The sequence below is a fragment of the Cnephaeus nilssonii genome (assembly GCF_951640355.1).
Source record: "Cnephaeus nilssonii genome assembly, chromosome: 18".
Lineage (NCBI taxonomy): Eukaryota > Metazoa > Chordata > Mammalia > Chiroptera > Vespertilionidae > Cnephaeus > Cnephaeus nilssonii.
Window position 1 is genome coordinate 32953309 of NC_137089.1, and position 72089 is coordinate 33025397.

Sequence of the window (72089 nt, forward strand, 5' to 3'; positions counted from 1 at the left end):
TGTGTTTGAAATCCCCGTATGACCCTGATGTCATCAGACTCAGGCTAGAATTGTATCCATAATTCATAAAGAATTAAACATAGGCACGATAGGTGACTGAACGGTGGCCACCAGAACATCAGATCCTAATCCTTGGAAACCTATAAATGTTACCTTAATTGGAAAAAGAACCTTTGAAGATGTGACTAAGTTAAGGATCATGAAATGGAGAGGTTACCCTGGATTATCCAGTTGTGCTCCAAATGCCACCAGAAATGTCCAGATAAGAGAGAGGCAGAGAGAGATGACACGCACAGAAGAGGAGAGGCCCTGTGAAGACAGAGGCGGTGACTGGAGTGATGTGGCCACGATCCAAACAACGCCAGCAGCCACCAGAAGCTGGAAGAGGCAAAGAAGGATTCACCTCTCGGGCCTCTGGTGGAGGACAGTTTGACAAACACTTTAATTTCTGCCCAGTGAGGCTGATGTTGAACTTCTGGTCTCCAGAACCCTGAGAAAAGAAATTTCTGTAGTTGGAAGCCACCAAGGGTGTGGTTTTTTGTTATAGTAGCCACAGGAAACTAGTATAGGGACAAAAAAAAAAAAAAAAAAAGCTTAGGCCTCCATTGGTAGAGCAGTCTGGCAAAGTCTATGGATCTCTTCTCAGAAAAATGGTTTTCAGTCATACAATAAAATACAGAAAAGATCATGCAGGAGGACAAATGTATTGAAATACAGTTGGTAGAAGGTAAGACAACAACTGTGTGCAGCTTCCAGCACATTCATAAAGATGACACATTTCAACCCTAGGCAGGCTAGAGCGGAGTTTGTTTTCAGGAGACACCAGCTCGAAGGCTGCCGTTGCTCAGCCTGAGTCACAGTGTATTGTGGGGTGGCCTGCGGTTAAAAAGATTGAGAGCATGGGTGGGCTAGTGGGGTGTTGAATACCCATTTGTTTTTGTTTTTGAAATCTATTTTTATTGATTTCAAAGAGGAAGGGAGAAGGGAGAGAGAGAAACATCAATGATGAGAGAGAATCAATGATCAGCTGCCTCCTGCACGCCCCTACTGGGGACTGAGCCCACAACCCCGGCATGTGCCCTGACTGGGAATTGAACCAGGGACCCCCTGGTTCATAGGTCGATGCTCAACCTCTGAGCCACACTGGCTGGGCCCCACTTTTGTTTTCAAGAAATGATGAAAGTAGAGTGTTCCAAGGTATATACAGTAGCTGTCATGTGATCATGGAAATACATGGTGTTCTTTGTTGACCATGTCCCAGGGATGGCCAATGCTCTGAGGTTTGTTGCTTATACTTGCAATCAAAGGAAATGTTGGATTGTAGGTTAGGAACCTCAGGGGCAAGATCCCTGGCTCAGAGGGAGAGGCAGCAGGCGCGCCAGTGCGTAGGGGCTGCAGGGCTGGGCAGGCTTTGTAGGGCGGCAGCCTGGGTAGGAGCTGGAGCCCTGACTCGGGCACTCTGAGAGGCAGCAGCTCCCAGGAGCCGCCCGGTGATAAAGCAGGCAGAGTCAATTGGACAGGGTGTCAGGTTGACTATGAAATATGACGGATTAACAGCCAAGGCTGCTGCTGTGACCTGCTTTCAGACACTTCATTTAGAAGTGATCATATTGCTGGATGCTTCCTATAATTTGTGATGATGCTGATTGTGATAAATCATGAGTTTCTGGCAAGTCCCCCCAGCCCTCTCCAATGGCTGAACAGAGAAAATGTGTAATTCTGTGGGAACGTTCACACCACGAGTGAGAGCGAGGATCTGGCTGGAACAACAGAATGCTCAGTCAGTGAACAAAGTAATTAAATCAAGCTAATTAAATCACAATAAAAATAATTTTAATTTAATTAATTTCTCTGCGCTGATTGAACATTATGTTGCAACCATGAGGCTTTCTGAACACTAATAGAATTTAGGGGCTGGGGCATCGGAGTTGTGGTCACTGGTGTGGTACGGGGGTTATTGTTGAGGGAATGAAATTAAATACTTGTAACGAGATGCCGAAATGTTGACTGAGCCACAAATAGAAAATGGTTTTGGAATTAAGATAATGGGGTCCTTTTCATTTCCCAGTTAGGTTCCTGTACTAACCAGGGTAATAAATGCCAAATTTGGTAATAATTTAAAAAGTCTAGATAAAGTAGATAGTGTATGATTGCTTGGCTGTGTTGGAGTTGATGGGAAACCTTAGGTAGGATCTCAGCAGTGAGCCGGAGTACTAGGGACATTTATCCATTATAAATGGGGGGCAGGGCACTTACCCCAAGCTCCTCAGGGTAAATAAAGGCTCTAGAAGCATTAGAATCAGAATCCTGTGAGCTCCCCAGTCCAGGGCTAAACAAGTGGCAATGGACTTTTTACAGCAGCATGAAAGACTTAGGTGAGGCAAACAAAAGGACTCTCCATCTGGAACAGACATTAACCAATAACCAGTTACTTCTTTTTTTCTTAATATGTTTTTAAATTGATTTTTAAGAGAGAAAGGGAAGAAAGAAACATCTATGAGAGAGAACCATTGATCTACTGCCTCCTGCATGCCTCCTGCTGGGGCTGGAGCCTGCAGCTGCGGCATGTGTCCTGACTGGTAATCGAACCAGTGACCTCTCGGGGCATGGGATGACACTCAACTAACTGAGCCACACTGGCCAGGGCAATAATCAGTTGCTGCTTGAAAACACGAATCATGGTTCACCTCCCACCACCACCCTTAACCCTAGTGCGAAGCAGAGAGCCTTACAGTGGCTGGTACTCAAATATTTATTATTAAATTGAATTATTTAGGCTCTCGGGAATTTCTTAGCGCTTGAAAGTTAGGACGAATAATCTCCTTTCTGGGTTGTCCAGACATCATTCAGTTTATAAGCAGGAGGATGCTCACAGCGAAAGACCTCTCAAGGTCACCTTCCCAGACTAATTCTGTCATGTAAGCAGCACTGGAATTCTGAGTGTGTGCTAGCAGGCGCCCACGTAATTACCAACTGTGATTTTAGAGGAGGCCTGTGCTTTGGATCCCAATATTATTTATCATGCACATTATTTTAATTAATATTTTGTATGTGTGCCAACATTTGAACCAGACCTCATTATGGCTGGCCTGGGCACCGCGTTGTTTGTTGCATGGAATTGTTTTCCCAGGAGACAGCTGGTTTCCCTCCGGGGAGGGCAGGGACCAAGGGCCAGCATTTGCAAAAGCCTCGTGCAGGTGATTCTGGGTCCTAGAAGGCTCCTGAGCAGGGGCCTGCTCTCCATCCTCAGGAGGGTGCGTGGGGAGGCCCCGAGGGAGGGCTCTGGGTGCTGAATGAGATTCCCCAGGGAGAAGAGAGTGGGGCATCAGTGTTTGTGATGTCTGAAGGCTGCAGGATCGGGAGTGTTCCTGTGCCTTTGAAGAGGGAGTTGGCACCTTTTCTGTTGTCTGTTGTTATGTAATTGGGCAAACAGACTGAAATCCCGGATAGCAGGTTACCCACAGCTGCAGCTGGCCTGTCGGCTCAGTCCTCAGTCCGCACAACACTGAGGCTCCAGCTGCCCCTAACACTCTGCCTGGCGCAGCTGCCCCTGAGGTGAGAACAGGACCGTTCCCAGGAGGAGACTTCTGTCATTCAGGAAAGGAGACCCCTCAGCTAAACCGCAAGTTCAGCCAGTGGTTCCCTCCCGCATTCTGACCCCGCCCCCGGCACTGGCTGGGTGCCTCCCTCCATCTCTCAGAGGTGCACGCCTATCCTCACCCCATTTCTCTGGCACCTGATTTTAGAAATATGTTATCCGCAACCATGAACTTCCCAGGGTTTGCTGACGAGAATTGCAACCCTAAGATTACAACCCTTTCCCTCACTCCCATAGGCCCACCAGGTCTAGTTCTATTCATACCATCTTTATTACACTTCAAATAATCCTGTCTAACCTTCACATGAGGTCACATAGGTGCCCAGCAGGGTGCTATGTGCTGGACCTGCACCGTTGCAGCTGGTTCTCACAGAAACTCGTGTTGACTTGCAGGAATTTGGTAACTTACTCCAGGTCACAGCTAGGAAGTGGCGAAGCTGCTACTGGCATCTAGACCCTTCTATTTCCCAAACTCCTCCTCTTTACCACCATCCAGGCCCAACAGGAACCTACGATTGAGATAGACTGTGTGTGTGTGTCTGCTCCTCCCCTTCCCAGCACAGAGCTGCCCGGAACACATGGGCTATGCCCACGCTTCAGACTCCTCCCCAAACCCTCTCTCACCCTGGAAAGCTATTTTATTTATTTCTTTGTTTTTCAAATATATTTTTATTGATTTCAGAGAGGAAGGGAGAGGGAGAGAGAGATAGAAACACCAGTGATGAGAGAGAATCATTGATCGGCTGGCCTCCTGCACACCCCACACTGGGGCTCGAGCCCACAACCCAGGCATGTGCCCTCACCGGGAATTGAACTGTGACTTCCTGGTTCATAGGTCAACACTCAGCCACGGAGCCACACGGGCCGGGCCTGGAAAACTATTTTATAGAAGGGCGATTTCAGACCCAGTGAGAATGTGAGGACAATTTTTCCTCTCTTACAAAGTAAATTAACTGCACACTGTGCGTCTGACTTGGTCCAAGGATTCTGTCACAGGAGGAAATCCCTTTGAAGGGGTTGACTCAGAAACGCGAGGACATCTGGAACACTGGCCTTCAAAGCAGCGCGAGGCCAGGCACTGCGCATGCCCGGCGTCCTCGGTGCTCAGCCTGGCTGGACGGTGCGTCTGAGATAAGAGATAGGGGACCTGCGCCAGCCCCAGGCATTGACAGTACACACTCCCCCTGGAGAGCTCCTCCTCATCGCCACTGCTCCCCTCTCTTTGATCTTTTTTCTGTGTTCCTCTGCTCATTTTTTCCTCTTTATTCTCTCCCAGCCAACATTGTCCCCATCCTTGTACCAGCCCCTCACTGACCTGTCATCCTGACTGGGCTCCATACTCCAGGGGTCAGGTGGCCTTCTGAATACTCAGAATGACACAGAACCCAAGAAGAGAAGCTATTTACCGGTTCCGAAATGGCTTGAATTAATGCAATAATGTTTGGGGGCATTTAGATTGAATGGGTGTAATTGTAGGTGGCAAAGTATAATAGTAGCTCATGCAGGGATATCATTTTGTGCTATTTTACCTTCAGGTTTTTGTTAATCCAGTGGGTTTGGTGGAATTAGCGGGCTGCTGTGAAGAGGGGGAAAAAAAAAAAAAGCCCGAGCAACCTGCTGGCCAGAGAACGGCCTTGTGGAACTAGCAGATATTGGCACGGTTAGCCTTTATGCAGCAGACAATGAGGGCAATCACCAGGGCCTGTTGAAAGAGTATTGAAGTGTCGACACAGGACATTTTTGTTGAAAGTAGTCCTTTTGATTTCCTCTTTCCAGCCTAATGTAATAAAAACAGACATCATGGAACGCATTCATCTCCGTTTGGTAGGGACTGTTGTGAATCCCTGGCCACGTGTGCAGTCATAGAGGTGATCCACCTGCCGGAAGTGACTGGGATCCAAAGGTTGTGAGCACCTCACCCCATGCTGAGAGGACCGCTGTCCAGACAGCGGAATAGAGTGAACGCTGCCGTTTCTGCTGGGGGAATATTTAGCTTCTCCAACGTTGTGAGTTTCAGCCACAGGTCCATGTTCACTAATGAACAGAACCTGGAGGGGCTATCTCAAAGGAAGGAGAAAGGAAAAACAAAAGTAGAAGAATCTTGAACTTAAGTTTTGCCGAGGGGATGGCCGTTTCTATGGGAACAGAAAGGGAGGCAGGAACCCACTGGAGTCAGAGGCCTGGTTCCTGTCAGTTTCTCCTACTTCCCACGTTCGCCAAGTCCATACTCCGGCTCTGGAGTTTATGACCTCACTGGGGACCCAGTGCAAAGAAAAGAGCTCCACATAGCTGGAGAATTTAGGAGTTTTCCACCAAACCAGAAGCTCACAGAACTCAGGCTGACTCTGACATTTGGGAGAATTCAAAGGTACTAAACAACCTAATTTCTTTGCTTGAAACATTCCCAGTTCGCTGTCACGTGGTGAACATGACTCCCAGTATTTATTTGTGAGGTTGCTAGGGTGCTGTTTTCCATGGACTTGCTAACGTGCCCTGAAAGGAACTGCTTCTTCTCCGTCAATTCTACTCTGCCAGGAGTTTATAGGTAACGTGTTGCCGGGTGTTAGAATGAAAACAGGTGTGTAACAGCAGATTGTTGAAAACAGTCTATACATATAATTCCTCAGTCTGAACGAAAGCATGACCTGATATTTCTTTGCGATTCAAAAGGCTTAGGTCTCATTGTTCTAATAATTACTGTCGGATTCACCGTATCGCTTCGTTCAGCAAACTGCCATTGATCGCTGTGGCGTGCCAGGATTCAGGCCCTGGACCCTAGGAGTTCCCACACAAAAGGCACAGTCTCTGCCCTCGGGCAAGTTATAGTCCAGACGTGTTTCTAAGACAAGGCAGATGGTTACACTGGAGCATGATGAGCACTGTGATCGGAAGGTGCCCAGGAGGGGAGCCGCTGACCCAGCATGTATGCCCACACACGTGTGCACACGTGTGTGCTCCCGGTGTTTGCAAGTATATAGTTTTGAAGTAGATTTTCTGGTGAAGATGTCTAAAACATACTTGAAGGAGAAATGGAAGTTAGACAATGGCAGGAAAGGGGTTCCATTCTAGCTAAGAGGACTAACAAGAGGAGATGGTATTTTAAGAACTATGTAAGTGACTTTGTGAATGAGAGCTACTGGTACCTGGAGTGTAGTGATGGATGAGTCTGGAGAAATTGGCAGTGCTCTTGTGTTTCATGCCAAGGAGTTTATTTGAGGAAAGGAAGAAAGGAAAAGAGAAAGGAAAGGAGAAAGGAAGGGAAGGAGGAAGGAAGGATAACAGGTAGTATTGAAGAAAAGGAAATAATCTAAGATTTATTTTCTGCTTGTGTCTGGTACTATAAAGCTCTTGTGATTTTCATGAGCCCATTATGTCTTTTAATGTTTAACCTCTGAACTCAGTTTCTTCATTTATGAAAAAGTGATCCCCTTCCAACACAGGGAAGTTGTGAGGGTCAAAGTGATACTGATACAAGGTGCTTAGCACAGTCCCTGGCACATTCTCAATGCGCAATAAACAGTAGTCATTATTACTACAATGAGGGTGGAGGGTGGATTGCAAGGGGAGCGGCCTGAAGCAGGAGAGAGGCTGTAATGAAGTGAGAGCCAATGGTGCCTGAACTGGAGTGGAGAGATGGCAACTGATGTGAGAGATATTTGGGGGAGCAGAATCAGCAGGACTGGTGACTGAGGATGTGCAGGGGGTGAAGGGACGGAGAGTCAAAATGCCTTCCAGGTTTCTGGCTGGGTACATGGGGACCCCTCCATTGAGATGACACAGAGGGGGCCACGGACAGTGTCCACAAAGTACAAGACCATGCAACATCCAAACCCAAGCCAGTCCTTGAGTTATGAAAAAGAGTTATGAATCTTGCTTCTTTGTGTTCTAGCCAAAGCAATAAAATACATTCCCAATACCAATACTGCAATTTAAATTTATTATCTTTGTGCTTTACAGTATCCATAGCAGTAAAATCTATTCCCAAGAGTATCATTACAACTTTCAAGTACTTAAGGAATTCTTTTTGTTTACGTTTTAAAGCCATAGCAATAAAATTTAACGCCAACAATACCGCTACAACTTTGTATGCTCTTAAAACTTGCCATAAATGATAATGGTGAGGAGAATGTCAGTAAACGTGCAAATGTTTTTCCAGAAGAGAACAGCCTTTTTTTGTTGGTCTCATGCTGAGGCCCAGTTCTTAACAGGGTATTGAGAACACATACACCTTTCCAGTTAGTCAACAGATCTCATTGAGCCTGTCTCCTAAGTATTTCTCAAATGTGACCATTTCTCTCTGTCCACACAGTCCCCGAAGCTGTGTGCTGTGCTGTAATCCCGGGAGCTATTGTCCCCCGCCTGGGAAACTAACACAGCGTCTCGTCCACGCTCCCACCCTCCAATCAGCTCTCCACATAGCAGCTTAAGGGAAGTTTTCAAAACACATATTTCGCCAGTTTCCAGGACAAGATGGGGAATAGAAAACAAGTTATATGATACAGCCAGCCAAATGCAGAATGTGGGACACTGAGCAGGATCAATGACCTGGTGTCTCCCACCAACCAGTGGCATCAGAGAGAGAGGAAGACAGGAGGAAACTGTGATGGAATGGAAGAGTGTAAGAACCATCAACTGGAGACCAAGTATGATCGGTAGGCTTTGTGTGGCTCCCGATTCCAACAAGCAACTGTATGCAGACATTTTCGAGAAAATCAGGGGCAATCCGACTGTGGCGTGGCTATTAGATGATACAACCTGCTGGTAATTTTTGTTGGCAGGTGTTTATGTTCTTAAAGCAAAGGCTTCATCGGTTGGAAGTGCATTCTTGGGTATTTACAGAGGAAATAACATGGCTTACATTTGTTTTAAAATACCGCAGCCCTCTACTTCCCCAAAGTAGTAGATGGGTGGTGGGGATAGAAGAGAATCAAAATCGCCAAAATGTTGGTCATTGTTGAAGCTGGGGGCGAGGGGGTGGATTTGTGGGGATTCATTATGTCTTCTACTTTTTTTCCTGTCTACTGGAAAATGAGCACAATTCAAAGTAAAAAAAAAAATCAAGCGAATAGACCAGAGGAAGTGTTTGTTCTCTTTAATAGTAACGGATTTATTCAACAAACATGCGTTTTCATCGCCCACTTTGTTTGAACATATTTTTGACTGAGCAACTACCTCATGCAAAATGAGTAAGACACAGCCTCTGACACTCAGAATCTTACCACCTGGGAGGGAAGGAGAGACCTGCATTTGTGAAAAGGTAACTAATACTAATACTTAAACTAATTCTTGTACTGATACTAATACGAGGAGCTAAATCGACCATATGCAAAACAGCCAAAAGCTATCACAAAAAAATCGAGATAGAGAACCCTCTACCTTAGTATGGTAAGTGCATGGTATGCTACTTTTGGAATATATCAGTAGAAAAAAATAAGGATCTCTAGTCTGGTTTGCTTGTATTAGCCTAAAAAGGTCAGGAAGGACACAGAAGAAGCTATAAAGAATTGATATCTATTTAGGAGAGAGGGAAACTCTTAGGGGGCCCGGCAAAGACCTTTTGCTGAATATCTTTTCACATTTCTGGTTTCGAAGACATGTGGATGTGTGGCATACCCCAAAGTTGAAAATAAAAAGTAAAACATGCTCTCATCGCCTCCTCATATCAGAGCGCGTCCCTCCTCTATTTAAAACCCCTTATCAGGTCCTATTATCCTTGGTATGTAACACACAGTCCTTTGGGTGGCTTTTTAGGATGGCCAGCGTCTGGCTTCTGTGTCCTCTCACCTCGTGCCTGTCACCCGGGGCTCTGCAGCTTCTCAGCTCAGCAAGCTCGCTCCAGTGCGGAAGCCAGCAAGCTCTTCGCTCTGCCTGGCTTGTACCCCCTCTGCCTGGCCTGACCAAGCCCATTCAGCCCCTGGCTTTAAGTCCCTCTGCTGTGTGCTCCCAAAGAACCCCTTACTTCCCTATTTTGGTAAGGTCACTGTCAAATCTGTAATTGTCTGATTTTTATCTTTTTTACTCATCTGTAAACTATGAGAGCACAACCACGTCTCATTTTCTCTTCCGTTCCTCACCTACTTCCAAGCCTCATGATTGACGGGAATTTAATATAGACCATTTAAATGAGGGGGCCAGGGTTTCAGAAAACAAAGAGACGATCAATTTGCATGTGTCCGATGGATAGGATGCAGGAATCAATAGTTTAGGGGAGAAGTGAAGGAAAGCGAAGAGAAATGATCAGACAGGAAGTGGCGTTAAGACCAGGAGCGAACGGGACACTATGCGAAGCAGAGGCCTCCCTGGAATGGATGTACATGGGAGGCAAGCGTATGTCCTGGCGAGAAGAAAGTTGTGGGGAAGAAATGGGCAAAGAGCAAAGACAACGTTTATTAGGGAAGGAGAAGGAAACATCGAGGGCAGGGTTGCTCGCCAGTTGTCTGTCCATGCTTCGGGGGGGCGTCTGGGAATCTCTGGCAACTGCACAGAAACTTCCTTGGAGCTCTTCACACGCATATTTTTTTCTTTCTGAATAAACTTCATCGTTTGTTTGTTTTTTGAGGATTTGAAAGTGTGTAGATTTAAGAAGGACTAAAGATCTCGTCAGCCTTAGACCAACCGCACGAGCCAAGGAGAAGAGAGAGGCCTGGCTCCATGTGACACGGGGGAGAAGGTGACGTGAGAAGCGTTTTGTAGAAACAGCAGCAGCGAATGGAGGTGGGTGGGGAGTGGAGTCAGGGAAGGTCACGGAAGGTCATTGAAACCCCGCGGAGGGGCCCTGTCACCGCCTGGATTGCGAGCACATCATTTGCTTCCTCGAACCTCATTTTCACTCTGAGGGAGAAGGAAGGGTGGGTGAGCATTACAAAGAGACCTTCTCGTCTACCTCACAAGGGTGTCAGGAGGGGATAAGATGGACTGCTAACATCTGGAAAGTTGTGGGGTTTTTTTCTTTCTTCATGCAATTTCCATTAAATTCCATGTAAAAATAACTATGGTCCCACTGAGTAGGGAAGAGGAGGCCCCTACCACCACTTGGGACTTTAGCCCCTCACTGACCTTCCGGAACCAGGAAAAGAGATTTACAGCATCTCCCCAACGACAGAAGCTCTTCCCATTTAGTGTGTGTCTTGTCAGTCTGGAACAGGCTCTGCTTCTCTTCTGTAACGTTCTGAGCATGGAATTCCCCCCGGACCTCACGCTCCAGCAGCAGGTGTGTGCGGTGGGCACCCTTGGGCCCTTGGACCAGCCTGGGCTCTCGCCCTGCTCTGCCGCTTGCTGGCTGGTGACCCTGAGCCCATGACTTCACCTCTGGGTCTCGGGCTTCTCAGCTATACAATGAGAAGGATCCCAGTTGTCCTGAGCTCATGGGACGGTGTAGGATTATCTGGTGTCATGTGCGTGAAACCTCAGAGGAGCCCCTGCCCACAAAAGCTGCTCACTAGTTGGCTGAGCAGAGGGACATTCTGAGCGATGAGAGCCACCGGACTCCCCCCTAAGGAACAGATAGCTAGTGATGACTTCCTCAAAGAGCTTGGAAATCCGAGGGAAAGGGCGCCCCTCCCTCATGACAGGAGATGGGTCAGCCTCATTGTGGCCCCTCACCGACCTCACCATCAATAACTTCTCTAGAGCTGCCCAGAGGCAGGGAATGGCTGCTCATCTGTGGGGAAGGGGCTTTTGTCCAGTGTCCCTCCTGTCTGCAGGGGCTGGGAAACTGCACTGTCTTTTCAAAGCCCCTGAGTCAGAGCCAGGAGATGGGGTGTCCTTCCCACTCCACCACCTCATCCTTCTAATTCCGGACAAGTTACTTTCCACCCCTGCGCCTACGGCCTTCGCTTCTAACCTGAATATACAGGCTGTTGGGGAGGTGCATTAGCCTCTGAGGGCCGCCATACAAAATACCCCGGGCTGAGGGCTGAAACAACAGAATTTATTTTCTCACAGTTTTGGAGCCTGGATGGCTGACGTCAGGTGTTTGCAGGGGTGGTTTCTCCTGAGGCCTCTCTCCTTGGCGTGTAGACGGCTGCCTTCTCCCTGTATCTTCACATGGTCTTCTTCCCTCAGTCCGTGACCTCATTTCCTTTGCTCGAAGGACACCAGTCAGGTGGATATGTGGTTCATGAAGGGGATGGGCCTGCTGCTCTGACTTGGCTGAACTGGCAGTCGGGATTTATTTTTTTCTATTTCACAGCACATCTCCCTGATGTTCTATGCCTGTCTACCGTTGGCAAGGGGCAAATAAGTGGAGAGCTAAGAATTTATTTATTTATTTATTTGGGCTATAATGCTATTGAGTGGAAAATAGACTTGGTAAATCTCCTCAGGCCACGTATTGTTAGGGGTTTTAGGACATCATCTCTGTTGTATGGGTTTTGCTCTTACTGGTCACGTGCCCTGCGTCACACTTGTCATCTCATGAAGAAAGGCGCATCTGTCCTGAGCCACTGGGTTGCTTGCACTGTCTTACAAAATAGCCTTTCAGGATTTCTCCAATTAGACAAAATCAAGCGAAAGCAGCAGGATCAACAGCCCTAAAGATGAAGAAAGAGGGAGAAAGAGCTACTTGGTTCCAAAGACCAGACAAGTAAAAAGCTCCCTTGAAAGTTCCACAGCCGGGCCCACCCCTGTCTGCTTTCAGAGCCGCACAGCTCTGCCTATGGGGCCTTTCCTCTGTCTTCTCTCTGCTTGTGCTCCGGCTCCTGCATCCCACAAATGCCATCACCGGTTGTGCCTTCTGAGTGGTGCTCTGGTAGCTCTCTGTCACTCAGAATGTCCCTCTGGCCAGGGTTAATGACTGCGAGCAAGGACTTGCTAGTTGGCACCTACCTTTCTTCTGGGGAGAAGCAGACAGTGGCTCTCAACCCATGTGCGGTCACCTGCCACCTTTGACTCTCCAAGGCCTCTACCTTCTGACCTCCTCTGCTCTCCTGGTTAATGGCAATTATAAATGTCCAAGAGGCACACCTCTGAGGCACGTGGCCTCAGCTAATTGGGCAAAATGATTACATTTTTTTTCTTCATTATACAGCAATGTATATTCCAAGAGCATAAATAATGAATTTAAGAAAAAAAATTAAGAATGAAACTTAATGGAGGTTCAAAAGAAAACATTTAATTCTGGATTTGGGGGGGGTGTATTCTGGTTGCAATTTTGGATATTTTTGGTGGATGGATTTGCTTCAGGTGGGGGATGGCGAAGGCTCAGGTGTGTGGGGCGGGGGAGGGCGGACTACAGCTGCAGTGCAGAGAGGCCAGATGGCTTGCAAGGACAGAGCAAAAGCTCAGGAAATTCTAGTCATGAGAAGCCCTCAAAGAGCTTTCAGAGAGGGGGCAGACATGCTGGGAATCCTGGGAGTCATGACACTTAGCATTTAAAAATGTTTGTGAGACATACTTGCCTACAATACAGGTCTACAGGGCAATGCAGTCTCAGTGTCTGGAACAAGCAAACAAAAAATATATGTACTATGCAGATGTCTACAAGTTTTATACATTTATATCTATGGTTTATACATGTTACACATTAGTTAAATCCATGCTGATTAGAATAAAATCAAATGGGGAGAAGGGTGGCCCACCACCAGTTTTCCCAGTCTCCGTCCATGGTCAACTTTCCCACGTTGCTATGGGAACATCTCCCTGGCGGCTCATCTGGGAAGCGAACGGCTTCCTGAAGCGAGGGGCAGTGCCCAGCTCAGGCCAAGGCATCCTCTCTACCTCCTGTGGAAGTTGGGCACCAATGAAAGATGAGGTTGCCCTGTACTCAAGCTGCAGCCAAGTGCTCTCTTCTGGAGCTGGGAATAACCTATGACTTTCTCTTTTAAACAACACGAGGTCACCTTACGTAGCCACGTGGTCACTGTCAAAAGATGTTGGAATATTTATGCAGGCTTCTTGGAAAGGACCTCACAGCACTCTCGGCATGCTGACTAGCCTCCAAGGTGCTTCTGGGTGTGTGTGTGAGTGTGAGTGTGTGTGTGTGTGTGTGTGTGTGTGTGTGTGTGTGTGTAGGAAGGTGAGATGGTGGGAATAGGCTGGAAGGAAGGCATCATCTTCTTTTTATTTTCTTTTTTAAGAAAGCTGAGGCACTGGGAGTGTGACCTGCCCATCATCTCCCACAGAAAGAATCCGTGTAGTAACTCGTACCTGCGTGCTCTCTGGGGGAGGACATAAGGCATGATGAGAGGGGCTAGCCCTGCTCTTGTGCTAGGCGTGCCGAGGCTGGTAGGCAGGGATTTGAGAGGAGGACAGGCAGAGGGAGAGGTGCTGTCATGCTCGGAGGTCTGGCTCGCTAGCTCTCCCCCACTGCCTCCTGGCTTCCTGCCTAACCCGGGATCATCCTCAAGCTTGAATCCAGTTCTCCTTATTTGGTGACCTTATTTGACCTTAATTCCATAGCTACATGCGATACCACGATACTTGAAGTTTCATATGAAGACAAAGGAGCTTCCCCGTGGTGGTGATGGTCCGTGGAGTGAGGCACCAGGAGGGAGGTGTCCCCTCCTCCATGGCTCTTGGTGCCTGCCTGGTTTGGCTATTGTCACACAGGAGGTGGATTAGGGGACAAGAAGAATTCCTGCCAGGCGTGGGGTACTGAAGGAATTCCACATCCGATCCCTGCCCCTGACTACTTGGTGTGTTTTAGAGCAATACTGAACTTCCTGCTATTTGAGTCTGTTTCTGGTCTTGAAGAGGAATCAATAAATATGACCCCCAAAGTCTCTGTTAAAAAGAAAAAAAGGCCACGACAAAGCAGGCTGTCTTTTATTCTTTGGCAGCTTTTCCCTTCCCCGGCAGCACAGGTTTGTTGACTGTCTCACTTGGTGAGTTGAGTTGGCGCAGGTAGTTCCTTGAGCTGCTGGAATCAGCCTGTTGTCCCCCCCCCCCCCCCGCCCCCCGCCTGTCCCCATGTCTAGTTGCTCCAGGGAGTGCTACAAAACACACCGAGATGAGGAAAACCCACAGATGGGCCTCCAGCGTGTGACAGTCCGAGGTGGTTTGGGAACACAGGAGACTGTCTTGCCAGTAAGTGGCAGTGTCCTGGGGTATGATGGGCGTGTGTGAGACCCAGGTGGCAGGAGGGCAGAGAGGATGGAGGACAACCACTGACAGCATTCCAGATCGCAGTCCTGCTCTCAAGAGCTCCTGCAAACCAGGCAGTTCGCTCTGAGGTGGCGCAGGACTGCCTGGTTCCTCTCCGCTCAGCGTGCAGTGCTGCTGGCTGGCAGGTCCTGTGCAGCAGGAGCTCGGGCAGAGGACGAAGAGGAGAGGAAGCGATGCAGGTGAAGCCGAGCCAAGCAGAGGCACGATGAGAGCTCTGAGAGGCCAGAAATCAGAAATGAGAATGCAGCATAGCAGTCGATGGGGAAGTGAAACGGTGGGGTAGGGTAGAGAGGTGTGACTTGGAGGCTGAAGATGTGGGTCTCACCCTTGTGAGCTGGGGAGCCTAACAAAAGGGGTTTGCCCTCTTTGGGCCTCCATTTTTATCATATTTAAAAAATATATTTTTATTGATTTCAGAGAGGAAGAGAGAGATAGAAACATCAATGATGAGAGAGAACCACCGATCCACTGCCTCCTGCACACCCCCACTGGGGATGGAGCCCGCAACCCTGGCATGTGCCCTTGACTGGAATTGAATCTGGGACCCTTCATTCCACAGGCCAACGCTCTATCCACTGAGCCAAACCGGCTAGGGCAATTTTTATCATCTTGAAAAGGGAGCCAATGATAATCTCCACCCTCCCTACATCATAAAGATATCATAAGGATGAAATGAAAACCCCATCAGCCAAAACTCATGCCAACACATGACTTGCCCAACCGTGATTTACCTAAACAATTTGGCTGAAGAAAGAAAGAGATAGGTGAGCAGAACACAGAACACAGAGAAAAGATGGCTAACCAGAGTAAGCAAGAGGGAGCTAGGCGGAGGAGCAAGAAAGACCCAAATGGTGATGGTGTTGGCAGAGCATCTGACTCACTCAGAAATGCAAAAAGAGTGCCAGGGTCCAACGAGGAGCCGCAGTGCCCAAGCTTGAGATCCCAGTGTGCAGCTGGCGGGTGGGCAGCAGAGACAGGAGGAGGGTCAGCAGGGAAGAAAGCCTGGGGTGAAGGTGGGGGAGAGGAAGTCCAACACCCGTTTGTTTTAGGGAGAATGAGGGCATGGGGAGGAGGTTGCAGATAGACGAGTAAGTGTGGCTGCGCTGGAGTTGAAAGTGAGGTAGGTTACCTTCGAAAGGCCATCTCAGAGAGAGACTTATTTTTTTCCCTCTGAACTCAATCCTTTGGTTCAGACTGGACGTTTAATCACATGGAAGGTCGACCAGAGAAAGCGTTCCACCTGTAACTTTAAGAGAAGGCAGGTCAAGCTTCTGTAATTCAGTGTCCTGAGTGAGAAAGGAGGAGTTTCTGGAAGGAGGTGACAACATTGTTTCTTCGCCTTTCAGGAAAGGTGCCAGTGAAAATGGAATGGTTGTAGTTGATTTAAGGGGTAAAAGTTGAGGGGCAAAGGACGACGAAGGTTGAAAGGGCTTGTCTGGGTAGTCCTTTTGTTCGTGGGCAAGACGTCGCTGCTGATGGGTTCAAGGCGAGTGGGAGGGATGATGGATTGCTGATGAACCTATGAAGAATGAGGCAAAGCAGCATGAAACCATTTGTTTGGGCTTTATAGATTTTCTAATAAAAACGTCAAGGTTTTTTCACACCATTTCGAAAATGTCATCAAATGCAAAGCAGTTCTTATGCCAGTGACAAAGGCTGCATTTCCAATGGTAAATTCCAGCTCGAGAGGCAATAACATACTTTGTCAGGTTTTCCTCCAGTTCAAACCAGGGGTCAGGTTTGGTCCAGGACCCTTTAGATTCCCCTTTGACCCTTCACAGTAGCAGGCCCCTCCCAATAGAACCCAGAACTTTCCTGACTGTGAAGTATTTGGGGAGTGATTAAGGGTTGGTGTTAGCTCAGTGGAAATATCCCTAAGAACAAGGACTCCATGTCTAAGCCATGTTTGGGGGGGTGAAGGATATTTCCATATCTCTGACTCAGGTTATTTCTGAGTAGCCATTAAAAAATCTCCCAAGGGACTTACTGGTCTTAGACTCTCTTCCTTGCTATCTGCCTCACACACTTCCTCAAAATTGTTATTGTTGCTGTTATTATTTTTATGCATCTTTAATCACGTGACAGCCCAGCTCAAAGACCTTCAGTGGCTCCCCCTTGCCTCTTTTTGTTTTAATTTTTATAACATTTTAAAATTAATCCAAGAAGACCAAAGTATTATCATTACAAAGTGTAATCCACGTCAGGATGATTACAAAGATATATTGTATTCAAGATCCAGTGTGTTTCAGAGTTAGAGTACATCTCAATTTGGAAGTTAAGTTTCATCAGATATACTTAATCTGTATTTAGTTTTCATAAGCGAGGATTCACAAACCAAGTTGTCCAAACATACCTTAACATTTTCCAATATCTAAATCAAATATCAGTTTTTAGAGCTGAATTTACACTAATTTAATTGGAATCAAATTTTAAAGAATCCTATTCTTCTTAACACGGAGTAGTAGCCCATCCCCTTTGTCTTTTAAATTAAGTGCAGGCTCCTTTAACAGGCTTCCTGCACCCTAATTCCTCTGCAGCCTTAGCTTTTGCAACTCCTGGGCAAATTCAACAAACTCCGTCAAACTCATGCAGCCTTTGCCCTGCCCAGCCAGCCCTCCCCACTCTCCCCAGCGGTCACCCCCGCCCCCCCCATTCCAGGCACTGCCCTTCACACCATCTTTGCCTATTAAGACCCTGCTGTTACTCCAGGATTGATCTCAGAAGCCACTTCTTCCATGAAATCTTTCTTGATATTCTCAACTGTGATCCTGTCAGCTGTGATTTCTCCTTTCTTTTTACCCTTCAAAGCACATCGGAACCTCCAATTAATCCACTTTCACATGTATTCTAGTCCAATCCAGATGCCCATCTCCTCGGAGCTGATACCAAACTGCCTCACCTCCCACAGCCCCTTCACCCACCGCCTGCAGTATAGTTTCCTCTGGTTGCCCGTGGGCCACCATGGTTAGGAAGAGTGCGAGCATTGAGTTTAGAGTGGATCTGCTTTTGGGGTTCATCACTGTTCAGTTTATTTGCAAAAAAAGGAAAAAGGAAAAGAATAAAGAAGGGAGAGTGCTTACCTTGGTCTGGTCTCACGCCAGATTTGACTTTTGCTGCGGCCTCTTTCTGGGGCCCAGAGGCAGAGGCAGGCATGGACGTTCAGATATGCTGTCTTCCTTCCCTGGTCAGCTCTCTGCAGCTCGGAGGGAATAAGTTCAAGGTCCCACAAGACAGAGCGTTTCTGAGGGGCTTTGTTACACTCCTGGGATTTCTAGTGGGACTTACTCTGGAGGGGTCCCTAGTGGGGTCCCAGCCCAAACATTTCCTCTTGGATCCTCTAAGCATGAGGGGTAGTGAACACTGGGAGGGGTTACTTCCCAGGATCAAGGCAAACATAGGAATTACATGCTTTGATTTAAAAAAAAAAAAGTGTGGATCTGGAGAGGGACCAGAGGGCAGCAGTAAGGTTACTGTGTTCTGTGTGGATGACACAGGGGTCAACTGCACAGGCTTGGCACCTGCTGCCAGGAGCCACGGGAGTGTAGGTAGTTGGGTTAGTGATGCATAGGCAGGAATTCTGCAGCACACAGGGAGAAGTTCAGTCAAGCTTAGCAAGCAGCTCCTAGTCCCAATTTGCAGGGTGCAGGAAGCCACTGCCAGGATAATGGGCAATGGCTTAGTTTGTTAGGCAGAGAATTTGATGGTTTAGTCCTAAATCTTTCTGTGGTTTATGGTAGAATCCAGAACAAGGCCACCTCATGCCTGAGTTTTCCATGTGCACGTGGGATTGTTGCCTCTCATTTCTGGCAACCTGGCCAAACATGAGTATTTTAGCTTCAAGATGAAAAGAAACACAGCCTTCTTCGTCCCTCCCTCCTCGCTCTCTCCCACCCCTTCCCTCCCTCCCTCCCTCCCTCCCTTCCTCCCTCCCCCCCTTCCTTCGACAGATATTTATTAAGTGCCCACCCTGCATCAGGAAGACTGAGGAGTGAGCAAAATAGTCCAAGTCCCTGACTCACACAGATGGTAGCAACAGCGAGACAAGTGAACGTGTACACAATATCCGGTAGTGATAAAGGCTCCACAGAGAGATAAAGATGGGTGAGGGGGACAGAGAGGGACAGAGAGCTGTCTGAGACAGAGCAATCTATCTCAAGCAGCTAGCTGCCCCTGCGGGGTGGCATTTTGAACAGAGACCCGGGTGAAGCCAGGGTGTGTAGGGGAAGCTTAGTGGCACCTGCAGAGAGGAGTCAGTCAGACAAGTGTGCCAGCTGCATGACCCTGGGCAAGGCAAAAGCTCCTGCGAACCTCCGTTTCCATGGTTTAAAATAACACTAACAACGCCTACGGGGCACCGTGCTGGTGTAGCTGGCAAGCAAAAATGCATGTAGGGCTCAGTGTGCAGTGGGAACGGGGCGCAGGGGTGGGTGGTGCCCCTGTATGCAGCCTGTAGGAGCCGATGGCATGGGCACGGGCCCTGCTCCTCTCAGGGACCACTCAGTGCTTGTCTCTCTCTGGGCCTCTCTCTCTGTCAATAAATGCAGGAAACAACCCTCGCCCCTCCTCCTCAAAGGAACGGGAAAGAGCAGGTGAGACAGCAAATGCCAACATGCTTTTGGAACTGGGTCCGCAGAGAATGGGGGCAGGTGTGAGAGGCCAGCCCTCCCCCGGTGGGCTCGGTGGCACAGACATCAGGGCCCGCACAGATCCCCGTGGAAGACCGCGGGGTTTACAGGGAGACAGAGACAGATTTGCAAGCACAAGAGAGAGCTGGGAAGAGAGCCAGTCCCAGGGCGGAGGCTCAGCAGAAGGGCGGGCTGGGGTGACCGCCAGGAAGCAACAAAGCAGCAACACAAACAGGAAGCAGGACCGCTGGTGACAGGATGGGGCCCTGCCAGAGCCGGGAAGAGCCGGGGGCGGCGGGGGCGGCGGGGGCGGCGGGGGCGATGAGGTGGGGGGGGCGGGGGGGGCGGGGGACCGCATCCTAGGCTGGGAAGGGAGGTCTCTCTGCAGGGGATTCCAAGTGAAAATGACATTGCTGTGGAGCATCCCGTAATGCTCCCTCCTTCATTTTTCTTAAAAACACAACAGAAAAAAACCCACAACCATGTTCTGCCTATTTTTGTAGCCCCCAACCTCTGCTGGAAAAGGTTTTTTTCGACTTCCCTCTTCTCCAGGTGAGCATCCACCTTGTCATTAGTGAAACGGCATCCCCTTCCCGGCCTGCCAGTACCGGCTGCTGGTTCCGGGGGCCTGGGCATCCGCGCCGCCTTCTCACTGAGGGAAGCAAGGGAGGCACCCCTGGCCGGGGATTGACTCGGAGGAGCACAGGATCTGCATCTGCCACCGTCTGAGCGGATTGCAGATTGATTCATGGGCCCGGGCCCCCGCGGCCCAAGCTCCTTTCTTCCCTCCAGCATTTCCTCTCCCTTCTCCTGTCAGTCTCAGAATGGATAGAACCGCCCGCAGCCATTGAGCAGAGTTATGTCTGCAATCACCTCTCTAATTCTTGCATGCAGGTGCCCATACATCAAGAGGACCCAGGCAAAAGGACCACGGGGCGGCTTTATTTAGCGCTAGGACAAGCAGACGCTCGAATACCAAGGAGCTCACGAGCGTTGCAGCCACAAGGAAAAATAAATAAAAAAATAAAAACGAGGAAGCCCCTGCGTGGGTGTCTTCCTTGCGCTCTGGTGGCCCAGCCGGGTGCCCAAGGAGTCGGCTCACAAGGAGAGGTTATTCAGCAGTTCCCAGAATAAACCCCAAGGTGACAAGCGCGGCCGGAGCAGATGTCAGGAGACCGAGCGCTATTTTGGAAAACTGCCGAGATAGTTAGGAACAGGGCTTTCTTCTTAACCGCAGCCTGACGCCGAAAGCCCTTTAAAAATACAGCTTCCCAGATGCCACCTGCGTCGGATGAATGCCAGTGCGGCCGCGGGTACTGGGAATGCTCGGGCTGATGGTTCCGGCACAGACAGATCACAAGCCCGTTTATGTATTCCTGCAGCTGCACCCCGGCCAGGCGAGGAGCCGGACCGATTCACAGTTGACTCGCGCTGTCTCATCCCCGGCAGATTTCGGCATTTAACTGTAATTAAGATTTATTGTTCACTAGCCCCGCAGGTCAGGGCAAGCATGACAATATGGGTGACTTTTCCGTTTGCCGGTAACATGTCTGGTAGGAGGAAGCCTCGACGCTCTCAAGCAGAACTCGACAGACACGCATAGCACGTCTTCACGGCAGGACCCGCACATCCCGGATTTTAATCAGAGGCGAGGGGACTCGTGGAGGGCGGGCGGGGAGAAGCCGGGGAGACCTAGTGAACTGTGCTGCTGCGTTTGCATCCAAAGGGTGCGGGGCTGGAAGCCAAATCAGTTATTGCCCCTCTTCTGGGCTCGGGGAGGGGATGGTCTGCTTGGTGTGGGAGGCCCCTGACACCTCGGTGCTGACAGAGGCTCTGCGGAGACTGGGACCTGCAGGTCTTCGTGGCCCCTCCTGCCGAACCGGAGGAGAATCATCCTTCATCTCTCTCCTCGCTCAAGGATGCCCTTGGACCGAGTCAGGCGGCCCGAGGAGGAGGGAGGCGGGGCTCTGCCATCAGCGGCCACTCACCTGCTTTTACAGGCCGTCTGCCCGGGGCCCGCAGGTGACCCCCGACACAGTGGGTGTGCGGGAACCAACGGTCCGCGGGCAGACAGATGAAAAGGGCGGCTCGTCCCCGCCGCTTTATGAGAAGGCAGAAATGCGGCAGCGTAATGTCCTTCAATCTCCTGGCATCTATAATTTATTATATATTATTGTTTGCCCTCCGCGGGGCGTTTTTGTCAGCGCCTGTACGAAATAGGAAAGCATTACTCACACGGCCCGGAGGTGTGGACTGTGAGCTTGTCTGTTTCTCTTGTTCCAGAGGAGGGGAAAGGAAAAATAGAACCCCTTTTGCTCTTCTGTTGTAGACGGCAGCACACGATTTTATATAATATTACGAGCAGGTCTTTGTAGCGCACCCTAAACTGCAGAGCATTCCGGTGGTGGCTTACAGAAATCCATGCCCCACTTTAGCAAAACGTGAAGGACAAGCGAGCGAGGAAGCCGTGTGACTCCGGGCATGCTCCTGTTTGGTGCTATTGTTATTGGAGCTACCAGTTCAGGGGGGTTGGGGGTGGGAAAGGGGGGCTTCTGTCCTGCCCTCGCCCAGTACTTCCCCGGTTCCCTGAAATCGAGAACATTGGTTTTTCTCTTTCCCCGAGAAGGATCTCGGGGATTCTAGGACGCATAAGGGGGCTTTTGTTTTGACGTTCGGAGAAGGCTGTAAAAGCAAGCGTCTTTCCCAAAGGCACAGGGAGGGAAATGGGTGTGAAATTAATTGTAATGGTGGATAGAAACAGAATCTGCAAGGAAGGTTTAAAAGAAAGCTTCCCACCTGTTTGACCCACGAAAGGTGTTTTTATCGTCCTGGAGACCAGGTTTCGAAATTTTGGGGCATCCAGTTCAACTCAAGTGATGCCGAGCCACCGAAGGGGAAAGTATAACGGTGGGAGGGTTGATTCTGTTAATTGGACTCAGTTGTCAGGGGTGTTTGTAACCACTGAAAGGAAAGCCAGTGCCCCGTTCCGCAAACCTCACTGCTGCCAGGTTACGTCAACATATAAATCCCAAGGACACTGGAGACAGGCTCAGGCAGGTTCAAGTACGTCTCGCAGGGAGCACCCTTGACCCTACATGGGAGCCTCGTTTACGGAGCCAGGGAACTTTGATCCTCGGCGCTGCCCTGCAAGGTAACCTCAGGGGAGCCGAGAACAGTCACTCCCAGCTCCCCGCCCTGCTGATCCAAGCGAAACATTTATGAACTCAGGCCTCGGCCCCATGGGCGCAGCGGGGGCGCAGGAAAGGACGCTGCAGCCAGGAGTGGACAGGACGGCACTGAGCCCTCTGCTGTCTGGTGCCGACAGTGGAGGGAGGAGAGGGGCCCGCGGTGGCTCCGAACAGGTGGGAGCTGGAGGACAGGCCCTTGCTCAGCTGGGGAGGGCTGTGTGCAGGCAGCGGAGCTCAGGAACTGGTGAATGATCACAGGAGACAGCTCCTGCGAGCTGGGATGAGGCAGGATTCCAGGCACAGGGACGCCTGCCCGGGAACCAAGGCAATCTGGAAGGCGGGAATGGGGTGGTCGCTGAAGGGGCAGTGGGAAAAAGGCCAAGGGAAGGACAGGAGGGCCCGGCTGCAGATCAGCAGGGCTACTTGGAGTTCCAAGGCGCTTAGGATTCTTGTCCACTCGAACACAGTCACTCGTTCTCCAGCTCTGCTAAAACCGTAATTACTTTGTCACAGTGCTTGGCATTTCAGCTTTGTTTTTTTAAGAGTAATATGCGCCCATATCAGTCACCATATTCGTAATGGAATGTTAAAACGTGAGGGATGATTCATCAAACACTGCCCATAATAAAGACGAGTGGGTCAAAACACAGGGGGGAAAACCCATTGTTTGAAAATTTTATTTTATTTAAAAATATATTTTTATTGATTTCAGAGAGGAAAGGAGAGAAAGAGAGAGAGAGAAACATCAATGATGAGAGGGAATAATTGATTGGCTGCCTCTTGTACATCCCCTACTGGGGATTGAGCCCAAAACTCAGGCATGTGCCCTTGAGCGGAATCAAGCCTGGGACCCTGCAGTCCCCAGGCTGATGCTCTATCCACTGAGCCAAACCAGCTAGGGCTGTTTGAAAAATTTAAAAGTGTTTCTTTTAAAATGTGTCTTTTATTTTTTAATTAAATTTTATTTCTCAATTACAGTTGGCATTCCACATTAGTTTCAGGTGTACAGCATAGTGATTAGACATTTATGTAACTTATGAAGTGATCTCTCTGATAAGTCTAGTACCCACCTGCCCCAAATGTATTTTTTAAATTGGAGAAGAGGGTCCACGGAATAATGATTATTTCCTGAGACAGTAAGAACTGTGAATTTCCTTTCACCAGGAGGAGAGTACCTTTAAGGAATACACAGAGATGTCAGAGATGTCAGGTGCTTTGAATAGATAGTGCTGAACTATTCTGTAAAATTGCTCCAGGAATACATCTACCAGTGGTTTCTGAGAGATTGGCTATTTCCCACAACCCTCTCCCCAGAATGGAAGTGATCAGCACTTATATATCATAGGCCAAGAACTGATATTTTGTTTTATGTTGACCTTCTCTGATTGGGAGGATGAGTACTTATATCAATCTAAACCCTCATCTAAATGGATATCTATCTCTATCTATATATCTGTATCTATATCTGTATCTGTATCTATATCTATATCATCTATATCTATATCTATATCTAGTCTATTGTGACCACTTGAATCTCTTCTGTGAATTGCCTGTTCAAACGCTTTACCCATTTTTCTACTTGACTCTTTGTCATTTATTATTTTGCAGTTCTTTGTATCTGAGGCATATACCATTAGTACAAAAGAGTAGCATTCAGGAGCATTAGTTTCCCAATTTAACAGTCTAAAAAGCCATTTGGTATTTCTGTTTATATTTATTTGCTTATCAATGAGGTCGAATATTTTTTTATAGGTTTGCTAGAAACTCATGTTTCCTATGCAAATAGCCCTGGAGTGATTTTCTTACTAGTTGTAAGAGCTCTTTACAGGCTATGAACCGAGGGCCTATTATCTGTGGTAAATAATTTGTCATGCTTGGTTTGCAGGGGGACTTCTGGCTCTGTGGACAGGATTTGGAAAAGGTATGTGTTTCAACTTTGGCTTGTATTCTCCTCAGATTTGGAAGTCAAACATAACTCACCATCCTGAAAATTCACTCCCTTTGGAAAAACATCCAGCCTGGTCTACATGGGAAATGACATCTCTTCTTGTAGTATGGCTTGGACCATGTGCCATAGTAACCCTGGCCTTATTGTGCTCAAGGTGCATTTGCTTGACTTTGTTACTGTTGAGCTAATGAATTAAAATGCCTCTGCTTTCTCGCCTGTCCACAGGGGCTGGGGCATACGGTGGGGGTGGGCAGGGAACAGGGATCTGAAAGCAGACAGCAGAAAGACCAAGCTGCAGGAAGGGCAGGGAAGAGACTTGAACGTGGCCTCAGTGCTCCCTATGTCTCCGCTCATCGCTGTCTCCTGCCTTCATCTAATGCCCTCCCTTGGTAGGTAGGTTGGCCTTCGTCACGTGGCAGAACACGTCTTGCACCGTCAGCCCTGGAGAGAGGCAGCCTCAGTTCTCTTTGATGCCCTTCAATAGAGGGCGCTCTCTTGAGGGCCCAGTTTGGGTCAGAGGTAGGTTGTCAGGTAAAACACAGGATGCCCCGATAAATTAGAATTTTCAGAGAAACAACTCATCATTTTTTAGTTATAAGGGTCTCCCCAAACTTTCAAGAGGTAGACTAAAAAGTTATTAGTTGGCTATCTGAAAAGCAAATTTAACTGGGCATCTTATATGTTTATTTGCCAAGTTTGGCAACCCTAACCAGGAGCTTGCTTCTAGACCAGTTAGCCTAGAACCGTGGTCGGCAAACTGCGGCTCACGAGCCACATGCGGCTCTCTGGCCCCTTGAGTGTGGCTCTTCCACAAAATACCACGTCCTGGGCGAGTCTATTTTGAAGAAGTGGCGTCAGAAGAAGTTTAAGTTTAAAAAATTTGGCTCTCAAAAGAATTTTCAATCGTTGTACTGTTGATGTTTGGCTCTGTTGACTAATGAGTGTGCCGACCACTGGCCTAGAACCAGGGAGCTGGGGTTCAGCCTCCCATCAATTACCTGGAGCCAGGGGGCCTGGTCATGTCCTCACTGCTGCCCACTTGCCGATGGTGGGGGTGGGGTAGTTCCTGTGCCAAGCAGACAGCCCCATGAGTGTGCCCATACCTGCCCGACTCAGACTAGCCTTCCTCTGCCTGGATGCACTCTCTGCAGCTCTCCCGTGGCTCCGGCTGCTGGGTCACCGCCCGACTCAGCTCAGGGCTCTGTGTTTGCTGAATCTGTTGTTGGCTCTCCGACTCTGGTCCCTGCGCTGTGTGCACTACAAGCTCCCTGAGGAACAGGGCCCGGTCGGGGCTTCTCCGAGGCATCGTGACATTTCATCAGGGCCTGGCTCGTGTCAGGTGCCAGGACACACCTGGGTGGGAGGGATGCAGCCCAAGGTTCTCATGTCTGTCACGTGGTTCCCCGTCCACACCTGTCGGGCAGACAGCAATCTTACAGGCGTTCCAGCGCTTTCCTCTGCAGGCTGCACCTCAGCACTTGCAACACACTCACCCCAGGACACATGTGCTCATCTCTGCTACTTCTCAGCTCCAGACTGCGCCAACCCACGCTCACCTTTGGCGCCTTCCACCCCGCCTGCCCGCTCACCACCAAGCCTCACCTGCAGGCGGGCTCAGCTCTGGGTGTGGGTACCCATGTGTAGGGTGACCCTACCAGAAGAGGGAGAGCAGGTTGGGGCACAAGCATCAAGCAGGACCCTGTGTCGGGACCACAGGAAATCCGAATGAGCTCATCCAGGGAAGCTCGACCAAGGCCCCCCCCGCCCCCCCCCCCCCCGGATGGCTTGCTCTCCGATGCTCCAGAGGGCAAAGCTGTCCGGCCTCCCACTCCTGCACCCTCTCCTCCCCGCCCTGCCTGCCTGTGCTCACTCCCTTTCCTCCCATTTCAACAGCATCAACCATATGCTGGACACTGACATTTTTAGAAAATCATTTGAACAGCCCTGCAGTCTAGCAGTTTGTCCTGGCGTTTCCATTTGAAAACGGAAGCATGAGGAATCCCAGCCCGAGAGCCTGCCCCTGTGGGCGCCGGTTGGCCAGTCGCGGAACCTCTGCGGATGGGACATCAGCCCAGGGGGCCTGCAGTTGGCGGGGTGGGGAGGCAGGTATTCGGGGTAGGTGTGCTGTGCAGGACTTGGTCCACGACCAGACTGGGTTGAGGCCGGGGGGGGGGGGGGGGGGGTGAGGGAGGAGGGAGAAGGGAGGCTGCCCGCCCCCTTCCTCCGGAGCCAGCACCACCTGCCCTGGCGCTCCATCGTCACCTGTCTTCCTTCCGCTCCTTTGTTTTCATTCATTCCACTGCAGGTCAGCTGCCTCCTCCCCACATCCAGGGAGGCATTATTACTTTGCAAACAAAACATGTCCTGCTTGCCTGGCAAGATGGGTTGTCTGGAGAGATTTCCTGCAGACTGCTGTGCTCACATCGAGGCTCAGGATTCTTGTAAACGGCAGTCACAGAGGGTGGCACTTCCTGCCGGAGAGGAACCGTGTCCTCTCCATGACCTCGGCCTGATTATCCCTTGTGGTCCATCCTGGAGTCCCTCTCTCCTTCCCGCCGAGGGCCTTGTCCTGCCGACCCGAGGACAGGCCAGGCCGGGAGCAAGCCGCACCCCTTGGTGCTGGCAGGGGACAGACAAGACGCTGCAGAGTGGGGCGTCCTCCTGTCTTGGTCCTCATGGCAATCTGACTGGCACACACTGGCCCTCCCCCGGGACCACGAAGGCCAAGGCTTGCAACGTTCCTGGGCTCCAGGGAGACCAATGATGTCAGCAAGTCAACAGAGGTGTGGAGAGAGTGGGGTTCCTTTCCTTCTCCTTTCTAGAACCTTCCTCCATTCTAATCCCTCAGCTGCAGCTGAAAATGTTTTTCTGGGGCTCCACTTCAGACCATGTCAGCTACAGATCTTTTCTACCTCCAAACTGCATTTGCCTCTAGCCCTGAGTCCCTGTGTCTTCTCTCTCTCTCTCTCTCTCTCTCTCTCTTCTCTGCCCTGCTTTTAAAAAGGGGAAGTAGATTGGGAGGCAAACCTAAACCCTGATTTTTGAGTAGGGAGCAGCCTTTCACATGAAAAAATAAAAGCACATACATTAATAGCTTAGAAAACAATGGTAATATTTAATTAACCTTTGGAAATGGCTGATCTGCAAATCTGCACGTGTCAGCTCATCTTCAGAACAGAGGGACTGTGTGTGCCGATGCCAAAATCAACACGCCGGGTCCGTGCGCTGCTTCCATGGGGATTTCACGGGGAGGGGGGCCGGGGAGGAGTAAGACCCCCCCCCCCTCACATCAGTTGTTTTACTTTAAAAATTCATGTGATCCAGCTGCCCCCGTCAGGGCTGGCCGCAGCCTGTTGTGCTTCACATCTGAGGGCCCCACGCTGCAGCTTGGCTCCTCTCCCTGTCATTGTAGCAGACAGGCCGCGGGCCTCCTGGGGGAGCGAGGTCACTTCTGATGACAGCAGAAATCAGCCCGATGCACTTGGAGCTCTCCCAACACCGTGCGTGTCCACAGGACAAAGGGAATTGGACTCATCTGCAAGTGTCAACTCTCTGGCTTTTTAGGGATTTTTTTCCCCCCGTTTAAAGGTGGTATACTCTCAGTTGGAGAAGGCATGTCATCCAGGGAGCACTGAGGTTGGCTCATTAAAACGTCACCTGGTTAAATGCAGCAAATCAATGTTGATGGCATTGTTTAAGGTATCCCCCCTCGCGGAACTGGCGTGTCATGGTGATCAACTTGTTACTCCCATCACGGCTCAATGGAAAGCCCTCCTTTCTGCCCTGCACCCTGTACCTGCTGTGAGGAGGGAGTCTCGCCGTGTGAGCAGAAGCCTGAGCTGATGGGTGGTGACTCCCACATTTCACTTCCTCTCATCCACAGCGAGAGCAGAAAGAACCGGGGAGGGCCCCGTCCTGCTCGTTGGGACTTCCAGAATTCAGGAGCGTGGGATTCGGGAGCAGTTGATTTGTACTTTACACTGTGCAGACACATCCATCAAGCAATAAGATGCCGTTTGAGATGTTAAAAGAATGGCTGTCACTTGTAAAAAGGCTATCGCTATTGCTTTTATTTGTTCTGAAGCATCCGAGAAAAAAAAGTTTGGGGCTTTTAAGAAATGTGGCAAATCTGCCAAGCTTCGTGTAGGAGAGATGCAGGCATAGGGAGGCTGGGTCAAGGTGGGAAGATACGCACCTGGTCAAATGAAGCAACTGTTTGTTTGCTGAGCTGTCCTTTTTCCTGATGGGAAGAACACAGCACGGCTAGGTACATAAAGATCACGTCCCTGTCATTCTAGCAGGTTCAAGAGATGTAGGGGTCCCGGAAGTAGGCTAGCGTGTGTGCGATCTCCACAGGGATGACCAGGAGAGCCTTTCTAGAAGAAAGCAGAGCTCATCAGTGAGGGCCGCATCTCCAAGGTGCAGGCCTGCCCACCCGTGACTCAACTCGCATATCAAGGACAAGAACATCAGCGGCCGCGGTGACCCACAAGTTACACTGATCAGATCTACCAGTGGCAGTGGCTGGGCTGAGAGCTAGGTCTTTTGGTCCCTAAAGGCATCGAAGGCAATAGGAAGTAAGGTTACCGGGAGATAGAAAAGTCATGGTTTGGTCGTTAGCCTTACACTTAGAGACCACTTACTACACCCCAAGTTTATTCTCAACACTTTACACGCCTTATCTTATGTCCCCCACACAACAAACCAGTGAGGTATTTACTATTGTTAGCATTTCCCACTTTACAGATGAGGAATCTGAGGCACAGAGAGGTTAAGGAACTTGTCCCAGGTCACACAGGACATACTGATCCTGAGTTGAAAGAGGAAGGTGTGAGTTATAGCCAACGGTTTGTATTATTTTAATGGTTTTCTGTTTCATCTTGTCTTTATTGTGTTTAGTAATTGGCCTCAGCTGGTCGACCTGCCTTTCACAGTGCACAGCGGCGCCGAGAGGTTCCAACCTCAGGTTCTGCCGAGACACCCACTCCTTTGTCCGCTCCCCGACACCAGGCCGTTCCTCCGTGAGAGCGGAAACAAAAGGCCTTAGGTTGTTGGGGGAGCACATCCATTCTGAACACAGGGGCGCACATCGGCCAAACGGAGAGATGAGAGCAACCGAGAGGGTATAACACCCCCTCTCCCCAGAGAGCTCCGCTTCAGGAGGGAATTGGGAAAGGAGCAGGATGGGCAAACCAAAGGCGGCACTTATTTGGGGAAAAATGAAGACAGTTTTCACCTGGACTTCCGCCCGTGTGGCCCAGTGCTCCGCGTGCCCGCTGGACTGAAGACCTGAGCGGTGGACGCTTCTTCAGGACCCCTTAGGTCCGTGGTCGGCAAACTGCGGCTCGCGAGCCACATGTGGCTCTTTGGCCCCTTGAGTGTGGCTCTTCCACAAAATACCACGGCCTGGGCGAGTCTATTTTGAAGAAGTGGCATTAGAAGAAGTTTAAGTTTAAAAAATGTGGCTCTCAAAAGAAATTTCAATCGTTGTACTGTTGATAGTTGGCTCTGTTGACTAATGAGTTTGCCGACCACTGCCTTAGGTCATTGAAGCGAGAAGCTGGGAGGGCCTCAGCAGGTGCCCTGGTGGATTACCGGATTCTGGCCTGGGCATGTTAAACCATCCAGAGTTAACACAGCATGGCAAGCCGGGCAATACGGAAAGAGCACACGGCTGTGAGCTGATGGGGTCCTGAATCCAAAGTGTCTTACGGACGGGCCACAAGCCACAAAGAGGCTTACCCCAGCTCTTAAGAGGGTTATTTCGGCCAACGAGGACAGCCTCTTCACTAATGTCCCTCTGACGTTGGAAATGAGAGGCCACCCAAGGCAACGCGAATGACAACGTGAGTAACGTTGACGGTGGTGATTACCACTAATGGTAGAAGCATCCGGCACAGCCAGGGGACTTCCGGGACGTCCCCTGTATTCATGCCTGTCTAATTCCCTGAGCTGCTAAACTAGCACATTTAGTGATTAGCTCTCTCAGAAAATCTCAGTTGACTCCCAGGAGGCGGGGGAAGAAATCTGCATGTGCATACATGAGTGGAGGCTGTATGTGTGTGTGTGTGTGTGTGTGTGTGTGTGTGTGTGTGTCTGTGTGCGCGCGCGCGCGCGTGTGAGTGCGTGCCTGCATGTGTGTGTGTGTGTGTGTGTGTGTGTGTGTGTGTGAGTGCGCACGCCGCACCCGTGCCCCGTGCATGTGTGCGGGCACGCATTTGTGCATGCAAGTGGTGAGCAGCTGAGAGGCTGAGCAGTTTTCCGAGATTCCCTAGAACACGGAAGGCTGGTGGTGCATATGGGAGAACTGACAAGTGTACCAGAAGGTGAGGAAATGGCTGGAAGCAACACTAATGCCACTCCATCTGGAAAGAGGGGGACTGTTTAGTACGTCTGGAAAGCATTATTTCTGCAAATAGCTCAACCTCTATCAACTCTCAGGCAGGGATCCCGATCTGCTGCCAAAATGAGATCTCCCTGACGGCTCTCCGGCGGGAGAGGCTGAGCAAATGAACTAATAGCAGAAAGCAGGAAATCTGTGGAGATGGCAGCCGCGGAGGTACCACACAGCAAGCACCTGCCTCTCTCCAAAAAGACAGCCGGGGTTTCACATCGCATTAGGCCGGGGCTGTGCGTGGGGAGGTTTGAACCTGGTGGGAGTTTGAGCTCGGGAACCATCTCCAACAACTTCTCACGATTTTTGGGCTCAGAAAAGGCCCAAATAGAGTTCGCCAAATGGCTTTCCTGCATTGATTTTTATACCCGTGGGTATTTTGAAGGAAATTAAATCCATGTGTTTCTGATTCCGCTGCCATTAGCACATGCAAACGCTGTTTTGTGAGAGTTACTGTGTGCCGTGGGTGCCGCCGCGCACGCCACTAAATGCCATCAACCCTCTCGCCAGCCACGATGGTGCAAGGAGCCACGTGCGTTCCGCGTCCGCCATGTCCCTGCCTCTCCAGAAGGCAACATGCTCGTGTCATTCGCATCCTTTCGGAATGGAGCACAACACATTTTCCCCGAGCCTGTTAGTCATCTATCATTTCCCGTGTGAAGGAAGCCCTATTAGCGTGGACGATGAGAAATGGCCCTTCACCACGAGTAGCTGGATGGGATTCCTAGTAACACAGCCACCAAGGCTGGTTCTGGTCTCCAGGTCTAGGGGGCAAAGGAGCCAGCTGAAATGCAGCCCCAGAAAGATCTGCAACGCTCAGGAGCAGGAAGCGTGAGCTGGCGGTGAGCAACAGTGGGCGACGCTGGTCTGGGAGCCAAAGAGGAGGGGGCTCATCTGGGCCTGCCATTTGCCACTGGGTTAGGGGGTCTTTCGGGGCCTGACTTTCTGTGATTAAAAACTGGCCCCTATGTGCCCATAGTTACTACATTCATTGCATGATTGCATGTATTAAATGCTTAGTGTGTCTTCAAGGTGTTGTGCTCAGTGCTGAGGACACAGGGATGCAGAGCATGCTTCTGCCTTTGGAAGAAGGAGAGAGGGGAGGGGCCTAACATATGGAGTATTGACTCTGAGTCAGGCCCAGGGCTAAGGCCTTTATTTGACAATTTCATGTCATCTTCACAAGACCATTCTAAAGTAGGCATTATTGCCCCGTTTTATAGATGGAGTCACATCAGGACGATTGGGTAATTTGCTCAAGGACACAGAATTTGTAAATGGAGGAGTTGGGATGTAGAGTTTCTTATCTTTGATCCCAAAGCTCATGCTATTTTCCCTCCTCCTTCCTGTTTCTCATAGTTTAATGTGATCAGTGTTTAATATGCATAATATACAAATTTTATATCTGGACTCACAGAAGAGGGAGAATCTAATTCTGTTTTGGGGACATTGGGAGATTTCACTGAGATGATTAGACCTGTGTTGGGTTTTGAAGGATGAGCAGGAGGTGACCAAGTGGAGTAGAAGTGGATTGGGGAATGGCAGAGGAAACGTGTGCAAAGATCCAGGGTGAAAGGAGAGCAAGGCGCTTCAGGAACGGAACATGTGTCAGCTCATATCTGCAGCGTTGATTAATGTTTAAGTGGCTGAAAATGCTCCGGTGACATTTCTCCTGTGGACACAATTCTATCTTGATTGAATGTTTTCTTATCAGGAAGATAAGACCTCCAGTTCTTTTGGACCCCCCCAGTCCAGTCTCATTGTTTCATCTACTGGATGGCTTAGGATGTCACCTTTGGGGGCAGATGACAACTCAAGTGGTGTGGTTGACTTGAACTTTGGTCAACCGTGACTAGCTCTCAGTGGAGCAGGGGTTCCCTAAATTTCCCTCCACCCACATTATCATCAAAGATGTTTTGCTCTTCCCCCTGCAACGCAGGAAGTTGAAAGCACAGCTGGTGGCAATTTTGCTCTGAATTTGGAGGCTGTGGAGCAAACGGGAAATTTCATGCTGCAACCATGGTGGAGGCCAGCTGAGCTCTAGTGACTTACACGGTATGTCCACAGCCAGCTTCCCATGAAATTGCCTATCAGTGTGGACAACCTGGGGAGCCGCAGCTGAACTGCATGTCTAGAAGGCTCTCCGGATTTCATTACTAGGCTCACTCCAGCACTCAATAAATCCGTATTCTCCTGTGCCTTGGACTAGCCGAGCTTGCCCTGTGCCCTATGCTGCAGTCAGCTTGCTTTCTAAAGCAGTATACTAGGCACTCCACTAAGAGCTGTCTTATCTCATCACAAGGATTTCGGGAGGTCTCTCAATTGCTAGCAAGGGGTATGCTGCGCTCCTGACTGAACAAACGTGCTTACCTTGGTCTAAATGTAACCTGTGGCTTCAGTGCCTTTGGTGACCTGTCTGTGCTTTTAACACCGTTTAAACTAGTCATTCTGGGCCAATTGTGAGCATCTAGCACTTCCCTTAGACTTAAGGGACCTGCCCCTCATCCAGAATCTTTCTAAATAAATAAATAACTTCATCATCTGTTCAACGAACAGGTCAAACTAGATAATCCTGGAGGATTTATCCAGCTCTAAAATTTTCCGGTCTCTCTTGTTCTAGCTGTAGTGGAATTTAAGAACCACTGTGTACTTTCATTCAGAGACAATCTCACTCTCTCAGGGTTGTTTTAAAGACATCTTCTGAGTTTATTCATTTTGCTCCATTGAAACAAATCCCAATTTATTTGGCCTTTCCTCAGAAAGACAGTTTCCCCAAACATGTTACCACCCGTGTGGACTTGAAACCTTTTGGGACCCTCTCCAAGGTCTTCATGTCACACTCCACAGTGTCAGCTTCTCAACAGAAGGCCAATCTGGGCTCGACTGCACTGGGTGGGCTCGACTGCACTTGGGTTGTGTGGCTGGCTATGCAAACAGCCAGGTTCTGACTTTCCAAACCTTGCTTTTGGGAGAGCTAAACCATGTCGGCAGCTTGCAGCCCACTCTTTTCTCCAGTTGGGGGTCTCTTAGAGTGTAAGGCGGCATTACATGTGTTGTAAACATGGTGGCCAACAATGAAGGTCCTGGATGCATTCCCCTCTTGGCTTGTGCAGAGAGAGGCCAGTCAGGTGGCTTGGAGTCGTCGTTGGCAGGAATCATCGCTCCCTCGATTTGGGAATGGCTGCCTTCCAAACTGCCAATAAAAAAAAAAAGTAAATATAGAGAGTGTTGACATTGGTCTCCCTGCCAAACGCCAGGCTGCTCCCATCCTCAGCTTAGGGGGAGGCGAAAGAGAGAAGGGTCATTGAATAGGCTGTTGAGAGGTGGCCTCAGTACTACTTGGGATCACTCCTCTTTTTTGGGAGCCTTTCAATCGGCTTTCTGGCCCTTCTCGGAGAGTGAGACCATTCTGTTACCCACGAGGGTTTGTTAGCGTATTCACAATAATGGTCGGCAATAGGGTGGAATGGAGCTCTTCCTAAGGAGGAACTGCTGTCAACACAACCTTAGGCTACAGTTTGGAACAACTGCTGAGCCCTCCAGAGGGGGTGTGGCGTGCAGTGGTCAGGGGAGATGGCGAGACAGTTCAAGGTGCTGCCAGACACACACCACCTTTAAGAATATTCAGCTGTGGGGCTCAATTTTCTCTTGGTCCACAGACTCACAAGGGTCTTGACCCCTGCCTCCCAACCTAGAGGATTTTGTGCACTGAGTTTGGTAGCCATGTTCCAAGTAAGAAAGGCATTGAGAAGAAATAGCTTGTTGACTTGTGCTTGCCTACTGCTTCCCATGGTGCCTGGCACATCAGAGGCACGTGATAGATATCTGTGGAATGAACCAAGTCATCTGGAGACGCATTGCTTCCTCTCTGCTGTGATCTGCCATCCCAGGCTCTTCCTGTATTTTGAATTACTCCATAGGCAAACTTCTAGAATGTTTTAAGCTTAGGATTTGGCTCTTTCAGATGCTTCCCTTGCCACCTACTCATGTCCAGCTTTCTTCTTAGGCCCCTCACCACCAGCATCGTGCAGGGCTCCTTATAAAGGCAGTTCTGGCCCAGGCTGCACAACCCCCCTCCTTTGCCTGTTTTGAATCCCGTTAAAAAAAAATTCACTGCTTTCCTATTTCTTTTCCCCTTCTCCTTGAAAAATCAAGACCCTCCAGCACAGACAACTCACAAAATCTGACTGAGAAACGGAGGAAAGAGAAGGCAAAGGGCTGATGGAAGGGTGAATAGCACAATGAGTTCTCTTTTCTTAAGATCCAACGGGGTGTTCTCCCTTGATGGCTGGTCTCCTGGGCAGAGCCACTGGCCTTAAAGGGCCATGCACACTTCAATTTTCCACTATTGCTTTGACAGCTAAAGTGCAAAGGAATTAACCATTTAAGTCAAAGTCTTCTTTAGTTTGTTTGGTTACTGCTTCTTTAGAGTGTGACTTATTATCTGCCTACTAGAGGCCTGGTGCATGAAATTTGTGCACGGGGGGAAGGGGGATCCTTCAGCCCGGCCTGCACCCTTATGCAATCTGGAACCGCTGGCTCCTAACCACTTGCCTACCTGCCTGATTGCCCCTAACCACTCTGCCTGTCTGCCTGATCACCCCTAATCACTCGCCTGCCTGCCTGATCGACCCTAACCACTCTGCCTGCCTGATTGCCCCTAACCACTCTGCCTGCCTGCCTCATCACCCCTAACCACCTCTGCCTTGCCCCCCCCCATGGCTTCGTCTGGAAGGACATCTGGCTGTCCAGTCTAATTAGCATATTATGCTTTTATTATTATAGATTAGATTATTATTATCTACCTGTTAGAAGACATGGTATTCCCATACACATACATTGGACAGGATTTGCTTTTGACTAGTTTGGAAATTACTGCGTTCCCTACACATTCTCAGAGCATCTGCATTACCCAAGAGTTTGTATTAATGGTTTTGAGATATGACTTTCAGGTAATTGGGGAAATTCTGTTTTCCAAGAAAGGCCCCCATCTCTTCAGAACTCTGGTTCCAAAGAGTAATACGTTTAATGGACAGCCTTCCAACTGGGGGCTGGTATGGTTTAACAGGCAGCTTTTGCCATATCATAACCGTAGAGTTGCATACATGTGCCACTTCCAGGCTTTCACACATTTTTAAGCATATAATAAGCGTGTTTGTGTCTATAAAGAGACATAAGCTCTCAGGATTGTTGTTTCTCCCCCCCCCCCCCAGGGTTCTTAATATACTTTCACTATTTATATTTTTAATTGTGTGAAAGAACCCGGAGGCTTTATGGCAAAGGAAGAGAGTTGTAAAAATGGAATAAATAAATAAATTAAAATTAAAGAAAAAACCTGAGTTAGTAATGTCTGACTTCCTCTATTCATGTTACTGCTACTCTTGTTGCTTTGGGGTTTTTGTTTTGCTTCTTGACTGTTGTTGTTTTCCACCAAAGCTGTCATTTATCGTGAGAACAAGAGCAGCCATGTGTTGATTTTTCTGGATTCTTTTTGGATACTCTCCCAGTGCTAATGAAGGCCCTTCCAAAGTGCTAAAGAGCTGGTGCCAAATTCAGTGATGCTGAAAGCAGCAGAGCAGAGTGGTACGCAGAGAGCACATACACACCCTGCATGTACCCACACCCACAGATATTTGAATCACTACGTGCGTGCAACTCCCTATGTTTATGCAGATACACGTGTACGTGTGGGCAAACACAGAATGTATGTGCAGGAGTGACACCCCCCAGGGGGATGTGGGGGCTGCATCTTTATAAAAGGACACTTTACATCAGCTCGCAGAACATCTCCATAGATCGAAGGATGAACAGAGTTTCTAGATCTTGCAGGGTCCTAACTGGCCAGTTTGGAAGCTGTTCAAAATGCACCTTCACCAGCTTAAAACATTTAGGTATGAATATAAAGGGTGTCTAGATCAGTGGTCGGCAAACTGCGGCTCGCAAGCCACATGCGGCTCTTTGGCCCCTTGAGTGTGGCCCTTCCACAAACTACCACGTGCGGGCGCGCACGTACAGTGCGATTGAAACTTCGTGGCCCATGCGTAAAAGTGGTTTTTCAGCTCTCAAAAGACATTTTAATCGTACTGTTGATATTTGGCTCTGTTGACTAATGAGTTTGCCGACCACTGTCCTAGATCTTACCTGTTTTACTAAGAGATGAGGCTTCTACTTCAAGAAGCACCTGGAAAGTGCTTGGCTGCCGTGCTTGTATTAATAAAATCTTTAATGTTGGTCTTTGAGTGCCTCTGATGTCGTTTATATCCTGAAAAAAAAAGGGGGGGAATTTTGTAGCGGGGGCTCTCTCTCCAGCCTCAATAGATTCTCCTTGCCTTTCTCCCAGTGTGTAACTATTCTCTCCTCCATTTGTTTACACAGCTTGGAGAGGGGGACAGAGTTCTCTGGCGACCGTGCAACTGCGTGCAATCACCCTAAAGAGAAGCATTTAGAAGCCATAAAACCTAAATGCCCTGCCATGCATCATTACATCGCGCAGTTATTCAAATTTAGTAAATTAAATTAAATAAACCCAAATAACTTGATTTCGGGGCTTTAAAATTCATCTCTATGGTGCCCAGTGGTCAATTTCCTTTATTATTATTGTTCATCAAGTAGAATTTATGTTTTTTATGAATCAAAAGTCCTTGCCTGCCTCGCTGGCAGAAGCTGATCCCGGCTCCATAGGCTGAGTGGGGGGCTTGGTGCGCCATCTACCGGCGGGTTCGGGCACAGCCGCCGGGGGACCTTCTGGACGCGAGCCCTGGAGCGGCGCTGAAAGCCAGTGTGGCCACCTTGCACATGTCACTCTAAAAATCACGGACAGGTCGGTGCTGGCAGCTAGTGTGCTAACTGCTCCCTCGGGCTTTGTCGTCGTGGGTCAACTTGAAGTCACGGGGACAACCAGAGAGATTTGCATTTGAGGCCGGAGGAGTGTTTTCTGTTCTGGCTGCAAAGCCAACGCGTTGGGTCTCATCCCCGTTCTGCTCCCATCCTTCTTTGTTAAAGTCCAGATGATCTAAACCGCCGTCCACGCGGCCTATCTGGGAAGCCATTCCTTCATCACCAAAGGCCAGTCTCTGCTGACCCACGTTACTGTTTGAAGAGGAAAATCGATGTTCAGAGCCAGTGGCTGCTGCCGCCGGAAGGTCCCCCGGATAACCACAGCGCTGAATTTTGCCATGTCTTATGTTTCAAACGTATTTTATTTCCAGGGAAGCCTTTTTCCTAGAATACTTGTGAAACGGAGTTGAATTCTGGTGTGTCTGTGGCTGGGATGACTGCAAGCCATCCCTTGTTTTAGAGGCTGGCGTATATTTACATTCAATTCAATGAAAGTTTAGCAAATAAACAGCCATCAAGCAAACGATGGCTGTGTGTGTGGTAGGAAATCCCATTACAAAATTCCTTATTTCAAACTGCTCGCACGCCTTTGCTTAATCTTAATGTTACATAAATGCACACACGCTCGCTTTCCCACTTCGTAAGGACATCATCATCCCAGTCCCAGCCAGGCGCCCTCCGAGCGCCGCCCCTCCTCCAGGCCCAGCGGAGGCTCAGGCGGGGTCGTTCTGCACCTCAGGGAGCTTTGCAGTTTGTCAGCCGTCTCCTGCCCTGTCGAATGGTTCAGCACAGCAACAGATGGTGTTTTAGACATTTGTGGAGGTTGGGATGCTCTACTTGGTGCTTTCTCAGGAAGAGGATGATGTCAATCCGCTCTCGTATTTTTCAAAAATGTATGTTTTTGTTGTTTGGTGATTTTGTTCTCTCTACTGACCTTAAAGGGATCGGCACAGAAGCGCAGGCATGAACCTCCCCCAAACCGAGGCCTTACTCTGTTTGTCTGACTCTTTTGTGGAGACAAACCAGAAACAAAGTAACTAAAAGGTTGTGCGATCTGGCGCCAAAAATACCTAAAGGCAGGTGTTATGACTGAATTATGTTTTCCTGAAATTCAAATTTGGAGTCCCAACCCGCCCCCCCCCCCCCCCCACCTCAGGCTTTGGTCTTATTTGGAGATGGGAGCCTTTATGGAGGTAATTAAATTAAATGAGGTCGACAGGGTGGGTCCTAATTCAATCTGACTGGCATCCCCTGGTCACAGCAGCTCTAGCAAACTCATAGAAGGTGAGAGCATTCATCCCCCACCTGCATGTTTTGGTATGTATCCCAAAATGACCTCCAGAGGAGAGGCTGCGACTCATCTTTCCCGGCGGGTAAATGGGTGTGCTTTTCGAGTTGGGGGACGGGGGTAGCGCTCAATAGATTCTAAACGAGGCCCTGGAAGTCTCCATCCTGGCCCACTTAACGTTACCGCCGGGGCCTGGGTAAACCATGACGTAGCACCAAAGTCCGAGGAGCCTTTCGCCATGAGCAAATTGTGGTGGATAACGGACATGACTGTCTTCTCATTGGCCTCACATACCTGGACACACAAAGCTGTGTCGACAAACGAAACACTTCCAACCTGTGGTGCTGTCCGCATCCCTTTCGCCAGCCCTTCGCGAGATTTTGAACAGGTAAACCGTGTGCACCTGCCGACCTCCTCCCCAGGACCGATGCACCTGCTGGGCCTTCCAGGTGGAGGCTGCGGAGCGCTTTCTGCTCGTGCGCTGGGAGGCGGGGCCCATCAGTAAATGCCCGCTAAGGACTGGCCTGTGCACGGGACCGAAGTTTTGCTTCCCCCAAATGTGCCTTTTAGGGTGTTGACTTTAAGCTGGTTGTTAAGAAGCCGAAGACCCAGAAAGGACCTTGGACCCTCTGCCTTTCCTGCCTAAGGTAATTCCGAGGGAGAGGCCCACTTGAGGAAGGGAATTTTAGCATATTCCCTGTGAGGACTTCACCTCGGCCCAGTTAGAAGTCAGGGTGGCGGACGGAGGGATCCCAGCAGGGCCTGCCGGCTGGGTTCCTGCCGTGTCTCCTGGATGCTGTGTTGCCCAGCAGGAGTTGGTTTGCCACGTGCCAGCTCCCTCTCGGCCACCTGTGAATTGCCGATGGCCCTTTCTGAACCCCACAGCCCGCACCCCTTCCTTCTTGGGCCCAGAATGGCGTGTAAGCCTCAACTACCCAACGTGTTTTGGGTCTCACATGTATGAGCCCCTGGGTATGTACATCCAGAATAAACTGTATACATTGCCTCCTGTTAATTGGATGATTAGTCTAGCTAAAACCGTGGTCGGCAAACTGCGGCTCTCGAATCACATGCGGCTCTTTGGCCCCTTGAGTGTGGCTCTTCCATAAAATACCACGGCCTGGGCGAGTCTATTTTGAAGAAGTGGCGTTAGAAGAAGTTTAAGTTTAAAAAATTTGGCTCTCAAAAGAAATTTCAATTGTTGTACTGTTGATATTTGGCTCTGTTGACTAATGAGTTTGCCGACCACTGGGCTAGAAGAACTTAGAAGGTGGGGGGAGAGTATATAGTTTTCAGCCCTCACACCTGATTCATCTTTTCATCCAGGCCCCTGTTTTCCCAGGGAGCACGTGGTCAAACGCTGAGTTCCTCGCTGGTGCCTGGGCAGTGAGTCCATCCCAGGCGGCGTTCGGTGTTCGGAGTAACCTCGCGGCAGCTCACCTCGAGTGGCGTCTGGAGGACACAGTAAGGACAGCGGCTGCTCGGGTGGGTGTGATGGGTTTGGCGTAGTCGGTCTGCGGAAACAACCACAGCCTTCAGCTGGGCTTCGGTTTTCTCTCCTTGTTAGTAGGTCAACATTCCAAAACCAAGTCAAATCCTGAGAACCCGGTCTCCCTGAGAAACACAGTCGAGCATTTTAATGTTCATTTTCTTTGGTGCACCTCACTGTGGAGCATGGGCTTACTGAAGAAGTTCTGAAATGTTTGTGTGTGTGGAAAAAACTAAAATAGAATCTCAAAAGGGATGGGCAGGCATGGGGAGATGGAGCAGAGGAGCCCCATTTGGCATGTCCTGTTTCTCCCTAGTCCTGTCCGCCACAGAGAGCTGTAGACTTTTACTGAGACTCAGAATTTAAAAAAGTCAGGTATTGTTAGTAGTGTCCCTTTAAGAACCTGTGAGGTTACTAATGGATACAGGCTTGGTGACAGCATCAAATGCACCTTCAGTAATAGACAAATCATGTTAAGTTTTTGTAAGATTACCATCATCTCGTGCCTGTTTCAATAGGGCAAAGAACGCATAGAGGAAATGAGCATGACAGAGCACATACATCATGCAGTCGTGCCCAAGAGTGAGTGAGACACACATGAGCTCAAGGAGACTCACACTGTCTCCCAGTCAAAGCCAACAAGAATGTGCTTTAGTATGGATCCTGGACTTTACAAGAAAGTATTTACCCCTGTGTTAGGTCGTGTTTCACACACACACACACACACACACACCATGGAATAGAAAAGAACTCAGTAGAAATTAGACATTTGCTCTTGAGGTTTGGGATTTAAATACAAAAATTAGAATGGAATTAATAACATGAATAAAATGAGGTGTCTAACTCAAAATTACATATGTATGTCATCTTTGCTTTGGGTCTGTATCTCAAGACCTCACATAAATTAAGTTGATAGTTTGACCCATTGAAAAATAACTCTTTTGCTGTTGAGAGCTTTAAGTTCAAGTTCAAGAAGTGTCAGCACTACAGTGATTTAGCGTTTTGTGTTTCTTTTCTGCGTGTCTTTCGCTGGCGTTGGCATGTCGTGTCCCTCCCTAGTCCTGTTCGCCACAGAGAACGGGTGGGCTGTGTGTTTACGTTACCCAGCATCTGTTTGGCATATGACAAATATCTGTGTTGTTTTTCATTTTTCACTCGTCATCAGGATATTTAAGGTGAGGTACTAAATCCGGTCCTCTGAGAAGTCACATGACTTAAAATATCATTCCCCTCAGAGTAATCTGATTCTAATGTTCACATTTAAAAATATGATTTTGTTTATTGGTGAATCGATCACTCTGTGATAAGGTGTGTTAAGCAATCAAGAGAATATTTTCATGGCTTAATAGAAAAGGTCCTGATGTTTTTCCTATCTGGATGGTCCTTGAGATGAATGTCGTGTAAAAATATGATACATTTCACTGCTACAGAAGCAGCTCAGAAATCTTTGCGTGCAATGATGGGCTAACAGCTGCAGACACAAGGTGACATCTTTCAAGATAAGGACACTGAAGTATTGATCAGACAAATCTATTTGGCAGAGCAGCAGTGATGTATAGACAGGGGGAGCGGGTGTTGGGAGAGACTGAACGCAAACATTCGAAAATACCTTGCACAGTTCATAAATAATAATAATTAGAATGAAGACTCTGCCAGTGGCTTCAGGGTCCAAGTAATATGAATTGATTGTGAACATTTTACTTTGAAGATAGATTAATTAATGCCGAATCATTCGGTGCCTGTGCAAGTACTGTACAAATGACATCGAAATTCATACCAAATGAATTCATTACCAGTGGGATAATTACAGTGACTGCCCGATAAATTAATAACAACAAGATATTTAGAATTCCAGGCATTAAAGTATTGAGAGGAGCGAATCCCTGGCCACTGCTGAGGTGTCAGGTCACGCCAAGTACAATTCTAGAGGCTCCCCGGCCTTTCAGGATGAGTTTCCCTGATGGCTGAGCTCGAGATTTCTCTGCTGACCATCTCGCCTCTGCTGGGCCACATGTGCTGAGAGTTGTGTCCGGGTCACTGGCTCTTCTAAGGGTGCCGGTTGCTCAAAGTCTCCCAAGCGAAGTGTCACCAAAGGAGTGCCGGTCAGCGGAAGCCAACCACCAGGTCCTGGTTAGCAAAGAGCCTGCAAAGATGAGCCGACTGAGGTTCTGTTGTTTGGTTTGGTCTGATTGGTCTTTCTCCTTTTTTCCCCCCCTTTTTTCATTTATCCCTCCCCTCACCCTCTCCTCTGGCAACCATCAGTTTATTCTCTGTATCTATGGGGCTGTTTCTGTTTTGTTTTGTTTGTTCACTTGTTGTGTTATTTCGGGTTCCACAAATAAGTGAAATCATACAGTGTTTGTCTGTCGACAATACCCTCTTGGTCTATCCATGTTGTTGCCAATAGCAAAAGCTTATTCTTTTTTCTTTATGGCTGAGTAATATGCCATTGTGTGTATAGGAACTGCATATTCTTTATCCACTCACCTAGTTTGCTTCCCTATCTTGGCTATTGTAAATAGTGCTGCGATGAACATAGGGGTGCATATCTCTCTCAAATTAGTGTTTTGATGGATCTTCTCCCCCTGCCCACATGCTGCCGAAGCTCGAAGCTCGGGAGCTTGCTCTGGCCTTCATGGGGGTCTGGTAGGATCTTCTCAGGTCGCATAAGCTCATGCTGAGACTGAGAGATGTGGGGGGACTTCCCCAAGGGCACACACCTGTGACTCCCCAGCCCGGGGTTCTCTGTGGCCTTCAGTGTGGCTCCTTGACCTAACCCCGCGCTGGAGCCAAATGGAGGAAAATGCCAAAGTACCTGCCATTCCAGAAGCCCTGTGTCAGAGACTATCTGAGGAATCAGATACTTAAGGAAGCGGCTGATTCCCTGCCCTAGGAGAAGGGATTCTGCATGGCGTTGCGTTCTGGGCTTTCCGGGTCTGCTTAAATAATTCAGAATCTTTCCTCCTTTGCAAAAGGTGAAGGCCGGAGGCTGCTTAGAGCTGGCCCTTTGGTCATTCATTTGGTAATTCACGAGTTCACGAGAAAAACAACACAGAATGAAGCCTGAATATCAAATAGCTCCTCCCTCCTCCCTCCAGGATCCAAGCAGAATGCTTTGTAAGAAGCCAAGAGAGTCCCCTTTCTCTGCCTGAGAAAGGACCCGGAGTTGAGGAAACCTCCAGAGAGAGTCAGGTGGGAGGGGGAGGGGCTGGGAGCAGCTTTCTGAGCAGAGGGGAACCGGCAAGAGGATTTTAGGGGGTCTGGCTGTGTGCTTTGGGATGTAACCCTCCCCCCTACCCCCATTGCCACCTCCTCAATCCGGACTAAGGATTTACATCATTGGTCAGGGCTTCTGGAGGCAGTGGTGGCTTTGAACATGACACTGCAGAGAGCTTGATGTCAAGGTGACCCAGCTCCCTGTGGCCTACCTTTCGTCAAGCTTTTCTATCTCAGCGCTACCACTAGGGATAAAAAAAAAAAGTGGCAAAGACCCATTTCTACCCTCAGACTTGGGGTAAAGGGAGACATGGCCCCCAGACTTGGTAATTAACGATCCGATTAATATCTGTTTCTCCCACCGGACTGTAAACTTTGTCTGTTTTGCTCACAGTCCCTGGCGGGCACTAGGTACTGGATAGTGTTAGTTACGTGCATGAGTGCTGTATCAGTTTCCCAGGGCTGCTGTAACAACCCCCACACACTGGGGGTTTAAATGAATACACCTATTCCCTCCCAGCTCTGGAAGCCAGACGTCCAAAGGCAAGGTGTTGGCAGGGTTGGTTCCTTCGTGGGGCTCGGAGGGAGTCTGCCCCTGCCTCACTCCCAGCGTCTGGTGGTGACCTCAGTCCTGGCTGTTCCCGGGACGGCAGTGGCAGCATCCAACCTCTGCGTCTGTGGTCACGAGGCTGTCGTCCCTCTGTCTTCACCTGGCATTTCCCCTCTGTGGGTGCCTGTCCCTGTGTCTCTTCTTATGAGGACACCAGTCACATTGGAAGGACCCACCCTGCTCCAGGCATACACAGGTGACCGCATCTTAACTTACATCTGGAAAGACCCTGTTTTCACATGAGGTCGCTGTCACAGGTGCCAGGGGTTAGGACATCAGCATACCTTTCTTGGGGGGCACAGTTTAACCCACAACAAGTGATGAATGACATTAGCGTATCTTGAGATGAGTACTGGGGTGACTCATTACCCCACCCAGTTTGGACAGGACGGTCTCTAAAACCACATCCATCTCCACTGAGCAGCGGACAGGGTTGGGCCGGGAGAGGTCTAGGGCACACCTCACACCTTTCCCATCGGCCTGCTGCCCCTGCTCCTCCCCCAGACTCCCAGCCCCCACCTGCTCTACCTGCCTCTCCTTCACACACACCTCTCTCTGCTTGCTGCCCTTCCTCTGTTACTTCCTGCGTGCTCCCCAGTCCTGGTCCTTCCTTTCCTGTGTCTGTTTCTGGTTCAAGTCCTCCTCTGATGTGGCCACTCAGAGCAGGGGGAAGAACACACAGGGTGCCCACCCTCCTCCCCATTCTAACGAGGGCCGTGCACATGGCCAGTGGCCAGGAGCAAATGTCACGGGGTCTGGGGATCTGACTGTGGCCTAGGCAGTCTGACCAGGTGCTACAAGGAACACATAGTGATGTTTTATTAAGTACTTAGCACATCCCGAAGGTCTGATGCTTTACGTGTATCTCAACATGACCCTTGGAGTCACAAGTTCAGCAACGGGCGCAGGCTCACCCAGCAAATTCGGAGGTAGGCTGGGACTTTTACTCGGGCTTATTGGTCACCAAGGTTTGACTCCTAACACCAGGCTCTCAGGCAACTGTGAGGTGCAGGGGAGGGTGTGGTCTCCTGTGGGTGTCAGGTTTACTGAGAAGCCCCTGCGGCCACCCCAGGAAACTGGGTCAACCGTGAGGCCAGGACAGAGCGGGTGGGGCAGAGAGAGCAGCCACTGGAACAGAAGTGGAAGTGAAACGTGTCACTTCTGGGCTGGGGTTTGCAAGAAGCAGATATCCCTTTACCAAGTTCTTTCACCCTATCTGCCGGGAGATGGTGAAACCAGCAGATGAAAGGGGTCCGCCAACAGGGGGCCCTTGTGTTGGACTGTTATCTGGGTGAGAAATAAACTTGGACGGCGTTAAGCTACAAACATGTGGGTGCTTATTTGTTTCCTTAACTAACGTAGGGTGTAATGTAGGGCGTAAAACCAGGCTGAAGGTAGTGCTTTTAGTTCCCACATGGCGCACTTGGTATGACTGTGTACCTCCCATAAGTCATATTTGAATTCATGACAGTTTCTGGGAGGGAAGCCTCCCAGCACCTACCCTGGGCCACAGTGAACACTGGCTGAAGACAGCTGCCGTGCAGGAGCCGTGCGGAGCAAAGACGTAGGTTTGGGAGTCTGACCACCTGAGCCCCAAATCTCACTGGGTTTGTAGCCTCGGGCACGTTATGAACACTCCAGGCTTCGGTTTCCTCATTTGTAAAAGGAAGATAATAACAACACTGACTTTCCCGCAGGGCTGCTGCGAGGATTAAATGAGATCATTTATTTAAGCTCCAGAATATGTTAGCTCCAAGTCTATAAAGTTCTGAGCAACTTTATAGTAAACTAGAGGCCTGGTGCATGAAATTCGTGTATGGGTAGGGTCCCTAGGCCTGGCCGGCGATCAGGGCCAGCCCCTGGTGGTCAGCGCACATTATAGCCAGCAATCGAGCTCCCGGTCTCTCGGTTGAACTCCCGAGGGGGCGCTTTGCATATTAGCCTTTTATATATATAGACTAGAGGCCTGGTGCATGAGGGGGCGGTGTGTGTGTCCCTCAGCCCAGCCTGCACCGTCTCCAATCTGGGACCCCTCAAGGGATGCCCAACTGCCCGTTTAGGCCCAATCCCACCCAGGCCCACCGGGATCAGGCCTAAACAGGCAGTCGGACATCCCTCTCACAATCCAGGACTGCTGGCTCCCAACTGTTTGCCTGCCTGCCTGCCTGCCTGATTGCCCCTAACTGCTTCTGCCTGCCAGCCTGATCACCCCCTAACCACTCCCCTGGCAGCCTAATCAATGCCTAATGGCTCCCCTGCTGGCCCGATTGCCCCTAACTGCCCTCCCCTGCCAGCCTGGTCACCCCTAACTGCCCTCCTCTGCCGGCCCAGTCACCCCTAACTGCCCTCCCCTGCAGGCCCGATTTCCCCTAACTGCTCTCCCCTGCTGGCCTGGTTGCCCCCAACTATCCTCCCCTGCAGGCCAGGTCCCCTCCGACTGCCTTCCCCTGCTGGCCTGGTGGCCCTCAACTGCCCTCCCCTCTAGGACTGGTCCCTCCCAACTGCCCTCCCCTGCTGGCTTGATTGCCCACAACTGCCCTCCCCCGGCCATCTGTGATGGCCATCTTGTGTCCACATGGGGGTAGCCATCTTGTGTCCACATGGGGGCAGCCATATTTGGCCACATGGGGGCAGCCATCTTGTATGTTGGAGTGACAGTCAATTTGCATATCACCCTTATATTAGATAGGATTGTAACTATTAGTTGATAGAAAGGCATTTTATTGAGATGAAGGAAAGAAAGGTTTTCCAAAGAGAACAGAACTGAATGGAATTCCAGGGCAGGGCATGTGGGTAGCCCACCCTCAGGCTGAAGACAAAGGGGTTGAGGATAGTAGGTTGGGACAGGAGGGTCACAGGAAGGGAGACACATGATGGGCACTCGCTTTGCTTCCCTTGACATCCTGCCTGGCATGGCGCCTGGTCATCGGGAGCCCACACCACACTTGACCTTTGCTGGGCCCTTAGCATGGCCTCTGGGGCCATGTTCCAAGGGAGTAGACCTTTCCCAACCCAGGGCTGCCCACCTCCTGGATCCCCTCGCCTCGCGCTCTTCCCAGCTCCATGCCAGGGCTTGTTCAGAGCAAAATGCTTAAAGGGCAACTTCTGTGGCACTTTCAAAGAGAAAAGCACAGAATAATTCACAATGTCCCAGTTTTTCTCTGTGCGTTCTGTTCCTTTGGGTCGCGCCTTGCTACTCCCTCATCATTCTCTGTTTAGATAGTAAATGAACACAGAGCTGCACAGCAGAGGAAATAAACCAAAGCAACTGTGATGTTCCTGGCCACCGAAGAGCTTGAAATCTAGCAGCATGAGCGGCATAAATAATGCAGTACAGAATGGGGACGCGGCGATTAGTGCCCTTCCCCGATGAGTCCTTCGTGGAGCAGGTGGGGTTTCAGGAGGAGCCATTGAAGCAAGAAAACACTAATTGGCACATGTTCCAAATGAAAGGAGAAAATGAGGGGAAAGATGCAAAATTAAGATTTTATGATAGAGAAACCAGAGGACAGAGAGTTTTCTGGATTTGGAGAGGATTCTAGGAAACAAACTCAGATACAATATGGGGGCAGTGCAGTGGTGGAAGGCTTTGGTTTTCAGACAAAGACACTTGATCTTCACATAGGTCCCGAGAGTGTGTGTGAAAGAGATCAGGGTGCGGGGACCAGGTTGTGCAACCCAGCCAGAAATAGCTGACCCAGAAAGCAGAGCCTGGGCCTAGGAAGTGCATGTGGCGGGCGTCAAGGACAACAAAACTATGCTATTGGTAAGACCTACTTCCGCCCTGAGAGGCAAGACTGTGACCTGGGGGACAGGAAGGACATCAGTGGTGATGGAGCAGGCAGGAGAGCTGAGTCACGTGGTAAAGCATTCATTACTACCTGGGTGGTCTTCACCATTTGAGCACCTAATGCTGTCCTTTCTCAGACCAGTGTCAGGAAGAAGGGGAAGAAACCAACTTGGTAGCCAGCTGCAGTGCCACTAGGGCCTTGCGTGTGATGCAGCCCAGCAGTACAGGTGCTGGCCACAGGGCTGATGGCCAACAGGAGCGGTCAGTGACCAAGTGGATCTTGGGTTGAGGCACAGGTGGCAGGTTTCTAGGCTCGAAAGAAAAATAGGACATTGAACGAAGAAAGTCAGAGGGTTGCTTTTCTCTGTGTGTAAACACCTCCTCCATTTAAGGGCCAGGAAGGGGAGACCACAGAGGGAGGGCCTAGAATAAATAAATCGCTACTTAGTTGTTCTTCTGGTGACTTTGGGTTCCAAAGCTTCTTTTATTCTCAAGTAACATTGCAGTGCAATAAGACAAAACCACCCCAATGGGAAAATCTAATGGGATGTATCAGTTAGCTATTATCTCCAAACTAGAGGCCCGGTGCACGAATTCGTGCATGGGTGGGGTCCAGCCAGCCCTCCCTGATTGGGACCAATTGGGCTGGACCAACCCAGGGCAGGGGCCTTGGGCAGTTGGTGGGCTGGCCCCGCCCCCAATATGGGGGGGGCGGTTAGGGGTGGGGCCGGCTGGGGAAGGGGTCCGGGCTGTTGGCCAGCCCCACCCCCTGGTTGAACTCCAGTTGAACTCCCAGCTGGTCATACTCTCGGTTGAGGGGACAATTTGCATATTAGCCTTTTATTATATAGGATACGATTTAACTAAGGTTTCCAAAACTCAAGAGCTTAAAACAGCCCCTTCTCAGTTCTTATTCATCTGAGGGTGTGAGCTCCAGCTGGAAATGGTTCTGACCTGGGTTTCTTTCATCTCCTCCTTGGGCAGCAGGCGGGCCCTGGCTTGTTCTTCCCAGGATGATGGCAGATGTGCAGGAGAGGAAGCCAGTCACGGAAGCTTTGCTCACATTGTGTCTGCTATCATGTTGTTCCTGGACGGGGTCAGGGCCCAGAGCAGGTCTGCCCTGGGTCTCCTGGTGGTGTGTAGGTTCTTGACTTCGTGCAGAAACATTTCACAACAGGAGTACATGTGATTTTGAGATTATGTTTATTAACCTTTTGCACTCGGATGTCGAGTGTGACTCGACACGGTTAGCATTAGAATAAAGGAATCGAGAAAAAAGCAAGCGAGTGCAAAGGGTTAAAGCTGTGGACAGTGAAACAAAGGAAGGGCTTGAGGTAGAAGAAGCAACAGGAGAGAGAAAGAGGAAAAGGGGGCCTTGGAGACAGGTTCAGGGGGTAAGCCCAGGACGAGCAGCTGCTGCCTGCTTCTCCCCTGGTTGCAAGTCTCATGGGGATCCTTAGAGGAAGAGAGCAGAGATACAAGGAATCCTAGGGGAGGTCTCTGGGGAAGAGGGTGTTAACAGAATATTCATTAGCTCACCAGGTGTGTCCTTCAATATATTGATTCATCAAAATGTGTGCAAAAATGGGTCAGGGTTATTTTCAGATTGGTTTTATTTTTAAAGAATGTTACTGAGGAGGAACTGGGACCGATGCTGGTCTGTCCTGAATGGTCTGGAATGTGTAACCATTTGTTCCTCCTACGTGTCCTTGGTTAGGGAAGATAAAACCCTGTGATTCAGTAGCTGGCTGTAAATTGCTCAAGTTGTTTGGCCTTGTTTAATTATTTTGTCTAGCTTCTTACTGTCCTGTCTCAATGTAATTGCCTAGAGCAGTGGTCGGCATACTGCGGCTCGTGAGCCACATGCGGCTCTTTGGCCCCTTTAGTGTGGCTCTTCCACAAAATACCACGTGCGGGCACGCACTGTGATTGAAACTTCGTGGCCCATGCGCAGAAGTTGATTTTCAGCTCTCAAAAGAAATTTTAATCATTATACTGTTGATATTTGGCTCTGTTGACTAATGCGTTTGCCGACCACTGGCCCAGAGCATATCACATGGCTGAGGTGTGTGTGTGTGTGTGTATACGCGCGCGTGATTTTTGCAGTGTGGAGTACTGCAAAGTTCCAAGGCAGAGGCTGGGAACTGAAGCGCAGGAGCAATTGTCCAACACCACACAAGTTATTCTATTGCTGGGTGACTCTGTGCAACAGAAAGGGCTCCTGTCCCTTCTTCCTTGTATGGGGACCTGGGGGACACATCTCAGAGAGGGGAGTGTGAGAAGAGGGCCTGTGGGAGGGGCCTGGGAGAAAACAGAAAGCATTGAACATAGTAGTTGAAAATGTAGATATTTTCTTCAGAATTGAACAGTGTTTTTGAGGCAAAATTGACATACAGCATTATATTGGTTTCAGGTGTAGGCGTACAACACAGTTATTTGATATTTATGTAAGTTGTGAAATGATCACCACAATAACTCTAGTTAACATCTGTCACCACACATAGTTATGACTTTTTTTCTTATGATGAGAACTTTTAAGATCTGCTCTGTTAGCAGTTTTCAAATATGCACTATAGTCTTACTAACTACAGTCATTAGCTGTACATTTTATCCTTATGGCTTACTTATTTTATAATTAGAAGTTTGTTCTTTTTGACACCTCTATTCATTTCCCCCCCTCAACCCTCTGCCAATGGCTCTGGCAACCAATTTATTCTCCATGTCTACAAGCTTTTTAAAATTAAAAAAACATATTTTTAGATTCCACATATAAGTGAGGTGATATGATATTTATCTTTTTCTAACTTATCTCACTTAGCATTATGCTTTCAAGGTTCATCTGTGTTGTCACAAATGGCAATAATTCATTCTTTTTTATGGCTGACTAATATTCCATTGCATATATGTGCCACTCTTCCTTTATCCACTTATTTATTGGACACATGGGCTGTTTCTATGTCTTGGCTGTTGAAAATAATGCTGCAATGAACACAGAAGTGCAGATATCATTTTGTGAAAATGTGTATTCAAAAAAATCAGTTGATTGTTTTATTTTCTGATTTTTTGAATATCCTTGATATTTGTTGATTTGTAAGGTTGAAAATAGAGATGCAAATTGTATCAAGCAAAAATAAATCTCCAGAAGTTCTTGGTCTTTTTCTTCTGAGGGGATCTGGGGTTTCAGTTTTGTACCCTGACCTCAATAGGATTGTGGGTGGGAGGGGCGGGGGGAGAGTATGACATCCCTCCTTCACTAAAGCTCACTGTTCCCGAGCTCAGAAACCAGAGTGTCTCCATCATTTCCTTCCATTGTTCGCATTTTCCAGTCTGAAGTTCTGTGTGTTTTGTTTTATTCTTTACAAAATGCACTGACAAAATAAGGGCAAGGCACCAGAGAGTAATTTTAAGACTTCTCAGCCCCACAGGCCGGGCAGGAGATTGCCAAGGCTTTGAATCCGATCCCGAAGAATAGGTGTGCGAGGGCCTCGGGCTCTGGGGGCCGCCCCCAGGTGTCCGACCTGTCTCACCATTCCCGAGAGAGAGCGGGCTCGCATTGTCAGAGAATGGCCAGAATTCAGAGAGGGGAAAAAGGAGGTCTGTTTAGTGTAATCTAAATACGAGCCCAGAACTGCAGGTGTCTGCCCAGAGTAACACAAATACCATTTCTCGTAGGCACAGGAAACCTTCCTCAGGCTTGTTTAAAGAATAAAGACCAGACAGACACCCCAGCAATGATGCTAAATGTCGTCTCAAAGAGAGTAGGTGCTAGTAAACACAGACACCCTCCTCCATTCCTTTTCTTTTTTTAAAAAAGTACCATTTAGAAAAAGAATCTTTATGTAATAAACTGGTTTAATTTGGCACCCAAAATAAAAAAAAATATATATATTTGTTAGAATAAATTCTGATTCAGTGATGCTTTTGGACTGATGATTTAAAAAAAATTATATATTTTTATTTATTTCAGAAAGGAAGGAAGAGGGAGAGAGAGAGAAACATCAGTGATGAATCACTGATTGGCTGCCTCCTGCATACCCCACTTTGGGGATCGAGCCCGCAACCCAGCATGTGCCCTGACAGGGAATCAAACCGTGACCTCCTGGTTCATAGGTCAACGTTCAACCACTAAGCCACACCAGCTGGGCTAATTATTATTATTTTTTTTTTTTGCTGGTGCATTAATATTGTCTAGATGCAGTAGCCATGGACTTTTTTGTACAGCTTCTCTCTTCCTGCTCCCTCCTCATTCCTGCCCTGCCCTGGCACTGCCACCTCCCCCACAGCCCACACCCATCACTCCTGGCTTACGTTCCTGTAGTGTGAATGCTTCCCTGTTGAGGATATTGGTGTCTTGCCACTTTAAGTGTATTTTGTAAGGTTGCCTTAGGAGACGCTGACCTAGAGCAAAGGAGAATGGGAGAGCTGACTTTGTTCCCCCACCTCTGGGGCAGGGGAAAGGCTCGTCAGAGGAAATGAAGCCTTTTGGAACTCCAAATCGGGGACCGAGAACAATGCGGCCTCTGGAAACTGTGGGGTGTGAGGGAAGTTATCCTCGGTCACAGGAAGAGTGAGGGAGGCAGTGTGTGCGGAGGGACCTCTGGCCAGGCTCCCAGGGCAGCTGCAGAGCGGCGGCCACCTGGGAAACAAGAGGGACTTCATTTGGCAAGACTGGGGGAGACCCGGGAGCCCCACTCCCACTTGTTTGTGTTAAAATGTGAGCATGAAAATAGAACAACTAATTGAATATGACTTGGCTTTTAAAGTTCAAGGCCCTGAACTAGAAGGTTCTTTTTAAAAATATATATATATTATTATTGATTTCAGAGAGGAAGGGAGGAGAGATAGAAACATCAATGATGAGAGAGAATCATTGATCAGCTGCCTCCTGTACTCCCCATGCTGGGGATCAAGCCCGCAACCCAAACTGTGACCTCCTGGTTCATAGGTCGATGCTCAACCACTGAGCCACACAGGCCGGGCTAGAAGGTTCTTTTATTTCCCTTCCCTTTCTCTTTCTCCTCCTCCTCCTCCTCCTCCTCCTCCTCCTCCTCCTCCTCCTCCTCCTCCTCCTCCTCCTCCTCTTCCTCCTTCTCCTTTTTTCTGTAAGAGAAAGAGCTGGTAGAACCTATTGGTTAGCAACATGTCATCTGGCTTTTACACCAGCTCTGTCACTTCCTAGCCACGAGCTTTTAAGCAAGGTACTGCTCTCTTTCTGCCCCAGTTTCCTGTAAAATGTGGATAATGATGACTAAATCATAAACGTTTTTCATCTTTGGGAACAAAACACTTCTTTTGGAAATAAATAGTGCAATGGAATTTAAAATTCTGCCTTATTTAAGATTCCCCTCATATTTGATTATTTATAAATAGTCATCATTTAAATCCATTTCACTATAAAAGGGGATGAAGTGGTTTGAGGAAATAAGATGTCCTAACTACCAAAATCTAGGATATAAATTGTAGTTTCCATGATACGATTTTGAACAACTTCTTATTATGGAGATTCTTTCATTTATCTCCCCATCAGTCTGTCCACCCTGCATCCTGTCGGACCTCCAGCCAGAGGATTTCACCCACCCCGTGTCTGACACCCTGGGCTCTGCGACTAGGAAAGGGGAGAGAGGAGAGCGCCCCTGGAACCATAGCCGGAAACGGAAACTTCCGTTCGCTACTGCGACCAGCACTGTCAGTATTTGCACGTTACCATTTATTTGAAATATGCCCCATATTGCGCATAACACCCAAAGCATGCATTGGTGTAATAATAAACACAATATTTTCAAATTCTATTTTTTAAATTACGGCAAAATACACGTAAGATTTACCATCTTAACCATTCGTAAAAGTGCAGTTCAGTGGCATGAGGCACACTTACATTGTTGTACAATCATCACCACCGTTGACGGGCCTTCAGAACTTTGCATTTTCTCAAACCGAAGCTCTGTACTTAGTCAAGGCTCAATCCCTGTTCCTCCCTCCTCCTGGCCCCTGGTAACCACCATTTTACTTTCTGTCTCTGTGAGTCTGGCCGCTCTGGGTGGCTCATATGAAGTGGAATCGTACAGTATTTGTCCTTTTCTGATTGGCGTGTTTTCCTTAATGTCTTCAACATGCATCCATGTTGTATCCTGTGTCAGAATGTCCTTTTTAAAGCTGAGTAACATTGCATGGCTAGACCACATTTTGTTTATCCATTCTTCTGTCGACGGACACTTGGGTGGCTTGCTCCCTTAGGCTATTGTGAATTATGCTGCTACGAACATGGGTTTGCATAAACACTTCGTATCTTGATAATAACGATAATCTCTTCAAAATTCAATACAAACCAACTGCTTAATGGTAAGCAGCGGGCAACAAAATTTCAATTTCATAAAGATAACTCGTTTACTCCTTCGACAAACAGCCGCTGTCCTCTGAGTGCCAGCGCTGGGGGCGGTGTGCTGGGCGTCCCGGGTGAATCCACAGGCGACCACAGAGCTTCCAGTCACCTGCGAGGCCGATAGTAAACCAGTGAACATACCAATCAGCGTAATTAATCATTGTGATCAGCGCTGTGAAGGAAAAGAGCAGGATGCGTTGAGGGAGCATTGATGGGGTGACCTGCCTCAGGCATCAGGGTCAGGGACGGGTATCTGACAAGGTGACATTTGTGCCGAGGTCGGAGGATGAGGAGAAGCTAGGCCAGGGCAGAGTGGGAGGGAAGACACTTCTGGGCAAGGACACAGCATAGACGAGTTCTGAGTAAAACGCCGGAGCTGTTTTTCAAATGCTCCTTTTGTGAATCAGTTCTGTGTCTCTGACCGCTCAGTGTGACTTGAGTTCCTGACATTCCAGCAACTCAGAGTTTTGGCTTATGAATCAAGCATAAGACTGCCTGCTATAGACATGCTTTGTGATTTTGGGACTGCAGCATCTTAGGAGTGAATAGAAGCATGCATATCCTTCTTCTCCAGGCTGCACACAGCACAGCCCTGTTTTAGAACTTAACCCCGCCCCGGCGGGGGGGGGGGGGTGAGGAGGGGGGAGAGGAGCCCATAACAAGGGTGCTAGCTGGTGCTTCCCATATGGGAGGCAGTGATAAGCAGGGGGACGCTCTCAGAACGCTCTGGAAGAAAAGTTCTGTCTCAATATGAAGCATGACTCATAGAGAGGCCTTCCTGAACAAAAAGTGCTTTGAAAACCTATACATTTCCTGCTTTCCATTTTATACATTTTTTTTTTTTTTTGGACTCACAGTGAACTCATTCTCAAGTCAGGAGTCTGTATGCTGTGGAGTGGATTGCTAAGGAAGGTTTCCTGGTTTCTAGGTGGCCAACACAAGTAGCAAACCCAAGAGGGAAGCAAAACTGATCTTTGCAGTCTCGACAAGGCTTCCTTTAGGCAGCATTGGCAAGTATCTCAAGCCCACACCAGCCACCTCTGCCCTCTGGTTACTGGGTAGCTTTCTCCCGAGGCCTGTGCACCACAGCCATTTCCTCAGACCCACTTCATGGAGGAGTGAGCGCCCAGCACGTGTGAATGCTGGTGGAAGGTGGCCCTTTGGTGATGGGCAGTGACCCTGGACTCTCACAAACACTTGTCTCTCCTAGATGACCCTGAGAGAGGGTCAGTCACCGGAAGTCTAAAAGTGTTAAGCTCTTTTGGTTGTTGCTGTTACCTATGCTGATTTTCATGAATATAATCCCTTAGGTGGCTACAGGAACATTTAAAATTTATCAGTTGCAGGTAGCCAAGGAAATACTTCTGTTTTAGTCATTCAATTTTTTTTTCATGTCATGCTGATTTAATGCCTTTTTGCCCCCCCCTTGGATTGAAGCTGGCTTGTTTTGTTTGTTTGTTAAAGCATTTTTATCTATGTTCCATGCAGTCTTTTTCAAAGTGTTGTCATGATTCACTACTGGGTTGAGACTTGCAATTTGAGAAACACTGCACAACCTGGCCATTGAGACTTCTGGGGTTGCCTGTTCTGGGCATATAACTTTATCTCAACAGGCCGGCGAGCTCCCTCAGTACGGAATGGTCCTTTTTCCCTCCTCAGGACTCAGTACATGGCAGTTGTTTCTAAAGGATAATGGTTGATTTAGATGACTTAGTCTCTTGAATTTTGAACTCCCTGTTGTTTCTGGTTTGGCTTGAATCATAAGAGAAAAACATTGTTTAAGTGGGTACTCTCTGTTTGTGAATTAAGAGTTCTGGAGAATTTGGCTTCTGGACAAAATTCCAACCAGCCTAACCCCCTCCCCACTCTTTTTGCTTTTGATCCCTCTTTATTTTATTTTATTTTATTTTATTTTATTTATTTTTAAAATTTTATTTTATTGTTTAAAGTATTACATACAGTAGTACATATATCTCCTTTTCTTCCCCATAGACCTTCCCCCAGCCTCCCCTACCCCCTGTTACATGCCCTCATCCCACACCCCCAGTGTCTTGTGTCCATTGATTGTGCTTATATGCATGCATACAAGTCCTTTGGTTGATCTCTTTCCCCCTATTCCCAACACTCCTCAGCCTTCCCGCTATAATTTGACAGTCTGTTTGGTGCTTTACTGCCTCTGTGTCTATCTTTTTGTTCATCAGGTTATAATGTTCTTTATTTTCCATATTGATCTCTCTTATATTCATTTGGTCATAAACAGCTTTAGGGAAACAGGTTGAGCCTTGGCCACCTCTGTAAGAATGAGTTTCCCTATCCACCAAATGAAGAAACCTCTCTCATAGAGTTGTGAGCATTAAATCAAATAATGTAGGTAAAATACTTAGAACACGTGGTAATTTCTTGATAGAAACCATTATTATAGTTGTCGTTCTTACTTTCAAATATGTTAACTGCTAAGAATCTACAACATATTCTCTCTCTCTCTCTCTCTCTCTCTCTCTATATATATATATATATAAGATTGTATATATATATGTGTGTGTGTATATATATATGTGTATATATATATATATATATATATATATATATATCTTACCTTATAATCTTACCTTATAATAGAGAAACATGCAAATTGACCGCACCTCCGCTATGCCCACGATTGGGCCGGCAGGAGGCTGGGGGCGGGACTCCGGGTGGCATATCCGCCGTTGAGTAGATCAAGATGGCGGTGCCCAGTGGCCGGACCCATGCCGCCGCGCCCGGGGGGTGCCTGGGGCGATCGGCACCCCGGGGGGCGTGGCCGGACCCATGCCGCCACTCCCCGGGGTGCCTGGGGCGATCGGCACCCCGGGGGGGGGGGCGTGGCCGGACCCATGCCGCCTGGGGCGATCAGCACCCTGGGGGGGCGTGGCCGGGCCCATGCCACCACTCCCCGGGGTGCCTGGGGCGATCGGCACCCGGGGGGGGCGTGGCCGGGCCCATCGGCACCCCGGGGGGGTGTGGCCGGACCCATGCCGCCACTACCCAAGGTGCCTGGGGCCATCGGCACCCCGGGGGGGCGTGGCCGGGCCCATCGGCACCCCGGGGGGGCGTGGCCGGACCCATGCCGCCGCTCCCCGGGGTACCTGGGGCGATCAGCACCCCGGGGGGCGTGGCCGGGCCCATGCCGCCGCTCCCGGGGGTTCCGGGTCGATTGGCCACCTGGGGGGCTTGGCCGTGCCCATCCCGCCCCTCCCGCTGCTCCCGGGGGTCCCAGGGGCCGAGGCTTTCCGGGCCTTGGGCACCAGCGGGGAGCCTGCACTGATCGCAGGAAACCACTGGGGGTCGGCTCCTGTGATAGGTAGCAGGGACGCTGGGTGCGGCGAGCCCAAGGCCAGGAAAGCCTGGGGCGGAGGCTTTCCCGGCCTTGGGCACCAGCGGGCAGCCTGCAAGGATGGCAGGACACCACTGGGGGTCGGCTCCTGCGATCCTTAGCAAGGATGTTGGGTGCCGCGGAGCCCAAGGCCACCGCCCGGGGCCAAGCCCCGACCCTGAAAAAGGCAGAAGGCGGTGGCCACAGCCAAGGCCTGGGTCCCTGGTGCCGGCAGAAAACTGGTGCAGGCAGCCAGGTGAATGAAGGTCTATTGCACGAATCTTCGTGCAAACGGGCTACTAGTATATATAAGATTGTAGTATCAAGAGAAGGTAATCAAGAGAAGGTGAAGAAGAAAGTTCCAGGAGGTCAGGGGCTGTATCTTTTCACCCTTATATCTCCAACATCCAGCATTCATCATAGGTTATTCATTAGTTGGTAAATTTGGCATCATGAGAACAAGAATGAAGAGAACAGAAAGCTGAAAGCTGAAGTCCCAGTTGAAGCTCATGCTCTACTGCCCAAGGTTCAAAACTGAGCCAGTTCTCAGACACCCACTGATTGAAGGTTAAGTTCCAATAAGAATGGGTTCTGCAACAAAGGCAAGTGTATAGAATAGTGATTTTCTAGTTCTTCTCTAAAGGAACCTATGGCTATGTACCTGGGTATCATTCCCCTCAAAAATAGGTTGTATCCAGCTTGTATAAAGGCTCTTGGTTATAGGTCTGAGTTTGTGTGGATTCCTGGAGACTCAAAGTACCATCATAATTTCTCTGTTACAGGAGGGTTATGTGGGAGTCATGACCCTGGTCCATTTCATGGTGGGTCTGATGGGTCCACAGGTGAACAGGTGGTCACTTACAAAATTTTTGAATATATATTTGTTAAAAACATACTTAGCTTGGCAGAATACTCATATTGGTCTCTTGACCTGTGGAATAAGAGCTATTGTAGTAGGAAAAGCCAAGTGGAAGCCCCCTCCCACACCAGAGTAGTAAATCAAAGTAATACCATAATCAGTAAAGAAATTAAAAAAAATAGCAGTATTGCATCCTGGAAAGAAGAACAGAAATTATTTAAACAATAGACAGTAGTGGCTTTCGTCATAATCACCTGTGTGCTCTTTGCGAAACCAGATGGATCATGGCATTTGACAATGGACTATTGCAAACACCACCAGGTAGTGGCTCCAATTATAGCTGCTCTGCCAGATGTGCTAACTTGACTAGAGCAGATCATCACAGCCTCAGGTATGGGGCATACAGCTCTTGATCTGCTCAGTGCATTCTCTTCCAGTAGGAAGGAGATAGAGAAGCAATTAGCGGTCACAATCTAGTCTGGGGGATATGTTGATTCTCCTGCACTCTGTCATAATATAGTCTGAAAGGCTCTGGGTTGGCTGGACATTCTGAAGAAAATTGATCCACTATGACAAGTAGTCTGGATGCCTTAGGAAGATAATGGGAGAGAAACTCTTCGAAGATTCAGGGATCTGCCACATCAGTGAAGGTTATAGGTGCCCAGTGGTCTGGGGTGTGCCAGGATAGGCCCTCCAAAATGAGGAACAAGTACCTTGTTCTTAGTAAGGAACAAAGTGAGGGACAAGTGGGTACATGGTACCCACTACTGCTAAGAAAGAAGCACAACAATTATTAGACATTTTAGGGTTTTGAAGACTATACATTCTGTGTTCAAGAATGTATCTCTGACTTAATATGTGACGTGGGAGGCTGCTAGTTCTGCTTTGGCTCCAGAGCAAAAAAAGCCCTTGTAGTAAGAGCTCTCCTGCTGTTTGGACTATCTGCTCCAGCAGGCTCCAGGGTCCTAGAGGAATCTGGGTAGAAAGGGATGCTGGGTAGAGGTTCTAGTAAGCCCCCAAAAGAGAATTCCAGCACAGACTTCTAGGGTTCTGGAGCAAGGCCCTGTTATCTGCAGCAGAGTACACCATTTGAAAAATATCAATTGACATGTTATTGGCCACTAGTAGAGACAGACCATCTGAACATGGAACAAACATCAATTGAGCACATGCCAAACGGCCAGTCATGAGCTGGGTTCTATCAGCTCCACAAAATATAATGTCCAACAGACCCAGCAACAATCTGTTGTAGAATAGAAATGGTACATCCTGGATTGGGCTTGAAAAGGTCCAGAGGACACAAATGAGCTGATGGCTCAGGCCTCCATGTCACCTGCTATGATGTCTTTCCCTCAGCTCACATCTATTGCCACAAAGGGGGTTTCTTATGACCAGCTGATGGAGGAGAAAACCTGAGCTTGACTCGCAGACAGATTAGCTAGATATATTCACACACCGAAAATGGATGGTTGCTGTACTACAGCCTCTCTTGTGACCCTGAAAGACATTGGTGAGAAATCCTTCAATGGGGAGAGCTTTGCACCAGCACAGCATCTGGTCATTCACTTTGTGTAGAAAGAGAAGTGGCTCAAGGTAAGAATATACATCATGCTCTGGGGAAGTGACAGATGGCTGTTGTTTAAGAGATACAAGACCTATGGAGTGGCCATAAATGTGAAGGTTTTGGTATTGCATATAAAGACACACCGAGAGCCACTGTGGCAGAAGTACTAAAAAACCAAAAAGACTATATTTTATTTTATTGATTTTTTACAGAGAGGAAGAGAGAGGGATAGAGAGTTAGAAACATCGATGAGAGAGAAACATCGATCAGCTGCCTCTTGCACACCCCCTACTGGGGATGTGCCCGCAACCAAGGTACATGCCCTTGACCGGAATCGAACCTGGGACCCTTGAGTCCGCAGGCCTACGCTCTATCCACTGAGCCAAACCGGCTTCGGCAAAAAACCAAAAAGACTAGATGGCTTGGCCAGTGGTGTCCACCTCTGCCCTTGGCTTCCCCAGTGTATGAGCAATGGGCTCATGAATGGAGCAATCAGGAAGGCAGAGAGGGAGGCTAAGGCATGGACGTCCTCTCTCCAAGGCCGACTTAGCCACTGATGCCAGACATGCACTTGTGGCAAGTCTATTACATAGGTTCCCACTCATCCTGAGTAGAACAGGGACTCGTGCTCACTGGGATTGGTACATACTTTTGTATGTGGGTTGGTCTTTTCTGCCCACAACACCTTGACCATTACACAATCCAGTTCACTGACATGGGATCACACATAACATCATCTTAGATCAAAGACACACTTCATGGCTGAGGGGGTGTGGCAGTGGGCTCATGGTCATGGGATCACTAATTCTACTCTACACCACACCTTTCAGAACTTGCCAACTTGATAGAAGAGTGAAAAAACTTTTAACAAAGCAGCCAAGGGACCAGCTTGGATGTGACACCTATGCCTCAGTAGACGTCAGATGAATGCTGTTACATGTGCTGAATCCATAAGAGGTAGAAACATGGTTCCAAGGAAGTAGACTTTGGCTTTGTTCACCATCATTTCCACCCTCATGACTGACCTGGGAGAGCTGTGTTTTCTGTCCACACAACTTTAGATATCCTGGCTCCTAGAGTGGCTGCTTTAGCAAAACATTTCCCTCAGCTGCTGGGAATAGCCTTTTCAAGAGAACAGGCTCTGCCTTCCAGGTTGGGGGAGGGGCCCATAGCCAATGACAGACTGATAAAGGGTGTAAAAGACAGGAGAGGATCTTTTGCATCAAGCTCGGGGAAGGGGGGCTGAAATAACTCTGCAGTTCTATTTAATGCTCTAGAGCCCCCTCCACATCCCACTGTGGATAAGGCCAAGGTTTGTCTTCACCTGAGACATCTGCCTTGCTCAACCCCTTCCTGTCCCCTCCATGCCCCCTCTAGCCCTCCCCCTGCCCCCAGTTTTCCCTAGAAGGCACTCCTTCCCTCAATAAATCCAGAACACCTGAATCTCTGACTGACGCTCTGATCTCCCTCTTTTGGTCTTTGTGTGTTCTCATCATGACCCCCTTTGCATCCAAACTCTTCATTATATGGAAATGCACATTTTGCCCATTGACTGATCTTTAATCATGGCATCTGTGGGTGCTGCATCCTGTGCTTTGCCCGCGTCTCCCGTCCCATCCCCCAGTCTGCAAGGGCTCTATGTGGCAGTATCAGTTCTCTCAAAGCAACACATTCTCTAGTAAGCGGTGACTGCTCTCGGCTGCAAAGGGACATTAACCATCACCGCTGCTTAGACTTGGGCACAGTATGCTGGTCCGACAGAGGACCACGTGAGGCAGGAGGGAAGCACTGGCCCTTGTTGGCCCGATCACACGCGCCCCCAACAGTCCCCATGCACACAAATGAGACACTCTCCCTGCACAGCGGGGAGAAGGCCCACCAGGGCATACGAAGCTGTTGTCAGCGTGATTTCATTCGTCTGCGTGTCTGCCTGCAGATGGCCCACTTCAGGGGTTATCTCGAGGGGCGGGGGGAGAGAAGCAGCCTCCACTCCGATTGACCTTTGCACCACCATTGCTCTCCTCTTGCCCTTGGCGCCGCCTGCGGCCTGCAGCCCGGCAGTTGCCGGGGAGGGAATCAGGAAGGAGCGTCCACCACATCCCTGTGCAGCTATTTCTGTCAACCGAAAAGGCCATTTAAGCAAAACACTTAATTACCTTTCCTCCTCCCTGCAGCTCCTGGGAAAGTAGGAGCCAGTCAGATAATGAGCTTAGAGAGAGGGGGCAGCCCGGCCAGGGCTCAGATTTTCATCAGGCTGGGGAGCGACCTCACCTGATCCCATCACGAAATGGGGAGCAGAGGGAAGAGCAAGAGGGCAGATTAAACAGGCTGGTCTGCGGCGTAGCTTCATTATTTCACCCTTCATGTGGCCAATTCCTAGAACATTAGAGAGCTTCTAATTCCGAGGCAGCCGCTGGGCCAGTCCTCTGAGGTGGGGCCCCTCCACCTGCTCAGTGAGCATCTTCCCTGTGCAGCCCTTGCCGGTAACGTGAGCCTCGGGCCTCAGGTTTCTGACTGATCAAATGAGGACACGGCGCCTTTAAATTCTGTAATGCTAAAAAATTGCTGTGGTGTAGGAAGCTGGGGAAGATGGGGCCTCCTCCATGCTGGTGGCCTGGCTGTACCTGGGGAGACACCATGGTTGAGTCCTTAAGGGTGTGGGCTATGTCAGTGGCGCACACCCTCCTGGGGTTGCCAGAACCAGTAATTGGGGTCCTGAAGGTCAAGTGAAAGAGACAAAGAGCTGAGCTGGAGGGCAGGAGAAGGCGCTGGCCTGCAGGGAGGACCTGCATCTTCAACCAGCCCTGCCCTTGAAAGGACGGCAGATGGCTGCCTCTGTGGTTGAGCTCCCTGGGCGTCATGGAAGCTACTGTTGAGCCAGCTACCTGCAGTGAAAACCCTTTCAGTATGACCTGAAGGCCCCTAGCCTTAGCCCCAGGGGCAGGCTTGTGGGTGCTGATCTGGTCAATCAAAACTGATTGGCTGAGAGAGGAGCACATGGCCCAGACTGGGCCAATCAGACTTTTCCTGGGACATTTCCTCCTGGAACCCTCACCACAGATGGCTCCTTCCCCTGGAGTTGTGAGTGTTGGGATGCTAGTCGGGGCCTCTAGCAGACACTCTGCCTCCCGTTAGACTCACTCTTCCTGGGATGGAGAGAGATACATGTTTGACAATAGCATTGAACCCCTCTGGATCCTGCTCTGCCCAAAGCCTGCTGCTCCCTCGGACTACATTTCATTTCCTAGCCAATAAACTATTTTAAGGGAGTTGGACTTTTGCATCCAAGGGGATTCCTTTGAAGACCACTGCTCAGCAGTGGGAGGAAGTGTGAGGAAGGGCATGCTGCTAGCTCACTGACCAAGCAAAACGGGACTCTGAGGGGGCTCTGAGCTGTTGGTCCAAGCCGGTGGCAGCCCTCACCGTGCAGCCCTCTCACTGAAACCTTCCTAAGCAGCCGCTGGACTCAGGACTATTCTTAGCTGCTTAGAATTGCGTGGGGAGGCTGCCTTGGGCAGGAACAAACAGGGTCACCTCGCTACCGCCTCCCGTAGCAGCTTCTGACGCAGACCTGAAATCTGGGGCAGGTAGGGTTGCAACCAGAGACGCTGGGTGAGGGCATCAGGTTCCACCCGTGACCCAAGAGGTGGCATCCTGTGGGGCCGCCAGGGCTTGGTACTGGGAGTTCCCTAGGAGATTATGAAATCCACACGGGCGCTTAGAGGGGGACAGAGTCAGCATCTGCGGAATGCTGATGAAGTAATGGGAGACCAGGGCACGGGAAGCAGTTGCTAAAACAAACTGACTAATTCTCCTGGATGAGGTTTCTCAGGCCCGGAGCTGTCTTAAAGGGCCAGCCACACACACATTGCAGTGTCTTAAAGAGCCCTGGAGCAGAGCACAGAGCCCCTGGTGCTGAATTTCAGTTCTGAAGACCCAGCATGCCACCTCTTGAATGTCTTCTCAGTGTGTTGAAGGGAAAGCGATTTGTTTTCGCACCTCTTCTGGGTCCTGGGCAGATAGGTTCAGTCTCCCTCATCCCTCTCTACCTGGCAGACGCGTGAGTCAGCCCTGGGAACGGTTTTGATCCCACTCTGCATCCCGACAAAGGCAAAATTATGCTCCAGTGATAATGCCTGGTCACCTACAGATATAAACCAGTTGAGACTTCCGAGAACCCTGCAACATCTCTGCACCGGAAGTCTTGGAATAAATCCCTTCCATCTCACATGGTTACGCCACTGCTTGTCTATTTCAGGATGACGTTTGTTCTTGGCGAAGTTTCACCTTTCGCACCAACCCTTTCGTCATCTAACTACGGTTGAGCCTTCCTTCCAGTCATATGCTCTGCTCCCATCATGGAATATGAAGGGTACCAATTCAATAACCCTCATTAAATGTAGTACCACGCCATGGAATTCCCAGCATTTAACAGAAGCGGAAGGGAAATTTACTTGTTGCTCAGATAATTATAGACAGTGCACGTTACTAGACTAAACACATCTGTGGAAGGGTGAATTTGAAGTGTTGAGGGAAAACCTGTATTAAACACCCTCCAGCACTTTGAACTGTCACATTGCACCCAAACAACCGATTCCAGGTGCACACCAATCTTCTGTGTCCACAGCGCACGTCTGGGAGAACTTCTGGCAGGCAGCGGTTGGCTAGCCTACGTTTTATTTACTACAATAAAACTGCACAAAAACCCTATCATTCACCCCTTTTCACTCATTTACTTTGGTCTTTTCTCACAATTGGTCTAAAAAGACATGCTTTACTTTATGACTTTTACCCTTCAGTGAGGTATATTCTTAGTGCCACAACTGAATTCTGCTTTCTCAATCATATGAAGAAAATTTCCTCCAAACTCCTTTCACACTTTCAATAGACAAGACACAAATCCCAAGAGAAAAATCCTGGAGGCTCAGAAGTAGCAGCTTCAGACACTAAAAGTTTATAGCTGACCATGCAGCAGTCTTAAGGCTGATACTTCTGGTTGGGCAGCTCTTCTCTGAGATGTGATTCAAAGGCCTGGGCCTGGGACTCCTTCCATATTGTGGCTCCTTCAAGTTCAACATGTGGCTCTCAAGACGGTCCCAGGAGTTGAGCCAGCTGGGAAGGAAGGAGCTCATGGAGGATTGCATGTGGTTTTCTGATGCAGACCTGGGATTGGTGCGCATCCATTCAGCTAATTTTCCACTGACCAGAGCAGGACTCATGCCGGACCATGGCCACCCCTCCCTGCAGGGGAGCTTTGGAAATGTGGGTTAGTTGTGCGCCAGTGTTTGGGTAAACATGTTGTAGTTTCTGCCTTTTGTGGCCATTGTCAAGAGGCTTTTGACTCCTCCACTGGACGGACTCTCTCCCCAAAAGTATTGGAGAATACCTGTTGGGGCAGGCTTTAAGGGACTGAGTGAATTTTGTTATTAAATTAATTTCCTTTATTTGCTACTCAGTTTTGCTTCTCTACTTTTATCTCACTGGCTTCTAGATTGGAATCGAATATCTTAATATCTTGTCTACAATAACATCTCAAAAAATAAAACAAAAAAGGAAAGCGTCTATAGCAAAAGAAGTTGAATTGACTCTGTTTTCTTGTTCATGATCTGAAAGTGAGAGGCTCCACACCACCAAAATATTCTGGTGGTCTGAGGCAGGATCAGGCCTGTCTATCTGTCTCTCCGACATCAATATCATTCATCACCAACTTTCTCAGTCTCATAATTCAGGACATTGACCCTTGTGTAGACCCTTCATCCCCTCTGGTGAGTCAGCTCCGCCCTCACAGATATGGAGCCAAATCTCCAGCCCATCACAAAGTAGCTGTGATGTTTTGGCAACTTATTTAACCTGCCTGAGATTGAATTAGTCTGTAAATTATTCTCTTTGGTCCTTTATTCTGTGAAGAAAGGGTTTAGTCATTCCCTTCCCATGCATCATTGTCGGGGTTAAGTTAGAGAGTGCAGGAGGAATCACCTGGCCCAGTGCCTGACCTACCAGCATCCTCCTGCCTTCTCATCACAAGGAAAGGTAACCGCCGGAGCCCTTGTCAGGATGGCGGGGCCTCTGTGAGTGGCGCTGCCTCTCTTTCCCTGCCCTGCCCCGCCGACCTCACGGATATGCAAGTGCAGCAAGAGTTCTTTCCATTCAGGCAGAAATCCAAGGGTCTGAGGGCCAGGAGGGAGTAGGAGCCAGACAAAGGCACGATTACCCCCACATGACTGCCTACTAAGAATTCGGGCTGGAGAGAAGGTTTGTCTGCAGGGTTTTGTGCCAGTTCTGCTCCAAGCACCCAAGAGGTAAGGCCTACAGTCAGCAGGACAGCCCCGATGTCATTGTTCCAATGTCATTCAGCCCAGCTAACCTCTGCCACTCTCTGTGCTCCATCTCTTCTCGAAAATGTCCTTGATTCATCAGCAGTTAACTACTCCAGGTAGTACAGTCTCCATTGATTAAGCTCAATGAAGTAACCCTCACATACTTCATACATACACACACACTGTAAAAAACATCTTGCCTGGTGGGTGGTGCACCATTTCTCAGGCCATGCCGAGTACATGTTGGAGGGAGATGAAACTTACTCTCCCCCCTCCTACTGCTCTCCTGAACTAAATTTATAAGAATCAATCATAATCCTTAAATCTTCTCATTCTTATATAGGCTTATTTCCTATTTAGTTCTGGTATCCCTCTAGGAGCCAGTCAGAGGAAAAGGAAAATTTTGCATTGGCGACACCTCACAACTGTGCACCAAGGATGATATTCTGGGATAAACCAGCAAAAGCCTTGGCCGTTTCCGTAGTAATCCTAAAGATCAACAGGAGAAATTGCTTGAAGTGGATGGATAAAATTCTTAGAGTAATCCTGCCCAAGCCCTCTCGGATTCTTTTGTGATGTCTTTGTATTATTTCAGCCTTTCACCTAAGAAGATTCCAAATGTCATCAAAATGAATGTGTCATGCTGTTGGGAAGAGGCCTGGAGGAAGCCAGAGGGCTTAAGCTTGAAAATATCTTTCAAAGGCATGTTGGGAGAACAAGTCCCACTGCTGTTAACTAAAATTCGGGGGGAAATGTTCTAAGTACATTTCAATGGGATGCAGATACAGTAGCTTTTCTCACTCTGTTGAAAGTGTCAGGGAAAGTGAAATGACCCAGGGGCCAGGGCAGCATCCACCTAGAAGCCAGAAACTTGTCCAGTGGGCTGGGCTGAGCTGAGTGGGGTCTGGAGGGCAGGGCTGGGCTGGCAGGCTGCTCGCACGCACGGGCTGCTGTGCAGTCAGTCACTGGCCTGTTGGTGCTGTGGACTGATAATGGGCAGGGATTGTAATGGGACGGTGCTGGATGGGATCTGTTCACTGCAAGGAATCGAGACCAGAGGTGGAAGCGTGGCTGGTGCTTGAGAAGCGCTGAGTCAGGAGCTGGGGCTAGACCTGTAGGTCTTGTCTTCTAAGTAGGAATTGTTCTCTCTAGTCTCCTTTCTTCTGGCCCAGAATCTCCCAGACTGGATAGCAAAGTAACAAAAAGAAACTATGCATGGAGGATACTTCTGATTGACCACCATATTCTATTCTCCTCATTTCCCATAACATTGGAACATATATTTTGAATTGATTTAGAATTAACATGCAATAACTGTGCATTTTAAAAGTGTACAAGTTGCTTATTTTGACATGTCTACACCCATGAAAGCATCACCACAATAAAGATGGAGAATATATCTATCTTGTTACCTTGTACTCCTTTATAATTCTCCCCATCTCTGTCCCTCTCTGCCTTATCCCTTCTTCCTCAGGTGACCACTGATCGGCTTTCTGTTATAATATATTAGTTTGCATTTTCTAGATTTTTTATATAATGCAACCATACAGTATACACTCTTTTTTTGGTCTGGCTTCTTTCATTCAGTGTAATTATTCTGAGATTTCTCCATGCTGTTTGTGTATTTCAAGAGCTCATTTTATTGGTGAGTAGTATTTCATCAGATGGATATTATACAATTTGTTTATACACTCAACTTTTGATGGGCATTAGTTGTTTCCACATTTTGGATATTACAAATAAAGCTGCAATGAAGCTGATGTGTAATCTGTGTCTGAACATATGAACATCCTCTTTCCTTTTTGTTGGATAAATATCTAGGGAGAGAAAGGATGGGTCATACAGTAGGTATACATTTAACTTCTTTTTAAAAAATATATATTTATTGATTTCAGAAAGGAAGGGAGAGAGAGATAGAAACATCAATGATGAGAGAGAATCATTGATTAGCTACTTTCTGCATGCCCCCTACAGGGGATCGAGCCTCCAACCCGGGCATGTGCCCTGACCAGGAATCAAATCGTGACCTCCTGGTTCATAGGTCGATGCTCAACCACTGAGCAACACCAGCTGGGCTCCATTTAACTTTTTAGGAAACTGACAAACTATTTCCCTTTGGTTATGCCATTTTAGAGTCACACACTAGTGATGTAGGTGAGTTCTAATTCCTCCATAGCTTCCCTGATAATTACTATGGTCCATCTTTGTAATTTTAGCCATTTTAATAGATGTTGTGGTAACTTGCATGTCCCTAATGACTAATAATTGATGAAGCTCAACATATTTTCTTGTGTGTGCTCATTTGCCATCTGTCTATATTCTTTAGTGTCTGTTCAAATCTTTCCTGCATTGTTTTTGAGTTGTTGGTTTTCTAATTATTGAGTGTCGAAAATTGTTTATATGCTCTGAATGCAAGACTGTTATCAGATGTATGGCTTGCAAGTATTACATGGCTTGTCTTTAACCCTCTTAACAGAAAATATGCATCCATGTTGCAGCCTCTCTTGCTGCTGGGTGTGGCCATGTGACAGTTCTTACAGAATGTGAGTAGAAGCACAGTGTGTTACTCCTGGGTTCGGCCTTTAAAATAGTGTGTGTGCTTCTCCGGGTTCTCTTTTATGTCCTTGAGCCAACGCTTTGGCTTTGATCATGCTGGTGAGGACAGGGCCTGGGGATTTCAGCATGACCTTGTGCAGCTGGATCATTCATCATCGGATGTTGCATGGTAGAGAAATAAACTTCTCTCCTCTTTTAAGTCACTGAATTTTGTGGTCACTTTTTTAGCTCTCAGCAGCGTAGCGCTTACCCTAACTAATATGCCAAGAAAGCTATGCTTCCTTCCTTCTTCCCTTCCTTCTTTCCTTCCTTGTGCACTTCCCAACAGAAGTTTATGTTGACTGGCCTGAAGATGAATTCATTTTCCTAGATGAGTGTCTAAAAATTTTGTGAGCAACCAATGAGGCACTGTGTTATGCAGCTGGCCTAAAAAAGAGGCATAAAACACAGTTTTGCTTTTGAGAAACTTATAGTCCAATGAAAATCTTTTAATGTTTTTTTTTTTTTAAATTGATTTCAGAGAGGAAGGGAGAGGGAGAGAGATATATAAATATCAATGATGAGAGAGTCATTGATGGGCTGCCTCCTGCATGCCCCACACTGGGGATCAAGCCCACAACCTAGGCATGTGCCCTGATCGGGGAATTGAACCGTCACCTCCTGGTTCACAGTTCAATGCTGAACTCCTGAGCCACACTGGCCAGGGCAATAAAAATCTTTTTATTTAGGTTTATGTCTAGCCAGTCTGGAGTTATAGAGTTGGTTGTTCAATAGTTTAGAAACAAAATTTTGCTGAGCTTAGAAAAATGCAGAAATTTGGCTTCAAATTGGTGGTGTTCTCTTTTTTCCTCTTGATGTTCTGCAGAGCATCTCAGTAAGATGAAACGGAACTTGAACCCCTCTGCCTGCCAAATGCAAAGAGGGTCTCCATGTCTAGGTACCTGAAGCCCTGTACTCCGTATAGGTCTCCTCAGGTTAAGTTGAAATCATGCAGTTGCCATTTATTTGAGTTCTCACTATGGGTCATGAACTCTTGATGTAATTCAACTAACTTGCTTTCCCTGAGAACCTAAATGATGTTTATAGACGAGGAAACATGCAGAAATGATAACTAACTTGTCTGAGGCCACAGTGCCAGACAGGGGTGGAAGGAAGCTTTTGCTACCCAAGTCCAAGCCCCCCCCCCCCCACCTCCCCCTTCCATGGGAGCAGCTTTGGATTTAGATTATTCAGAGCATCGCTTCAGGCTTTTACTTTTCATGGAAAAAAGAACCTCACCGACTCGGGTTCTGCTCCCACAGCTCCTAAGCCGCAGGCTTAAGCCAGCCTCTATTACTCAGAAGAACTTGTGAAACTCCATATTTCTTTGTATTCAAGCATCAGCATGCTTGACTTTTGTTTCTTCAATCCAGAACGTGCCCTGTGTTTACAGAATGGAAGTCCAGCTTTACCCTGAAACTAAATGACAGTTGGCCCCCGGAAAACAACCCAGATCCCAGCTCTGCACTTTGGCACAATCCAAAGTCAACGTTTCTAGTGGGATACTTCCAAGACCAGCCTGGCACCTGGGTAAGGGCTTTCAGACATCTGAAACCAGGGGAAAAGGAAAGAGACTCTTTCTTTTTCTTGTTGTTCCAGATCAGATAACGTTGCCCGATTAGTTCCTCCACCATGAATTCACACCGCATGTACCCACATGCCAGCCTTTTGCTAAAAGGCCATCAGCTATATTGCTTCCTGCACAATCATTCATATTTTGCCTCACGCCTTCCCTTCTCCACCTCTGTTTCCGGCTCCTCCCTCTGAATTAGCAAAAATGCTTGCAAAGAAAATGTGTCAACAGGTGAAATTTATAGGAGTTTCCTAGCCCACACAGAAATGTGAACCACAGGCATCCCCAAAGGAGAGATTTTCTTACCCAGACACTTACCCTCTTGAATATGCCCTGATTCATGCACATGGGAGTTCTCTAGAGAAACCAGTTATCTTTTTTAATGCAATCGGAGCGTGTGGAGCTCCCGTGGGGGAAGAGTGGCTTTGACGAAAGCCAGTTGGGATTATTTAGTTGCAGTTACAGAAAAACCCAACCCAAACTGGCTTAATCCAAAAGGGAATTTATTGACTCTGAAGCTGAAAAGGGGATGGCTAGCTTCAAACAGAACTTTATTCAGGGCCCTAGCATATCAGTAGCACTTGCTTAGTTTTTTAAAATCTTTATTTCTTTGCCTTTGTTCTACCTTCTATTCTGTTGACTTTAGCTTGGAGTTTTATGGGTACCAGAAAGGTCTCTGCTAACCATTCATTTTCACATTTTAGGTCAGAGGTTATGAGTGAGAATCTCTTTTCCAGAAGATACAGTGACAATGTCATTGCATCTCCTTGGCTCGGGCCAGGTCACGTATGATCCATGAACGTCAAGGGACTTAGGCCTGGGTCACTAGCTCCACCCTTGGGGCTGCGTGGGCACAGTCACCAGGAGACTGGCAGTGTTCACTGCAGTGAGTGTTGCCTTATAAGAAATGATATGTATGTGTCATGTAATGTTTGTTCTCGATTGCCCAAGCCAGCTGCATACCTTGAAAATGGCAAGCATCTGCTCATGTAAAATAAGAATTCACATCTAAAACCAGACTTAGAGAAAGGGTTACTTACTAATTTAAATTCCAGGAGAGAGGGTAATTTGCCAAAATTTTGGTGTGGTTGAATCAGTATTGAATACTTATTCAAAAGTTTCTCCATGTCTACAGAAGGTCAACTTTATATTCTTTAAAGCATGAAGATCATCCACTGGTCTGGTATTGAAGATGATTACAATCAGCCTTTCTTATTGGTTTCATTGAGTTTTAGCTTTTGGTTCCTAAGATGACTATGATATTTTAGTTATAAGAAACTCTGTAGCTTGATCAGGCAGGTTCTAGAGAGAGTGAAATTGTTTATGGCCAAAACTCGAAACTTGGGAAGTCCTTGGAAGTGTTT